This window comes from Littorina saxatilis, linkage group LG9 (genome assembly GCF_037325665.1).
Source record: "Littorina saxatilis isolate snail1 linkage group LG9, US_GU_Lsax_2.0, whole genome shotgun sequence".
NCBI classification, from domain to species: Eukaryota; Metazoa; Mollusca; class Gastropoda; order Littorinimorpha; family Littorinidae; genus Littorina; species Littorina saxatilis.
The window spans coordinates 9,775,350-9,847,438 of NC_090253.1; the positions used below are offsets into that span (position 1 = coordinate 9,775,350).

Below are 72,089 nucleotides of genomic sequence, written 5' to 3' on the forward strand. Positions count from 1 at the left end.
GAGCGTTGTGGACAGTGACCTTCTAAAAATAGTAACGGGAATATGGATTGACGCCACACGAAGGAAGGGAGATAAACGCAAAACACTGGAGAAGATAAGGAAGAGTTACTGGGAATGGATCTGGGAAGATGAACAGAAAAACCAAAATCGGTTCAGCGCTGCGCGCTGAGAGCACGTATTGAAAATTCTCATCGACCAGGTTGTGTCCGGGGTCTACCGGAATATTCCCTCCAAATTGGAAGCAGATCCATGGAGAACTTTGGCCGGGCATCGCGAACACACAGACATATATATGTATACTAGATGATTACCCGCTTCGCCGGGAAGAAGTAGACACGTAGGGAGGCAAAAGATCCTAAAAATTGTGTATCAATCTACTGGGCCATTGCTAAAATACAGCACTTTTTGACAAAATTGACGCCAAAACCTCCTTTTATGTTTACTGCTCATACGATCGACACTTGCATCAGTAGGAACGGCATAACCAAAAAAATAAACTTGAGTGTTCAGGGTGTTGATTAGTCGTTAGAATGAATTTGTAATCAGTTAAAGGTTGCTAATACTGCCTTCTATGATAATAATCTTATGCATTTTGACGGTAAATATCAAGTCGAGAGATGACATTTTCAATATTGGAATTTGCGTAGCAGAAAAAACCCTTTGACACTGATGCTTAAAAAAAAAGTTTGTTTCTTTCGTTTTTTAAAAACTTTGTTTGTGGTAGATCTTTCTCACAGTTACAATAAAGGGCGGTAATCTATTAAGAATATTAAATAGACGCAAGCAGCGGGAGTCTTTTATATCAGTGTACAATATATCTGGGCAAGAAACCGGATATATGCTGAAATTTGATCTTAGAATATAGTTAAAGGCATACTAACGCACTCCCGTGTTTACAAAGTGTAGTTTGCCCACAATCGATGTCAAACGCACCATAAGACCATATAATGACGATATGTCACCATGCGCGGACCATAATACATGCATTACAGCTTGTTCTAGCCTCTGAAAAAGTGAGGATGTCAACAAAGCCGCGGTGTTAGCTCCCTTGCATCAACGTTACATGTGTTGCCAAATCTATAAATAGGACCATCTAGATCAAAATAAAAATTCAAATATCTCAACATTTAAGGGCTCCTAGACCACAATATTTTGCAGGGAACTTAATTTAGTCTGTCTCCAGCTCTGGGTAAAGCAATTAGCGTGTATATTCATCAGCTTTCTATGCCTTTAAAGCAAAAACGTTCCCATGAATCTACATAATTCAATCTGCTCGCACCATCGCACCTTCAGAGTCAACAACAAAGCAGGCACTGGCCATATAATCTGCTGACGTGCAGCTATCTCACCGAGATCCTAAAGTCTTGCACTCTTTGTGCAACTTTTTGTCTCTGTCACATCCCGCCAATACCGCCTTCCCCCTCTTCCTGGCCCTCTACCCCACACTTCGTACCATACGTCCTCGTTCTCTCTTTCGACCTCTAAAGAATGCTATCGTTTAATAATAATAATAATAATAATAAAGTGTATTTATATTGCGCCTATCCCTTACAAAAAACAAAAATATTTGGCTCTAAGCGCATTACAACATGTGAAGGACTTGGTACAATCAAGTCTGACAAGTACAACAGCACAATATACAGTCGGTCTCTTAGGTAAAAGCAGCTTCGACAGTTAAACACTTCTACTAAAAGATCCTCTAACAATTTACAAACATAGTTAAAGAACATCGAGTTAATAGGAATTAAAAAAAAAGGTTCTTATAATAAAACTATCTAGCGAACGACGAAGAAGAAGAAGAATAAAACTATCAATGTCAATGTATAACAAGTCATTCAACGTAAATGGCCAAAGAACAACAATAAAACAATGGTGATAAAACAGTTATACTCAATGGCTAATAACGAGGCAGAGTTAAATAGTATCGACACAAGATTAAAACAAAACATATTTCTGGAGACGAATTAACAACAATAAAGCAATGGTGATAAAACAGTTTTACTCAATGGCTAATAGCGAGGCAGAATTAAATAGTATCGACACAAGATTTAAACTAAACATATTCCTGGAGACGCATTTAATAATTATACATGTATCAAATAATCAATGTACAAAATACAGCCCTCGCAAGCAACCCGCCCCCAGCCGGCCCACAGCGCGCTACGATGGCAAGCGACCCCTCTCCTTAATGTGGCAAATACTGAACAGTGCACACAACCAATTACTCGCATATACTCGTGTCGCTCACTCGCACACACACACAAACACACACACGGACAACATCGAATCACTCGCACAGGCTAGGGGTTGAAGTATTCCCGGAAGAGGTGTGTTTTTAGAGAGGACTTGAAGGAAGGGAGAGAGGTAGAAAGGCGGACAGACATGGGCAGAGAGTTCCAAATAGAGGGAGCTGTGTAGGTAAAGGCGCGCTTGCCGAAAGCGTTCAGTTTGACGCGTGGGACAACAAGGTGCCCTGCGTCAGCGGATCTGAGGTTGCGTGTGGGGACGTGTGGCTTTAAGAGCGAAGACAGGTAAGAAGGGGCAGAGTCTTGAAGGCTACGGTAACACAGGGTAGCTATTTTATATGTAATGCGTGCTTTGATTGGTAGCCAGTGAAGGGTCATGAGGAGAGGGGTGACATGGTCGCGCTTGCGCTTGCGCAGCACAAGACGTGCTGCATTGTTCATGATGCGCTGTAGGCGGTCTAGCTTGGCGTCTGGGAGGCCGGCTAGGAGCGAGTTGCAGTAATCCAGTCTCGACAAAATAAAAGCCGAAACCAGTGTCTTGGTTGCGTCGAGGGAAAGAAGGTGTCTGATTTGGCTAATCCTCCGCATTTCAAGAAAGGCGGTTCTGCAGAGTGAGTTGATGTGGGCGTCCATTGACAGGTTACTGTCAAGGTGGACACCCAGGTTTTTTACTTTGGTGCTGAATGTGACTGTGGTATCAGAAAGGGTAAGACTGGATGTTTCTGAAAGAAGCTTTAACTTTGATTGTTTGCCAACTGGCATGATCTCTGTCTTATCATCATTCATCTTGAGCTTGTTGACTGTCATCCACTGTTTGATGGAATCGCTGCATGATTCTATTGACTGCACTAACTCTGTAAACTGTTTGGTGTGTGCGGATTTTTGTAGTTGAGTGTCGTCTGCGAACATGTGGTACAGGACATTGTGGTGCTTTATGACTTTGCTTAACGGCTGCATGTACATAGTGAATAACACTGGGCCTAACACAGATCCTTGTGGGACACCATACTTTAATATGGTGTCCTCGGAGTGCTTATTCTGGATCACAACAGCCTGAGTGCGTCCAGTCAGGTAGGAGCAGAACCACCCCAGAGCCGTGCCTGTTATGCCGAATGTGGTGTTCAACCTTGCCAGCAGTATATCGTGGTCAAGGGTGTCGAACGCTGCGGATAGGTCCAACAGGGCCAGAAGCGAAACAGAGCCGCTGTCACAAGCAGTGAGAAGATCATTCGCTACCTTAAGTAGGGCTGTTTCAGTGCTGTGATCTGCGCGGTAGGCGGACTGTAATGGTTCAACCATACCTGTCTTAGCGAGATGCTCTGACAATTGGGCCAAAACAACTTTTTCAAGGACTTTCGAAACAAAAGGCAAATTGGAGACAGGGCGGTAGTTCTTGAAAGTGTTGATGTCAAGGTTAGCTTTTTTCAGGAGGGGAGTGACTACTGCATGCTTAAAAGAAGGGGGTACTTGACCGGATGTGAGGGATTGATTTATGATGTCAGTAATGACAGGGAGTAATTCCTCTAGACACTCATTTAATAGCTCTGAAGGAATTGGGTCGAGAATACAGGATTTGGGTGGAGCTTTTTCAATGATCTTCTTCACTTGTTCTTTAGTGACAGGAGAAAAATCGGTGAGGTGGGCGCCGTGAAATGGCGCATGCTCTGGATGCCCAGGAGCAGCATCAAGCTCGACTCGGATCTTCTCGATTTTTTCGGCAAAAAAGTCCCCAAACTTATCTGGAAGGTCATCAAGAGGGACGGAGTTTGGTAGCTTTTTATTTTGAACTTTACCGAGGAGCTGCCCTGTGATCAGAAAGAGTTCTTTGCTGGAGGTGCTGTTCTCGATTTTCTGAGAAATAAACTGGTGTCTGTTCTTATCCACCATCTCTTTGACGGCCTCTCGGTGAAAAGTAAAGATTTGCCTGTGGACCGTGAGAGCCGATTTCCTCCACTCTCTCTCAGCACGACGCCGATCTTGCTTGGCTGTGGAGACCTCCGGCGTAAGCCAAGGTGCCGAGGGTCTGTCGGTGACTGTGCGTGTGGTGAGAGGGGCGTGCTTGTCCAGAATCCGGCGCAGGTCGCTGTTGTAGCTGGACACGAGGTCATGTCTGTCTAACTGGAGTGCTCTGACGTCATCCTTCAGTGCTGCCATGTCGATCCGCTTCATGTTGCGCGAGGTGACGACTCGTCTGGCAGGGCCTGGCTTCTGAAGGTCGAAGCTGAAAGAAATGACGAAGTGGTCGGAGATCAGCATGTCCTGCACAATCAGGTCTGAGACGCCGACGTCCCCGCCGACCACCACCCAGTCAAGGGTGTGTCCACGACGATGCGTCGGCCTGTCTACCAGCTGGGACAAGTTGAGAGTGGGGAGCAGTGTTTTCAGCGTGTTAGCGTTCAAGTCCGACTGTGAATCATAATGAAGGTTGATGTCTCCGACAACTACAAGATTACAGTGCAAATTGGCGTATTCGTCTAAAAGCTCTGTGAACTCAGCCAAAAACTGCGGAGTAGATAGTTTGTTCTTTTTATTGGGGGGAGGGCGGTATACACAAAGAAATGTGAGGTCTTGATTGCAATGACGGATTTTAGTCTTGCACAGTTCAAACGAAAGAAAATCAAACCGTTCAAGCGAAATGTCTACGCAGTCGCGCAATGAAGTGCGATAGAGCACGGTTGTTCTTGCGCTGCTCTTAGGGGTTCTCAGAATGATTATATATATATATATCCCATGACCTCCCTTCTTTGTCTCTGTTACTTCAGTATGGGTATATATGTTGTATTTTTATAGCTCAATAAATACATCATGGACTCAAAAAAATATATGATAGTGCAGATTCCGATTTGGGCGAAGAACTACTTTGCTCCCGACCTTTGACCTCGCGCCGAACAATGTGACACATTTGTATGAAGTTCCAAAATCGTATTGCACGGCTCAGAAAACCATATCAGTTGCACGCAAAAATGAATCTCAGAACTGATCTGATGTATGAGATGCAATAAGCAAACGTTTCTTTCATTATGAAAGCAATGCAGGTGGGAAAAAACGAACATTCAACTTACAAGATAACCAGATGCTAGCGAACCAAAACAAAAACACGAGTACCCTCCCCTTGCTTCGTTAGCAGACGACTTTTGAGAATCTGTCAGACCGTCCTTACCTGGCACGGTTGGGCTTCGCTATCATCAGCTGTTTCACGTGTTTTGCGAGCAAGTCTACTCTTTTGCCTGGCTCTGCAGTAAGTCCACATTGGCGATGAAGGTATCTAAGAACTTAACATGTGTGTATTTTTCCGTAATCCAGTCATATTCTTTCAAAATGCAATCAAGCGGCGGTGACAGACTTGGGTCCTGTTTTCCTCGCACCCATACCAGTTTAGGTTCATGCAAACACACTCGCAAAACAGTTTATCATGTAGATACATTTCAAATAGGGAGCAAATGGTTAAATCTACATATGTGTTCCCTAAAATTTGCTTCTCTGTCAATAAGACTAATTGTATAATAATGCGTTCGAAAAAAACAACGTGGAATCGATTCTGAATCGAGTCGAGTAAGCCAAATGGGGGCCAAACCGGTTTCCACGTTCCGCCGACCTGAAACGCAAAAGAATTGTGCGCTTCAACTAAATGGATTTCTATACGACTTCATTACTTTCTTGCAACTTATGAACCTTTACTTAAAGCTTTTAAACGGTCTGAAAGTAGTGTTACCGCGTACTTATAGATGCACTCATTCGTTTTATTTTTTCAGCGACGGTCACTTAGTTTAAGGTTGCAAAAAGGCCAAGTCTCGCTGAAAACACTGTTTCACACTCCACAGATCGCAACAGTGCCGCTAGTAGTCTACACTTTGTGTTTGATGGTAGAATGGGATATACAGATTACAACACTCGTGGTTTTTTATATGGCTTGTATTTCAGTCAAGACCCAGCGGGAATATCAATCGAGAGCCACTCGCCAAAGGCTCGTGTCTCCCGATGATATTCATCCGCTGGGTCTTGACTGAAATACAAGCCATATAAAAAACCACTCGTGTTGTAACCTATACATATATATATATATATATAAAACATCAGAAATTGTGAAAGAAACAATTGAAAGTCAGCAGAGACTTTCTTCCGAGATTTGTTAAAATCTCTTAGCAGAGATAGAGAGAGAAGTAAGTATCCCTTCGCAGACAGCCTATTGGGAGCATCAGACCCTCCTCAAGGGGGACCGAGATTTACAGAGCAAAGTCCCTTTGTGGGGGACGTATCGCAAGGTAATCTAGTCCTGAGGAGGACCATTGTATTTGTACCTGGACCAGACACGTGTTTCGACACTATTGTGTCTCATCAGTGGTCAGGTGGTACTGATGGCGAGAGTTGTCAACCCATGGTATCCAACTAAGAAGCAAACCATTCTCTGAATGGTAGCTTCTGTTGGCATGGGAGACTACCCTCATCTGACAACCCCAAGAGGATATCTGTGAAGGGAAACACTTTGATATAAGGCCAAAGTGTAGAATTGATATTTATTAAGAAAGAATTTAGAAATTTAGACAAGTTTTAACCAAGAAATTAGGTTAAAACGAGGGAAATTTGAAAAAGCCTAAAGGGAGGTAACTCTGTACCAGCCTGCAGATCCAGAAATGGATACGCGAACAAGTTAGATCTAATTTTGAAAAGGTTAAACAGGAAAAGCGGTCAACTTTTCACTGCTGTTCAACACAGGACTTGGTAAAGAAGGAGTTTTCTGCTTTCTTCAATTGGATCGCTTTAAAGGCGATGCAACTTTCACGGTGACCACATTATAAAACATCAGAAATTGTGAAAGAAACAATTGAAAGTCAGCAGAGACTTTCTTCCGAGATTTGTTAAAATCTCTTAGCAGAGATAGAGAGAGAAGTAAGTATCCCTTCGCAGACAGCCTATTGGGAGCATCAGACCCTCCTCAAGGGGGACCGAGATTTACAGAGCAAAGTCCCTTTGTGGGGGACGTATCGCAAGGTAATCTAGTCCTGAGGAGGACCATTGTATTTGTACCTGGACCAGACACGTGTTTCGACACTATTGTGTCTCATCAGTGGTCAGGTGGTACTGATGGCGAGAGTTGTCAACCCATGGTATCCAACTAAGAAGCAAACCATTCTCTGAATGGTAGCTTCTGTTGGCATGGGAGACTACCCTCATCTGACAACCCCAAGAGGATATCTGTGAAGGGAAACACTTTGATATAAGGCCAAAGTGTAGAATTGATATTTATTAAGAAAGAATTTAGAAATTTAGACAAGTTTTAAGCTAGAAATTAGGTTATAACGAGGGAAATTTGAAAAATCTTAAAGGAAGATAACTCTGTACCAGCCTGCAGATCCAGAAATGGATACGCGAACAAGTTAGATCTAATTTTGAAAAGGTTAAACAGGAAAAGCGGTCAACTTTTCACTGCTGTTCAACACAGGACTTGGTAAAGAAGGAGTTTTCTGCTTTCTTCAATTGGATCGCTTTAAAGGCGATGCAACTTTCACGGTGACCACATTATAAAACATCAGAAATTGTGAAAGAAACAATTGAAAGTCAGCAGAGACTTTCTTCCGAGATTTGTTAAAATCTCTTAGCAGAGATAGAGAGAGAAGTAAGTATCCCTTCGCAGACAGCCTATTGGGAGCATCAGACCCTCCTCAAGGGGGACCGAGATTTACAGAGCAAAGTCCCTTTGTGGGGGACGTATCGCAAGGTAATCTAGTCCTGAGGAGGACCATTGTATTTGTACCTGGACCAGACACGTGTTTCGACACTATTGTGTCTCATCAGTGGTCAGGTGGTACTGATGGCGAGAGTTGTCAACCCATGGTATCCAACTAAGAAGCAAACCATTCTCTGAATGGTAGCTTCTGTTGGCATGGGAGACTACCCTCATCTGACAACCCCAAGAGGATATCTGTGAAGGGAAACACTTTGATATAAGGCCAAAGTGTAGAATTGATATTTATTAAGAAAGAATTTAGAAATTTAGACAAGTTTTAACCAAGAAATTAGGTTAAAACGAGGGAAATTTGAAAAAGCCTAAAGGGAGGTAACTCTGTACCAGCCTGCAGATCCAGAAATGGATACGCGAACAAGTTAGATCTAATTTTGAAAAGGTTAAACAGGAAAAGCGGTCAACTTTTCACTGCTGTTCAACACAGGACTTGGTAAAGAAGGAGTTTTCTGCTTTCTTCAATTGGATCGCTTTAAAGGCGATGCAACTTTCACGGTGACCACATTATAAAACATCAGAAATTGTGAAAGAAACAATTGAAAGTCAGCAGAGACTTTCTTCCGAGATTTGTTAAAATCTCTTAGCAGAGATAGATATATATATATATATTAAAATTGTTCATTCACTTTGACACAGTTGAGGTTGACAACGCTGCATTTCTTTCGCGGTTCACCGCTTAAAGGTACATTCCTTACCCCGAAAACGATTCGCCTCACCGTCTCAGATCTAGCCAGGATACATTCTCCACTTGGAGACATACCAAACATCAACGGCCTGGGTGCAGGGTACGGCTTCTTTTTAAATGAATTTATTTCTCAACCGACACTTGCCACCCAACGTCTTTGTTAACATTTAAAAGGTATCTTAATTGTTCATATTTTGAGGTATTTGACAGGGGAAAGGTATTTCTGTTTGAGATTATGAAATGTGTAAGGGGTCTTCGTGGAAGATCGTGAAGGCGTCATACCAGTCAGCGTGCACGAGGTTGAAGAGGTCTGAATGTTTGAAGTAAAGCTGCATCCACATGGTCTGATCGTCGTCCACCACACCATTCTGCAGCCAGTCCACCACGTGCTGCTGTTGGAGCGTGTACAGGCGTTCAAAAGCCGCGTCGCCCCCGCCCACAAAGCCCCCAGGAATGATGTTGATGCTCAATTAAGTTCATTGTGGACTGTGACATCACTGAGACATCGGCGGGTTAAGAAAGAGATAATGAGAGAGAGAGAGAGAGAGTCAGAGAGAAAGAGAGAGAGGGGTGAGAGAAAGAGAGAGAGAGAGAGAGAGTCAGAGAGAAAGAGAGAGAGGGGTGAGAGAAAGAGAGAGAGAGAGAGAAATAGAGGCAGAAAGAGACAGCTAATGACAGAGATATACGGAGAGAGAGACACACACACTGGGAGAGGCAGAGACGGATACAGAGAGAGACACATAAAGACACAGAGAGAGAACATAAGAGGAAGAAAAACACCGACAGTAAGATAGAGAGATACAGAGACAAGGAGATAAACAGAGGGAGAGAGAGAGAGAGAAAACATTGGCTATTATACCAAAATAGGATTCAGCACAAACAAAAATTATAAATTGTAATAGTAAGTCTTACTTGAAACAACGAAACGCTGTTGTATGTCTTGCAGGAATATCCGACATGGATGTTTCAGGGTAACCGTGGCTCATAATCACTTATTGTTTATTTTGATATTGTCTGCAGGATTACCATCAGTTTATCTTCTGATCTGAACCTGACACAAGATGCTTGCCTCAGCATCGCAGCGAGGCCTTCAAAGCATGTGATTGCGCTGAACTCAATGAAAAACGGCGTGTGGGGTAAAGAGCAAATCCAAAAGTGGGAAAACATGTTTAATCCAGGATTTGGATTCAAGATCCGAATTAAGGCGATGGCCGAATCTTATGAGGTTTGTATAAAAATAATCCCTGAAATAGACTAAAACATTATGCTGGATTCTTTAATACATGCAAAACAAGATAAACAATTATCTCAAGGTAGGCAGATTAAAACATACAAAAAGATACAGAAGCAACACACACACGCACACATACACACACACACACGCACACTGACACTGGCACGCACGCACAGGCACGCACGCACACACAAACACACACTGACACACACACACACACACACACACACACACACACACACACACACATACAATGACACGCACACACAGGCACCCAGCAAACACACAACGTAAATACGACGTTGCGAAAATGTGAATTTTTCGTGTCATTAGCAACGTTGCGAACTTTACGTGAAATTTACGTTGACCCAACCAAAAAACGCAACGTAAAACCAACGTTGTGTCATTGTGAGATTTTGGTGTTCTTTCGACGTTGTAATACAACGTAAATTTTACGTTAATTTCACGTTGCATTTTGGTGTCTTACAAATGTTGCGAAGATTACGTGAAATTTACGTGGATCCAACCAAAAAACACAACGTGAAAGCAACGTTGCGTTACAGTTGTGTTTTTTTGTTTTTTACACGTTGGTACATAACGTAAATTTCACGTGGATTCCACCTTAAAAAGCAACATAAAATCGACGTTGTATTATTGTGATTTTCTGGTGTTCGAACAACGTTGGTATACTCACGTGATTTTCACGTGAAATTCACGTGATTTAAAAACAAAAGTTAGTTTGATACAACAAACGTTCCTACAACGTAGTTTCAACGTAAACACACAACGTTGGGGTTTGATTGATCGCCAACGTGCCCTCAACGTGAAATCCACAACGTAAATCCTACGTCAGTCATTACCAATTTTTCACCTGCACGGTTTCGTATCGTTTATCAAAGAAATGTATATATATATAAAGCCTTTGAAAATTACGTAAGGTGAACAGATTTTCAAATACAGGAGATAGATATGTGCGAAACTATCACCGAATAACAAATGACTCAGTCAGACGTTATGAAATTAAGCGCCGATGTACCGCGCAATGTATTTGATTGCTTTGGCGTTCCAAATGCGTCCGGTTACATTTTCTGGCATCATTAATGCATCAACGAGAACTGAAAAGTAATGCTAAAAATATCATTGTGTACGTTTAAAGTTGATCTACTGTGCTCATCAAACCTCTTGTTGTATTTTGTAAATTGGCGAGAGGGGGGCAGAATACATGAACCTAATCTCTGTGATTGTCTATACGTGCGTGTGTGTGTGTCAGTGTGTGTGTGTGTGTGTGTGTGTGTGTGTGTGTGATTACACGTACGTGTTAGTGTGTGTGTGCGTGTGTGTGTACACGTGTTATAGTGTGTGTGTGTGTGTACGTGTGTGTGACATCTGTTTGTGTATGTGTGTGTCACATCAGTTTGTGTATGTGTGTTTGTGGGTGGCTGTGTGTGTATGTGTGTGTGTGTGTGTGTGTGTGTGTGTGTGCGTGCGTGCGTGCGTGCGTGTGTGTGTGTGTGTGTGTGAGTGTGTTTGTGTCCCTCGGCGCGTGACAATATATCTGCCAATAAGTTGAACTAAAACAGGGTTCAAGTGGGAATTACACCTGAAAAAGCAGGAAGGGAGCAGAATACATGTTATGAACTCCGTTATTTATTGTTTGAAATGTTATAACCTGGGAGAAGTCACCCTCGCACCCCGTCCTTAGTTTCTCTTGACCTACCTTTGAAGTATTCTTGAGGACATGACTAGACTACCCGATTGCGCCCATTGTACGGCATAAGAGAGCGCCGTTCCACCCGGCCGATTCCGCTATAGACGTCACGCGTCCAAGGGAGGTAATTTTAGAGCCAGCTGCATTGACTCGGCCAAGAACGCAAACTTTCTTCGATTAAAGGCATTGTAGCATGTCTAAAATCATGGGACTTGTGTTATCAAGCTTTTAAAATCACCAAGTAACTTTTAAGAATAGTTTCAGTTACATGCGAACTCATTCTGCTGAACGGATTTTGAGAGCCAGTACCCAACAGCCTTTAAATGCACCTCTTTCCTTTTTTCATGTTCTTTTATGGTTTGCCGATTTTGTTAACATTTTTGCATTCATGATGAAGATTTTATGGTGACTGTACAGAAATGTACGTCCTCTAGTTTCTAACCTTCCAAAAATTGGGGCTGGGGGTCGGGGGAGAGAGAGAGAGAGAAAGAGAGAGAGAGAGACAGAGAGAGAGACAGAGAGAGAGAGACAGAGAGACAGACAGACAGAGAGACAGACAGACAGAGAGACAGACAGACAGAGAGACAGACAGACAGAGAGACAGACAGAGACAGAGAGGGAGAGAGAGAGATAGAGAGGGACAGAGAGGGAGACAGAGAGAGTCAGAGAGAGACAGAGAGAGACAACGTCGAAATTTTGTCAATCATTTCGGTTTTTTCACCTGCATTTTTAGTTTCGTAATATTCTATTCAATTAATCTTCGGTCAAACATAGAGGTTCACTAATTGTGTAAGACGAAAAGAATATAACATAAATGCATATTGTTTCAAGGAATTTGCTGAGTTAAATGGATTTGCGAGTGCGAAACTTTCCCTCCCAAAAAAAGACGCGTTACTAACCGACAGTGTTCTGCGGTGATGGCCACGGTCGACTTTGTGTATCCCAAATTTGGTTTTCAACTTTGATGAACACTTTCAGGACTAAAATATTCATCGTAATCAACTCGAAGGTAAGTTGTTTTCACATGAGACGTTATCACTTATTGTACTCCATGTACACATGCACAGATTACTTGATTGTCGAGACCATGATTGGAAACGGACCGGCCAAAGATGGCGGGTCTTTCCAATAGTCACAATGTCAGCCCTAACTCAGTTCAAGGGATACACATTTTTTCAGACTCAACTTTTGAGTCAGTATAGCGAAACAATGGGTCACAAGCAGTGGAACACAAAGGAAAAACACGTTTCACATAGACGGACGCAACCTTTAGAAAGCTGTTTAATCAGACTAGCTCAGTGCATGAGACTGAAAGCGGGGGCGGCCATTGTTATCTCAAGTACTTAATTGGGCATTTTACGATCTTGAGGGAGGACGATGTATCCAGACAAGCTGCTTCAAGTTCAAGTGAATCTGCCCAGCGGACAGTGGTATGAGAAGAATTCAGAACTTGACACATTGGCTCATTACCTACTTGACTGTCTTTTGTCGACCTGTTCTGTTATTCACTCAAGTAGGCAGCCGAGATACCCTGCCGGTGTCACGATTTCATCTTTCGTCTGTGTACATATTTCCCCCTCGACATATACTCAAGACTGAAATGTTGTTTCCTGGTAAAATTAAGAAGTGAAATTATTTAAGGACGAAAATCATGTCAGTTTCTTGCATGTGAAGAAAATTGGTGGTAAAATGTAATAGATTTCAACCCCAAAATCGAATTCTTCGAAAACGTGTACTGAGTGGTTAATTACGTCCCTTGAGTAAGAAGGAAACATTTTTAGGATGAATCAAATTTCTAAGTTAATTAAAACAAATTGGTTGGACAAATTTGGCCCCATGAATGTAAGGTACACAAGGTCGCTCATCAGTACTATCGAAGGGTGTTTTTTTGTTCAGTGTAGAGTTTATACTAAATCAACGAGGCCGAGAAGCGAAATATCAACACAGCGAAAGATGAAAACGTCACACCGGGGGAGAGAGCGAGACAAAGAGGAGCTATCGGGTGGAGAATGGGGAGGTGATTCGGGGAGGGGGGTGGATTAAAGATGAACGTATCAAATTGTTTATTGTAAGGAGGAGAGAGTGAGGCAAAGAGGAGCTATCGTGTGGAGAATGGGGGAGGGGATTCGGGAGGGGGGATTATAATGTGTGGGTGTGTGTGTGTGTGGGCGGCAGGTTGGGACGGCATTTTATCAACGAACGTACGAAATAACAAAACAAAATAAAGAAAGAACAAACAAACAAAAATTAAAACCTGACACATGCAGGTTTGTGTTGTCATTCGTTAGACTGATTTTAACCTGTCTTAGACGACTACCCATAGTCTTTTCACATTCACTGATTTAATCAATCAATCAATATGAGGCTTATATCGCGCGTATTCCGTGGGTCCAGTTCTAAGCGCAGGGATTTATTTATTTATTTTTGTATTTTTATTTTGTGCAATTTATATCGCGCACATATTCAAGGCGCAGGGATTTTTATCTATGCCGTGTGAGATGGAATTTTTTTACAAAATGCATCACGCATTCACATCGGCCAGCAGATCGCAGCCATTTCGGCGCATATCCTACTTTTCACGGCCTATTATTCCAAGTCACACGGGTATTTTGGTGGACATTTTTATCTATGCCAATACAATTTTGCCAGGAAAGACCCTTTTGTCAATCGTGGGATCTTTAACGTGCACACCCCATTCAAGTAATGACACACTCGGACTGTGTGTGTGTGTGTGTGTGTGTGTGCGTTGAGAGCACCCTGTGTTTTTCTATCACGGTCTGGTATGGCAGCACCACTGAGAAAGAGAAACAGCTACTGGAGAGCATTGTGCGGACAGCCTCCAAAATCGCGGGCTGTGACTTCCCTTCCGTTGCCTCTATCTTTGAGTTGCGCTCAGGTCGAAAAGCAGGAAAGATTGTTCGCGACCCCTCCCACCCGGCAAACCACTTCTTCGAGCCTCTTCCATCTGGTAGGCGCTACAGAGCTTTGAAAGCCAGAACTAGTCGCTTTCGCTCTAGCTTCATCCCCCATGCTGTACTGACAACTCCTGTAGTGAAGACGTTGTAATATACTGTAGTTATAGGATTGGGGGGCGGGGGGTTCTTTTGTTACTTAGTCCTTTCACTGCATTCCATTACTGTTCTCATAACTTGTGATAGTGGAAATATGTGCAATGTGGAATGGTCCTTATTTTTTTAGGTGCTGGAGTAGTTCTGTGATGGTAGTAGTTTTGTGCAATGCGACTCTAGGTTCAGGTGCTTGAGTAGATCTGTGATAGTCTGTTAATACTGTTGTTTTAAACTGTCTAACTGGCTAGATCATGAATATATAATTTTATGTGATGATCTGACTAAATGATAATAATTACGTGTACTACTTACTTTTAAATGGATTATAAATTTTAGGTATTGTTCTAGTATTCACTAATGTTGTATTGATATTACTGGCACCCCTTTTAAACTGATATGGTTTTTACCTTTACAAGGCGACGATGTGAATTTGTGATGTAGATATGTGGCTGGTTATGTGTGAGAATGTAAATAATTGTGTGTGTGTGTGTGTGTGTGTGTGTGAGTTGTGTCTGTGTGTGCATGACAGTGTAATGTACGTATGTATGCATGCATGGTGATGTGTGTCTGCATATATGTGTCTGGTTGGTTTTTATTTTATTTTTACCGTGCCGTGCCAAGATGAAATCCTTTTGCAAAATTGGTGAATAAATATCTTGTATCTTGTATCTTGTATCTTGTATCTTGTATGTGTGTGTGTGTGCGTGTGTGCGTGTGTGTGTGTGTGTGTGTGTGTGTGTGTGTGTGTGTGCTACCTGACGGATTTTGATGAACATTGGTTTACATATTCTTGAGAGCATTCGCTTGTGTGGCTGTTCTCCGATATTTGATAGCGTTATTTGATGTCATATTTTCCCGTTTGTAAAAGTTGAGCCCGCACTGTCAGAGAGAAGAACACATGAATATAATATGTAGAAATCGCAAACCCGGCCAGAAGGCAGACACGGACAAAATGTAGGATGCTGATACATGTAAAATATGTGTCTGATGCGAGTATAGGCATACTATGTTTACAAAAATTGTGAATAATATCTAGCCGAGATGAATCGCAACCTTTGTACCTCTCCCTTATTTAAGATTTTTTCCCATTCTTCTTCGTGTTAGTTGGACGGTATTCTTTCTTTTTCTTTTTTCTTCCAGCCACAACACAGATAGCGTAATAGCGGCTGTTTTATTCATTCTTCTGTCTCGTTCCCTCATATTCGCATGTGATATTATGTCACTCCTTATGAGATTACACCCCCCAAACTTTGTTGCTAGACCTTTGTTGAGGAGAGAAGAGGCGAGGAAAACTGGTATGAAGTACAAGTCAAAAATCGCACCTTGATCTTACCTGACTCATTTACGGCACTTGGCAGTCTTTTGTCGGGCTTTTGTCGATCGCTTGTCCACTTGGATAATAAAATTACGGACATGCCCCCCCCCCCCCCCCCTCCCCCCCCCCCTCCTCTAAACTTTGCCAAAATGGGTCCTCTTGAGACATCTCGCGTATGAGAACAAAAGAAAACCGAACGGGCAAATCATATGGACAACACATGTTGGATTTCTTCTTAGGGTACGCTCACCAGGAAAAGAAAAGTGCAGCCAATGTTTTCTCGAAAAGTTGTGTTTGTGTGTGTGTGCGCGTGCGCAGGTTTTTTAATGTACTGTTTCGTTGAGAGGATCGTGGGTAGTGTTTTTCCTCTTCATTTTAAAATGTTCATTACAGACATATAAGACAAAATAAAGAAAAAGAGAGAAAAATACAGCAAAAAACAAGTCGCGTAAGGCGAAAATACAACATTTAGTCAAGCTGTCGAACTCACAGAATGTCCATAGAGGGGGAATCGAGACGAGGGTCGTGGTGTATGTGTGTGTGTGTGTGTGTGTGGTGTGTGTGTGTGTGTGTGTGTGTGTGTGTGTGTGTGTGTGCGCGTGTGTCTGTGTGTGTCTGTGTGTGTCTGTGCGTGTGTGTGTGTAGAGCGATTCAGACCAAACTACTGGACCGATCTTTATGAAATTTGACGTGAGAGTTCCTGGGTATGATATCCCCGGACTTTTTGTTTTCCTTTTTTCGATTAATACCTTTGATGACGTTATATCCGGCTTTTTGTACAAGTTGAGGCGGCACTGTCACACCCTCATTTTTCAATCAAATTGATTGAAATTTTGGCAACGCAATCTTCGACAAAGGCCAGACTTCGGTATTGCATTTCAGCTCGGTGGCTTAAAAACTAATGAGTGAGTTTGGTCGTTAAAAATCGGAAACTTGTAATTAACATTATTTTTTTATCAAACGTTCCAAAAACAATTCCATCTTATTTTTCGTCATTTTCTGATTCCAAAAACGTATACATATGTTATATTTGGATTACAAACAAGCTCTAAACATTAAAAATATAAAAATTATGATTAAAATTAATTTTCCGAAATCGATCTAAAAACAATTTCATCTTATTCCCTGTCGATTCCTGATTCCAAAAACATATACATGTAGATATGATATGTTTGGATTAAAAATACGCTCAGAAAGTTAAAACGAAGAGAGGTACAGAAAAGCGTGCTATGCAACAGAGCGCAACCACTTCCGCGCTAAACAGGGTCGTTAATTTCACCGCCATTTGAACAAGCGGCGGACTACGGTCTGACCGTCATTGGGAAAAAATGCAGTGCGTTCAGTTTCATTTTGTGAGTTCCACAGCTTGACTAAATGTAGTACAGTGGACGCCGCTTAATAAAACCGCGGTTAATAGAGCCAGCCGCTTATAAAAGCCGATTTCAGACGGTCCGGATTTATCACTATATCTTATGTATTAGAAAAAGCCGGTTAATAAAACCAACCCGCCGCTTATTAAAGCCAGTTTTCTCAGAGAAATCACGTAGTTTGTGACTAAAACTCACATTATCTTGTGGAAGACGACCAACAAACAAACACTCATAAAATCGTTCTTCTCTGCCGAGTAATGATTCGTGACGGTGACAGGGAAATTATTGATGTACCGAAGTGATCAAAGTACACGTACATGTACATATTTAAAACAAAAGTTCAACATCCTTCGTGAAGTTTTGTTTAGATTCAAACCAGTGTAAATGACGAAAGAAAGTGACTGAGTGACGTAAACAAAAGAGATTTTTTTTTCTTTCGAAAATGACGTATTCCTGGACTGCCGGTTAATAAATCCGCCACTTATTAAAGCCATTTTTCGTCGGTCCAGAAGTGGCTTTATTAAGCGGCGACCACTGTAATTTCGCCTTACGCGACTTGATCTTTTTCCCACACACTTTGGACACGTGCGAGTACCAGCAATAGAAAATTAACATAACACCTTCCTCCCCCTCTTCGGTGAAATGAAAGCGGACGTTTTCAGCGTGCATTCCCTTGAATTGACTGAATGGTTAATCATGCTTCCGTGATCTTGGGAGTTGTGGGTTTTTTCTGTGACATTCACAAACATACAAATGACAGAGTCCGACTAAAGTCTTACTGGAATTTACTGTTGAGTAATAAGTGTGTCATCTTAGGACCATGCCGGGGGATATCTTGGATACAGGGCGGACAGGCTTGCAAGCAATATATAACTCTGACTGTTGACCGTCGTTGTAATTTCCCACTTTGTAGTTGTCAAGGTATTTTAACATGTGGGCTTTATATTTTATAAGATTGTACAAGAGCATTGTTAGTAATAACGCGCGCTATTTTTAGTTAAAAAAGGGATCAACTTGGAATGTGCACCCGACATTCCAATTTGTTTTCCCCTTTCTAATAATGGGTGAATTTGTTTTATTATAACTGAATTGCTTACAACCGAAATACCTACATGCCGAAATAACTGAAATAAAAAAAATAAAAAAATAGACGAATAGGGAAATGATACATCTTTCTTTCTTTATTTGGTGTTTAACGTCGTTTTCAACCATTCAAGGTTATATCGCGACAGGAAATGATACATAAATAAGTTCATAAATGAATGAGTTAATAAATGCGTTATGGCGAAATTTAGATAACAAATTAGGAACTTTAACATTAATTTCAAATTAACTAACCAAATAACAAGATCAATAGGTAAAATGTTGTATGGGGGATGTAACAAAATGAGGAACTTGAAAACCACCATGTAGGTGTCTGACATTTGCTGGTGTCTTGTTTTCAATGATTTCAATTTGGTTCCAACATTTTGTTGTCGTCGTCGTCGCTCTTGCTGTCTTTGTTGTAGTTGTTGTTATTTGGGGGTTAAACGGGAAAAGGGGCAGACATATGTTGGACTATTGAACGATCGTTTTCACACTAGGTGTCGGACTTCAAGTACAACGCGGGGTAAAAGTACTTAATGGAAATCCATGAGCTATGAGTTTGATAGATAATCGTTATTTCGAGCAATTTCCATGTCTGAACATCCCACGGATATCCGCGTGCCACCCATCATTTCCTTTTACACGACAAAGTCGTGTCGTAACAATTCCCTTCCACCCTCCCCCTACCCCTCCCTATACACTTGATAGTCCTCAACTTCGACCTACGGCGATAGGGGGATAATTGAGACAGCACTCTAAGTAGCTTTCCAGGTTACTGAAAGACTTTGATTTTGATCACAAGTTTTGGAAACTGTGAGCCCTTTCATCCTCAGGGAGACAGACGGACACCGCTCCTGTGTACAACGTGGGATTTAGAGCGGGTCAAAGTTGAATCAAACTTGCCACATTCATTTCTTGCCTCATGATTAGCATATGCATCGTTCACTGCTTATTGTTGTTGTTGTTTAGAAATCAGTGCGCGCGCGCGCAAGTTTGTATGAATGTGTTCGTGCGTGAGTGTGTGAGTGTGAGTGTGTGTGTGTGGTGTCGGTGTGTGGTGTCAGTGTGTGTGTGTGTGGTGTGCCAGTGTGTTTGTTTGAGTTCGTGCCTGTGTTTGTGTGTGTGTGTGTGTGTCATAGTGTCAGTTATTCTTTCTTTTGTCCCGAATCCTTGCTTTCCAGAAACCTGTGATGTCATTCTTCCTTGAAAATTTCTTCCAAAACTTGGTTGTCCAACTTTTGTCCGAGAGATGAGGTCGGAACGGTGGTATGAGAAGAATTCAGAACTTGACACCTTGATGTCATCTGCCTGATTGGCTAATTACACACTTGACTGTCTTTTGTCCCCTGGATCATAAAATTGGACCAGGACCATGTTGATTTACCCACCCCCTTATGAACGCGAGTCTACTTGAGACATCAGCGTAGCCAACACACACCAAACCCAAAGTCGGACCGTAACAAGTTTTCATTATTTTATGCCTGTCACTCCACCCTTTTACCTCCCGCCCCCACCGCTTACCCTTTCTCAGTTCACAGTTAATTGTCTGCAGCCTCAACCCCCCCGTGGGTAATAAATCACTCGACTATCGTCGCCTGCTTCTGATGACCGCTCTAAATAATTTGTCAGATAGCAGTGTGCAAAAGACACCGTTGAGCGTACATGTATTACCTTTCCTATATGCTTGGGACACGTGCCTTTTCAAGTCATTGTCAATTACAAAATGTAGGTCTTACAACACAGCCACTGATTTTCAGGTGACGGTATCAATGCCAGGTCCCTGCTCTGCGAAAAAAAAAGTGTTTGCATTAATCGGAAGAAACATACTGCATAAGCGTAATTTATGCAGAGGTATGATGTTCTTAAGTTGTGAGATTTTTTAATGATCACGATGCCTTCAGTGCTTACTAAATTAATTGATTAGATTGATTTTATATAATGAAGTTAGAATTCTGCTGCTCTGATTAGTGAAATATTCAAAAATGCTATCATGCTATTTTGGCACCGTCATGGCTTTGTAGACTTATAATATATCTGCGTAATTGATTTCAACTCTTAGAAATCAAAAGTATAACAAATTGTATTGTGTCTCCTCTTGTCGTTAAATAATCACAACAACTGTAAAACAAATTTGCTTTGATAAAGCTCCCGTTTTTCTCTCAGAATTTTGCTCATTTTTGTTTTGTTTACATGCCCCAGACACAAAAACTACAAAACGATTCATAAAAGTTCCGTTCCATGCATTCCGTCTCCTCTCAATCTAAGATCCCCCCCCCCCCCCCCTCCATAGACCCTCCCCCCAAAATTTTCCGCTAGCCTCTTCGACTTTTCCCAACGAAGCGTACAGGAGCGGGGCAATCAGGAGCCTTTGCAATTTTATGACCCGTCTGAAAGAAGTGATTGACTGGACACTGTCAAGTGCTCTTAAAGAAGCAATCAGATACGTGAGAATCACAGTGTGACATTTGACAAGAGGTTGACGGAAGTCTGGCAACCAGATGTTAGAGGGAAAAAATAACTCACTGAAAAAGTGAGATCGCACGTGTCGGACAGATGAAGGTTAGAAAACAAGTCGCGTAAGGCGAAAATACAACATTTAGTCAAGCTCAGTCGAACTCACAGAATGAAACTGAACGCACTGCATTTTTTCACAATGACCGTAGTCCGCCGCTTGTGCAAAACGGAGTGAAACTGACGAGCCTGTTCAGCGCTGTAGTGGTTTCGCTGTGCTGCATAGCACGCTTTTCTGTACCTCTCTTCGTTTTAACTTTCTGAGCGTGTTTTTAATCCAAACATATCATATCTATATGTTTTTGGAATCAGGAACCGACAAGAAATAAGATGAAATTAGTTTTAGATCGATTTCGGAAATTTAATTTTGATCATGATTTTTATATTTTTAATTTTCAGAGCTTGTTTTTAATTCAAATATAACATATTTATATGTTTTTGGAATCAGAAAATGACGAAGAATAAGATGAAATTGTTTTTGGATCGTTTAATAAAAAAATAATTTTAATTACAAGTTTCCGATTTTTAATGACCAAACTCACTCATTAGTTTTTAAGCCACCAAGCTGAAATGCAATACCAAACCCCGGCCTTAGTCGAAGATTGCTTTTCCAAAATTTCAATCAATTTGATTGAAAAATGAGGGTATGACAGTGCCGCCTCAACTTTTACAAAAAGCCGGATATGACGTTATCAAAGGTATTTATCGAAAAAAAGAAAAAACGTCCGGGGATATAATTCCCAGGAACTCTCACGTCAAATTTCATAAAGATCGGTCCAGTAGTTTAGTCTGAATTGCTCTACACACACACACACGCACAGACAGACAGACAGACACACACACACACACATACACCACGACCCTCGTCTCGATTCCCCCTCTATGTTAAAATATTTAGTCAAAACTTGACTAAATGTAAAAAGGAACCTTCTTGGTATGGATAACACTGGAAATATAACGTGGAAAACTTGTAATTATAGGTGCTGGACTTTCAAATTCAACTTGATCGCACATGTCGCCCTTAATTGTCTCTCTCACTGCTTTCTTATTACCCTTGCAAGTTGAAACCACCCATCCCTCTCTTGCTTGATGGCAACTTTAAAGTTCTCCTTTTTCCCAACCGTTTTGTCCCAGCATATAACCACTTCATGTCCCTAATTGGCACTAGTTTCTGTGAGGACGTTAAGCTTAGGTTAACCAACCATGTATCATGTATGTTTCTGAACATTTTGATTTTATTTGGTATTGCTTCATTTTGCTTTTTTTCATTTACAATGTATAATGTGTAAAAAAGGCCAAAACCAAATAACGTTTAGTTTCCGATGACAAGGAGTAGTATATTTAACAAACAAAGTTTGATTGTAATGATTGCTTCCATTTTCTGTGCACCTTCCACCTCTACAACATGCATACACTTGATAGTCTTCAACTTCGACCTACGGCGATCGGTGGATAATTGAGACAGTACTAGCTCCGAGGAGCTTTCCAGGTTACCGAAAGACTTTGATTTTGATAACAATGTTGAAAAGGCTGTGAGCCCTTTTATCCTCAAGGAGAGAGACGGACACCGGCCCCTATAATGGGCTTTGGAGCGTGTCAAAGTTCATTGCATCCTGATCAGCATATGAAACGTTTATCGCTTATTGTAGTTGTGTATAAACTATAACTCATAGTAGTGGGAATAAGGTGACGCGCTAGTGTGAGTTTGTGTGTGAGTGTGTGTGAGTGTGTGTGATTCGTATATATATATATATATATATATATATATATATAAATCCTAAAGCCTCCTTAGGTCGACCAATTGTCGACCTAAGGCCCCCATTTTACAACACTTTCGATTTAGGTCGACCGAAAATCGGTCGACCTAAGGTTTGGCCCCTTTTCTGCAATCCCATTGGACTGACAGCATCGACCCTATCGCTATCGAGAAGACAGTGCCCAAAGTGTCTTGTCTGTAAATGGCATCAATTTGGGATTTACCGTTTAGGAAAAAAATCAAAAAGTAATTTTGAGACTTATGTTGACCTTTGGAAAATGGGGTCTTTAGGGCAACTATGATAAATTGTCAAATATATTTTTATCTGAGAGTGTTCCTTGTAAAAAAAATGAGATTTGTGGGAATTTTGTTTTACTCGAAATAATGAAATACGTATCCCATTCGTGCTTCTTCTCGTTTTGCGAAACTTGTCTTTTGTGAAAAGATACACAATTCACACTATGAGCCATCACGGATCCATTGATCTTCAAATGGTTCGACCACAGTCAGACGAAATTTGACCTGCCGCCCTCATCGGAGATGTGAAAGGACGCCATTTTTTCTGATGTGCTCTGCTGGTAAACAACTTTTGATGACTTTATTTGATTGTTTTGCAATGTAAAATATATACGTAAGTAATTTGAAATACAATGCTGATCATAAGCCTGATTTTTACTTTCCACATCGCTCTCTCCACAACTCAGTCGAGTCAGTGCTGAGTGCTCTGATTCTGAACATTGTCGAAGCGACGAAGGTGAACTTTCTGCGCATCGATTTCTTTCGATGTAAGCTTAATTGTAAGCGTTTAGTCTACCAACCCGAAGAACACATTTGCAAATTCGAGTAAAATATGTCGTGTGAAAACGTTCAGAGTGCTGTGTTTCATTTGGGTCTATAGAGTATAGTTTCTCACTCTCAGGTCACAGTGCAGCGAGTGCTGAGCTGCATGCTGACTTGTCAGTGACACTGACTGTCACTATAATGTCAGTGTTACAGAAGTTCAGCCACTGGTCATGGAAAATTAAAGTGTATTTATTGGTAAGGGAATTTGATAAACTTTTATGGGTTGATCTATGAACACTCCAGATGAAAGTCTTTAAACCGAGTCAAAATTGATGTGAACAAAAACATTCATTACTACAAAATTCTTCAAGTTCAACCGAATAAAACAAAAACCAGCACCCCTTTGTCACATTTGTGTTGGGAACACACTGACCACTAGCAATATCTGCAACTTGATAAGATGGTCACATGGGGGGGGGGGGGGGTGGACATGCACGTCTAGGCAACACAAAATCAGGGTTCCACACAGGCTCTGAGGTCAAGGGTATTCATACCCTTTCACCATAAAAGTAAAGGGTTTTCATACCCTTTCCTGATTGATCAAAGGGTATGGCATGTTGTCGGCGACTCTGTGTATTGCTTTGCTGTTTTACCAGGTTCTTGCATGTGCATGATGTCAATGTGTGCAGATTGCATTGTCAATTTGAGAGTGCTTTGAATAAAGGAAATAATTTATGACCATTGGGAAATGTCATATGTGTAAATTCTTGCTTGTAGCATTACAATAAGTGAATAACACCATTTATCTAATACAGGTCTATGATAACACTTAAACATTTACAGCAATTACCGCGGTATCAAAACACTAGTCAGAGGCTGAGAGCTTTCACAAAACGAACAAGTAAACTGGCTTGAAATTCTGAACAGTAAACTTTTATTAATAACCCAGAACCCAGCCACCAACTGACAATTATGAGTTTACCAGTGCAGTGCCACAGTTATTTTAAGAGTAGGTTGAAGACTCAGTTCTTCCCGTAGCTGGCTGCGACTTTCATGCTCGACGTGATGTGCTGTGCCCCAAAAGACATTCTTGTGCTGTGCTCTGTGAGAGGTGTTTTCTTTGTGCTTAATATTATTTTGTTCGACCTAGCTATTGATGTGTACATTGTTGTTAAACAGTTGTTTGTTTACCAGGGTTTGCTAGTGTGTGATAGGGTTCGTGTCCGTCTGAAGATGTTAGTTTCTTTGTTAGTCCTGTGTTGACAACTCTTCGACAAGCGCTTAGAACTGTACCCACGGAATACGCGCTATATAAGCTTCATATTGATTGATTGATTGATTTTCCCCCAAAATTCAGGGTAATGCTATGAAAAGTCAGTTCAGTTCCACAACAACAAGAATATTATTATGAGTATCAATAAGTTTGAAATTATTTGCCTGTTCAGTTGTTGGTTACAAATTAACAACACACCTATCAAGTGCCTGTTGAAATTCACATCTGCAACACACTTGTGACTGTGTCTCTCCACAACAACAGTTCAATCTAAGTTTCAACACACTAAAGCGTGGCATCATTGAAAGGGCGTTGCAACTGTATGGCTCTAATAATTATTACTCTGTAACTCAGTCTTTGGGTGAAGTCTTGGTGTTTTGTTTTGCAAGTCACAGCCACTGTCAACAGATTTCCTTAGTTTTCCTCATGGCTCCGTGCACTTGCAATGCCGCCCTTCCAGTGATGTCACGCTTTAGGTCAGTGCCTACGTGTTTAATCATCATTTTGTTAGGCCAGTCTCTCCACTGAGAGTCGGTTCCTTAGCTTTGACTTCCCCCGGTTCTGTTGACTAAAGCCTCTCTCACAGGGTACAGAAGTGATTGGAATGGTCAAGAGAATGTCACCAAGCATGCTAAAATCAGGTATCGCAAAAATGCAAACGTCAAAGTTCGTTGTTTTGGATCAACTGCAACAGGCTTTCTTGGTCGTGGCCTTTTCAAACACAAAGTCAGTGACAAAACTGATCGTCTGCAAACTTGCACGCTCGCGGTCTTCGCGGAACCAACAGAACCGAAAATAGCGGAGGGGAAGTAACTCTGGTCACGCTGACAGCGCCGACTTCCCGGAGACAGTAAAACATGTGTCGAGATCGCCGGTGAAGCTTTCCGAAATTAGTCTCCCGCGAAAAAAAACAAAAAACAAACCTCAAGCGTTACATAACCAGTCGTACCGTTTGTAAAACGATCAAAGTCATACCCTTTTGCCTTTCAAGTCGTACGTTATTATACCTCTTGGCAAAATAATTGTTACTTACCGACACCCTTTCAAAGAGCGTCTCGTACGTGATTTGGGGGGGTCAGAGGGTATAATACCTCCAATTTTACGTGATGTGGAACCCTGCAAAATATGTTATTGTGTATGATTTTTTTTATCCAGATACTTGCGGCAAAAATGGACTACTACCCTCATTACACCAGAGGTAGGAGGATGTGTGGTCCTCATGGCTTTACGCAATAATTCAGGTAAGAAAAGCTAAGACAAAAACTTGCATGAATTATTTCCAGTTAATCAAAGTGACTACCTTAACCTTTAGCCTGCCCTTCAGAGCCAAAATGAAGTATTGCCAGTCATAGTATCATAATTATGACTGGCAATACTTCATTTTGGCTTTATTATGAGTGGACTTACTGCTGTTTGACTTTGGAGGGCAGAGCTAGAATGGACACTTTCCTTCGTCGCTTTGATGCGGATGTAATGCCTTCACTACGGTTCTTGCCAGACACAGCTTTTTGATCTGATGAGGCCCCCACCTGTTCAGTTACACATTAAGTGATTAACATGCTTCCATTTGAAACTTCGAAGTCTTCATCGGGGATTGACGCCCGACAAAAGCTAATTGAAGCCCGACGGAGCGAAGCGACGGAGGGCTTCAATTACTTTAGACTTTGGGAGAGCGTCAATCCACGATGAAGACCGAGAAGTTTCAAATGGAAGCATGTTAATGTTATTGTAATTGAATGTCAGTGTTACAGAAGTTCAGCCACTGGTCATGGAAAATTAAAGTGTATTTATTGGTAAGGGAATTTGATAAACTTTTATGGGTTGATCTATGAACATTCCAGATGAAAGTCTTTAAACCGAGTCAAAATTGATGTGAACAAAAACATTCATTACTACAAAATTCTTCAAGTTCAACCTAATAAAACAAAAACCAGCACCCCTTTGTCACATTTGTGTTGGGAACACACTGACCACTAGCAATATCTGCAACTTGATAAGATGGTCACATGGGGGGGGGGGGGTGGGGGGGGGGGGTGGACATGCACGTTGAGGCAACACAAAATATTTTTTTGTGTATGCTTTTTTTTATCCAGATACTTGCGGCAAAAATGGACTACTACCCTCATTACACCAGAGGTAGGAGGATGAGTGGTCCTCATGGCTTTACGCAATAATTCAGGTAAGAAAAGCTAAGACAAAAACTTGCATGAATTATTTCCAGTTAATCAAAGTGACTACCTTTAGCCTGCCCTTCAAAGCCAAAAACCGGCACGGTTGGCCTAGTGGTAAGGCGTCCGCCCCGTGATCGGGAGGTCGTGGGTTCGAACCCCGGCCGGGTCATACCTAAGACTTTAAAATTGGCAATCTAGTGGCTGCTCCGCCTGGCGTCTGGCATTATGGGGTTAGTGCTAAGCCTGGTTGGTCCGGTGTCAGAATAATGTGACAGGGTGAGACATGAAGCCTGTGCTGCGACTTCTGTCTTGTGTGTGGCGCACGTTATATGTCAAAGCAGCACCGCCTTGATATGGCCCTTCGTGGTCGGCTGGGCGTTAAGCAAACAAACAAACAAAAATCAAAGCCAAAATGAAGTATTGCCAGTCATATTATCATAATTATGACTGGCAATACTTCATTTTGGCTTTATTATGAGTGGACTTACTGCTGTTTGACTTTGGAGGGCAGAGCTAGAATGGACACTTTCCTTCGTCGCTTTGATGCGGATGTAATGCCTTCACTACGGTTCTTGCCAGACACAGCTTTTTGATCTGATGAGGCCCCCACCTGTTCAGTTACACATTAAGTGATTAACATGCTTCCATTTGAAACTTCGAAGTCTTCATCGGGGACTGACGCCCGACAAAAGCTAATTGAAGCCCGACAGAGCGAAGCGACGGAGGGCTTCAATTACTATAGACTTTGGGAGGGCGTCAATCCACGATGAAGACCGAGAAGTTTCAAATGGAAGCATGTTAATGTTATTGTAATTGAATGTCAGTGTTACAGAAGTTCAGCCACTGGTCATGGAAAATTAAAGTGTATTTATTGGTAAGGGAATTTGATAAACTTTTATGGGTTGATCTATGAACATTCCAGATGAAAGTCTTTAAACCGAGTCAAAATTGATGTGAACAAAAAACATTCATTACTACAAAATTCTTCAAGTTCAACCTAATAAAACAAAAACCAGCACCCCTTTGTCACATTTGTGTTGGGAACACACTGACCACTAGCAATATCTGCAACTTGATAAGATGGTCACATGGGGGAGGGGGGGGGGGGTGGACATGCACGTTGAGGCAACACAAAATATTTTATTGTGTATGCTTTTTTTTATCCAGGTACTTGCGGCAAAAATGGACTACTACCCTCATTACACCAGAGGTAGGAGGATGAGTGGTCCTCATGGCTTTACGCAATAATTCAGGTAAGAAAAGCTAAGACAAAAACTTGCATGAATTATTTCCAGTTAATCAAAGTGACTACCTTTAGCCTGCCCTTCAAAGCCAAAAACCGGCACGGTTGGCCTAGTGGTAAGGCGTCCGCCCCGTGATCGGGAGGTCGTGGGTTCGAACCTCGGCCGGGTCATACCTAAGACTTTAAAATTGGCAATCTAGTGGCTGCTCCGCCTGGCGTCTGGCATTATGGGGTTAGTGCTAGGCCTGGTTGGTCCGGTGTCAGAATAATGTGACTGGGTGAGACATGAAGCCTGTGCTGCAACTTCTGTCTTGTGTGTGGCGCACGTTATATGTCAAAGCAGCACCGCCCTGATATGGCCCTTCGTGGTCGGCTGGGCGTTAAGCAAACATACAAACAAAAATCAAAGCCAAAATGAAGTATTGCCAGTCATATTATCATAATTATGACTGGCAATACTTCATTTTGGCTTTATTATGAGTGGACTTACTGCTGTTTGACTTTAGAGGGCAGAGCTAGAATGGACACTTTCCTTCGTCGCTTTGATGCGGATGTAATGCCTTCACTACGGTTCTTGCCAGACACAGCTTTTTGATCTGATGAGGCCCCCACCTGTTCAGTTACACATTAAGTGATTAACATGCTTCCATTTGAAACTTCGAAGTCTTCATCGGGGATTGACGCCCGACAAAAGCTAATTGAAGCCCGACGGAGCGAAGCGACGGAGGGCTTCAATTAGACTTTGGGAGGGCGTCAATCCACGATGAAGACCGAGAAGTTTCAAATGGAAGCATGTTAATGTTATTGTAATTGAATCTGACGACAATCTCTTTCCTGCTTTCATGCGGTTGTAAACAGACAGAATTGGTTCTGTTCTGTTCACACACTACTTTCAGTCCACCTACCTGCAAGGGTCAAGTCCCAAGAAATGTCTCTGTATTCCTATCGTATCACTCTGCTCCTGTTTTGTTTTCTTTCACACACATTTTCCCTTCTTTTTTGACGGGTTTCTGGACAGCAAACTCTAAAACAAATTCTTTTCATCACAAAAGCGATCTTTGGAATTGACTGACGTAGTCCGGAAGAATTCATGCATTAACTTACGTCACGTACTCAACGTCATCACTTCGCATACCTTATGGTCTCGGTATTTCGTTGGCCTTCATATTTCCTACTTGTAAAATGACCCTCAAAGCTAACCGAGACTAGTTGAGGCTGTATCAATACGCCTCGCCAGCAGGTTGTTAATGGATTTTTTAGCGAGTGGTTATCGACAATTGTAATACAATCAAGTTTGCGTTTTAATGAAACAGATCCTGTGATTGGTCAGAATGTCCCAACTCATTACAAATTACCGGTGACTAATTGTCGATAGCCACTAGCTAAAAAATTCATTAACAACCTGCTCCGCACACTCGTGAATTACCAAGAGGCTGCAAATACCCACTCGTGGTTTATTTTCCACTAATCAACTCGTGGTCATTGTTTAAGCTCTATTTAATGACCGGTAATTTTTAATGAGTTGGGGCATTCTGACCAATCACAGGATCTGTTTCATTAAAACGCAAACTTGATTGAATTACAATTAACATTAACCAGAAAAGCCTTTTAACAGATGATAATTATAAGAATAACTTTGAATGTAATTAGAAAATTGTTTGCCATTTGAAGAATATTCATACCATAAGACTAAATTGTTGAAAAGTGTCAAATGTACTGAAAGTAGATGGCTTTGTCAACTGACCATAAATACAATTGGTTCTTGTGCCTGTTGTATAGGAGCACCTGAAAGAGAAGGAACAATGGAACAGAAAGTACCAGCAGGAGGTCGACAGTCTGTCATTCCGCAACTAGCAGCTGTTCAAACGAGTTGTGGTACTGCAAGAGGAGCTGGAGGCCGTCGAGTCACAGAAGAAAAAACACAAGGTTGGCACATTTCTTTAAAGCAGTAAAGCGGTAATCAAGACACCAGCATTGACTTGACAGATACAGATTTCCTCTTCGTTGAATAGGGTTGAAGGCATGGCTATCATATTCCTTGGTGGTGGCAATTCCGTTCAATATGTTTTTGTAACGTCGTGAAATATATACTTTTCCCATAAAACTGAAAGCTTAGTGTTACTGCGACTTCATTTTATCATACTTATTTTCATAGTGTGGCATTTTTCGGTTCTCGTCTTTGTTTTGCCAATACATTAACCTTTACTTTAATTGTTTAAAGTTTTAACAAAAACTTACAATGGTAGGAACCCAAGAAAAAGTCCACCCCTCTGCTTTTTGAATGTAATCTATACCTGACTAAGTTTCAAATGTACATTAGTATTAGATAGGCCATGAAGCCTGTAAATGCCCCTTCTTGATCTTGTGATCATTTTATTGCTATTTATAGTACAGAAAAGGGAACCCGTAAGATTTTGCCATATTTTGTACTCTTGATTTTCTAAATTACGATTGATACGGTCTGTGGAAAAAAAGAGAAATAATTCCTAGACTTCTTGAGTTTCTACTTTCGGTTCACTCAGTTAGTGTAAAAAAACAACCTGTTACTATGGCCATTTTGAATCTCGTATGAAGTGACTAAACGAGATCAGTTGCGTTGATCAGCTCAAAGCGTGGAAAGCTCAATTTTTATCATGCAAAAACAACAACAAAGAGGTGGATCCTCAGCAGGAGCAAAGAAAAAGGCTGTTCGGGAACAGGAATTCCTTTCAACGTATGTTTTCCAAGTTTGACATCGATAGACACTGCATGTCAAAGCTAGACTCATAGGGATCCTGAAATTGACAACACCAAGAAAAGCCGCTGCCAGCATGAGGAGCATCACAGACTTTGTCTTTTGCAAAAGATCTACCCGAGGAACAGGGTGCAGTACATGCCAAAGCGATGTTATCCGAGCTGATAGTGAAAATGAATTTGTCATTGAGCACAGCAGATGTGATTTTACAAGCTGTCAAAAGTGTGTTTCCTGTCTTAAACATCGCGCAGAAGTCTAAGTGTTCCTGCAAGAAGGCTACAGCAATGATGAAACAGATGTCTAATGACATTAGGTCTTCTCTTAAAGAAAAAATCAACAAAGATTTCCATCTTTTTTTTTTTATCAATGACGGTGTGTGCAGCATGTTTGAAATGAATGATTAAAAGTTATGTGGAGTACTCTCATTTTTCTGAAAATGCACGTAGCTTTTTTTTTGTTAAACTCCATGGCAAAATTGAGGTCCCAAGGTCTGTATTACAATATATATATATATGCAACACATGCTTCTGTCAGTTAAAAGATATGATTTGTTTTTTATCAGCCTCATCTGGAGATGTACTGGTACCTCAGGCCTCATCTGGAGATGTACCAGTATTGCCAGCCTCATTTGGAGATGTACAAGTATTGCCAGCCTCGTCTGGAGATGTACTAGTATCACAAGCCTTATCTGGAGATGTACCAGTATCACCAGCCTCATCTGGAGATGTACCGCCATCACCAGCCTCATCTGGAGATTTACCAGTATCACCAGCCTTATCTGGATATGTACCAGTTTCACCAGTCTTATCTGGACATGTACCAGTATCACCAGCCTCATCTGGAGATGTACCGCTATCACCAGCCTTATCTGGAGATGTACTGATACCACCAACCTCATCTGGAGATGTACCGCTATCACCAGCCTTATCTGGAAATGTACCGATACCACCAGCCTCATCTGGAGATGTACCGCTATCACCAGCCTCATCTGGAGATGTACCGCTATCATCAGCCTCATCTGGAGATGTACCGCTATCACCAGTCTTATCTGGAAATGTACCGATACCACCAGCCTCATCTGGAAATGTACCGATACCACCAGCCTTATCTGGAGATGTACTGATACCACCAGCCTCATCTGGAGATGTACCGCTACCAAAAGCCTCATCTGGAAATGTACCGATACCACCAGCCTCATTTGGAGATGAACAGGTACGAAAAGCATTGTGATTTTGAACTTACTCACGGGTTTCCTCCATAATGAAATTGACCGTTTTTGTTTGTTTATTTGTTGCTTAACGTCCAGCCGACTACGCAGAGCCATATCAGGACGAAAATTGACCGCTTTTATTTTTTAAACTTTCCAGGAAATGGGATTTAGCCACCTCTAGGTCGATGTTGTCAGTCTAATGAAATTGGAGAAAAGGCACCAATGGGTGGCCGAGTGGTAACGCACTTGCGCTCGGAAGTGAGTTCGACCCTGTGTCGGGGCGTTAGCAATTTTCTCCCCCCTTTCCTAACCTAGGTGGTGGGTTCAAGTGCTAGTCTTTCGGATGAGACGAAAAACCGAGGTCCCTTCGTGTACACTACATTGGGGTGTGCACGTTAAAGATCCCACGATTGACAAAAGGGTCTTTCCTGGCAAAATTGTATAGCCATAGATTAAAAAAATGTCCACCAAAATACCCGTGTGACTTTGAATAATAGGCCGTGAACAGTAGGATATGCGCCGAAATGGCTGCGATCTGCTGGTCGATGTGAATGCGTGATGTATTGTGTAAAAAAATCCATCTCACACGGCGCCTTGAGTCCGAGTCTGGAGATACGCGCGCGATATAAGACTTCATATAACCCATACTTGTCGGTCGCCCTATGCCTAAGTGGAATGTTTTGTATAATGGGAGCTTTAGGGCAACATTTGGCTTTAACACACACACACGTACATATATAGATTGGTTGAATTTAGAATAAAAAGAAAGTATGTAAAAGTCACAACATTCTTACACGTACTCGCATTCACTACCAAGAAACTGTTAATTTTTAGGATAGTTGGACATTAACTACAGTACCTGTGTAATCCAGAAAAACACACAAGATAAGCACATAATTGAGGCAAGTCAGGACCATTATGATGATCTGTGTCAAAAGCATCACATTTATTTTAACACGAATATTTATTGGACCATAGTGGCCGAGTGGGCTGCTTGCAGTCTCACTCAATGACAAAGTTAAGCAATGCCGAGCCTAGCCAAGTACTTGGATAAGTGACTGTCTGAGTTGTACACTGCTGTTAACTTGACCCCTCATGGAGGGCGGTGTCTCACTACTCTTTGGGATGAGATTTTAAAGGGAGGTCTATTCAGTATTCTGAGTACATATATGCACTCAAAATCAAGCTTGGACTTGATCCTGACGCCAATGTCCAACTCGGGTCAATGCAACCTGCAGAAACACACCCAGCATGCATCATAGTCTCAGAATAATCAAAATGATGATTGTGGAGACTCAACGAAAGGCAGGTGTGCTAAGCTGCCATAGTATTATGGGAAATGATTCTATTGTTATTGCAAATTTGTCTGGAAGCATGTGTCGACATAAGCTTGTATGTCTGCTTGATAGAGAATGGGATCTGGGTTGTCAGTAAAATGAAATTTGAGATTTTAAAAGAATCACCAAACCTTAGGGCGACAAAATATAAGTTGAAAGTATTGTACAATTGGAGCTTTACCTTTAGGACGACATTTGGTTGACCTAACTCCCCTATAGGATTTAACACAATATATATATATATGTTATAATTTTGGTTGCCCTAATCAAAAGTATTGTATAATGGGAGCTTTAGGGCGACATTTGGCGAATTGGATCTGGGTTGTTACTAAAATGACATTTTACTTTTTTGAGATTTTTTTTTTATACACGTTTTTATTGAGTCACTTGAGAAAAAGTGACTCTATGTAATCGGTCAGTGTTAGTCTGTCCGGCCGGCCGTCCGGCCGGCCGTCCGTAGACACCACCTTAACGTTGGACTTTTCTCGGAAACTATCAAAGCGATCGGGCTCATATTTTGTTTAGTCGTGACCTCCAATGACCTCTACACTTTAACGATGGTTTCGTTGACCTTTGACCTTTTTCAAGGTCACAGGTCAGCGTCAAAGGAAAAATTAGACATTTTATATCTTTGACAAAGTTCATCGGATGTGATTGAAACTTTGTAGGATTATTCTTTACATCAAAGTATTTACATCTGTAGCCTTTTACGAACGTTATCAGAAAAACAAGGGAGATAACTAGCCTTTTCTGTTCGGCAACACACAACTTAACGTTGGGCTTTTCTCGGAAACTATAAAAGTGACCGGGCTCAAATTTTATGTGAACGTGACTCATTGTGTTGTGAATAGCAATTTCTTCCTGTCCATCTGATGCCTCATATAATATTCAGAACTGCGAAAGTGACTCGATCGAGCGTTTGCTCTTCTTGTTTCTTCTTGGTACACGACATCAACATCAGACAGCAACACTTTTTTTTAGATTTGAAAGGAAGCACCAAACCTTAGGGCGAAAAAAATATGTGAAAGTATTGTACAATAGGAGCTTTAGGATGACATTTGGTCGACCTAGCTCCCCTGTGGGATTTAACACACATGCATATATATATATATATATATGTTATAATTTTGGTCGCCCTAATCAAAAGTATTGTATAATGGGAGCGTTAGGGCGACATTTGGCGAATTGGATCTGGGTTGTTACTAAAAAAAAATGACATATTACTTTTTTGAGAATTTTATTTTTTCAGGTTTTTTTTTTTTTATACACGTTTTTATTTCTTTTTGGTACACGACATCAACATCAGACAACAACACTTTTTTGAGATTTGAAAGGAAGTACCAAACCTTAGGGCGAAAGAAAATACGTTGAAAGTATTGTACAATAGGAGCTTTAGGATGACATTTGGTCGATCGACCTAGCTCCCCTGTGGGATTTAACACACACGCATGTATATATATATGTCAAAAATGGTGTGAATGTGATCATACTTTCTCCAAGTCCTTTTTCAAAAATTGACCCGATATTCCGATCTACTTACAAATACCTTTTGGGGTTTAAATTGTGATGTTTTAGTTTAAATAAAAGTTCCACATGATTCTATGCTCCGCCTTGCAAGAGACATCACATTAACTTAACTGTGAATATTTTGTTTTAGGATGAAGACTACTGTCAGGAGAGTGATTTTGATTCTGATAGCACACCTTCTTCCTGCGATTACCCTATGCTGTCACCACCTGCACAAAGGAAGAAAACTTGCCAAGGTAAAAGTCAATGAAAGAAACTGTGAGAAGTAGTAACTCACTGACTGCGACAATTCATGGTTGACCAATTTACTTAAAATTCAGCTTTCCTGAGCCAGAAACCACAACTTGGTCTATAGTTCAGGACATTTCCTAGTCGAGTTGCAATCAATTATTGTACTATCAAGGAAACAGTTTCTTGTGTAAAGAATTTAACATGCTATACGGTGTTGTTGCCAGGCCTCGGTCTTTTGTCTGTGACGCATTCCTTTCTGATTTGACGCATTGGACCTAGCCTTGTCCGGTCGATGGACCGATAGTTTTTACGTTTTGGTGGTCAACTGACCGATACATATTCGTACAAGGCGGACAAGGTCTGCAATGAATGGAATGGGAGTTGCAAAGTCGGAAAACAAACCCCGATCGAAATGCTCATGTTTGCTACGAGTGAAAAATGCACTCGGTGCCGACTCTGTGTTTGTCGTCATTGACTCTGTGTTTGTCGTCTTTGACACTCGAGGCTGCGTTTACGGAAATACCCGTTCCAGCCGGTGTACCTAATTATCGAAAACGGCGCAAACAGCGGAAATTTCATCAATATAATATTACGGCATGGTAATTTGGACCTATTGTTTTTTTAAAGTCAGGACATTTGGACTTATTGGTTTTTTTTAGGGAGGTCCAAATGACCTATTGTCTTCTTAGGCTGGCAACAACACTGGCTATACTTTTTCCCACATAAAAAAGACTTGTGCCCATTGTGATATGTACATTGTACTTGTTTGACAGGCATGGTTACAACAAGTCAGCAAAGTCTGGTTTTCTCGATGGCTGGTTGGCACCCCGTTGCCTTGGCACCTCAAGCAATGATGTTGCCAGCGCAGTCTGTGTCTCGTCTTACGTCTCCCAACAATGTCCAGCTTCCCACCGACCTTACTGTCCTTCAGCAGCAGCTCAGGACTACAGGTATGTTATTCTTCAGCGTGTGGCATCACCGTATTTGATCTTTTACCCTTGTTAAATGCTTCTCATTCAAGTCACTGCACAGCAGAACATGCATGAACTTTTAAAACCAGCTCGCTGCACAATTGTTAAGTACCTATTTTATGAAGCAACTGCTTGTTTGCGAAAATGAGTGTGCCTGCATCAATACTACGTGTTTATCACTAAATCAGTGACTGATTAGACCGTCCTTCCGGAGGGTGAAATGAATAGGCTAAAGTTGCTGATGCGACCCCCATTCATATTTCACACTGTCAGACTGTACGGTAGGCTACGGTTCATGTTGGTTGATAAATATTGGCTTCAAATTGGTACCCTTGAAAATGACAGAAGGCCGCCTTACAATTCTTAAACTTCTTGAGTTTCTACTTTTGTGACATGACGTGACCGAGTTTTGTATGAAGTGAAGAAACGAGATCAGTTGTATTGATCTGTTCAAAGCGTGGAAAGCTCAATTTCCATCAGGCAAAAACAACAACAAAGAGGTGGATCCTCAGCTGGGCCAAAGAAAAAGGCGGTTCGGGAACAGGAATTCCTTTCAAAGTATGTGTCAGTAAAAAGATGACCTGATTTTTTTTCATCAGCCTCATCTGGAGATGTACCGCTACCACCAGCCTCATCTGGAGATGTACCGCTACCACCAGCCTCATCTGGAGATGTACCGATAAAACCAGCCTCTTCTGGAGATGAACAGGTACGAAAAGCCTTGCGATTTGAACTAACTCACGGGTTACCTACTTCCTGAATTTGACTCTCCGGATGACTTTTTTAACTTTTCACAGGAAATGGGAATTGGGCCCCGCCACACCCCCCCCCCCCCCCCCCCGGGGGTAATTATTGTCAGTCCAATGGAAGCACAAATACTATGGTCATCCTAAGTGGAAAGTAGTGTATAATGGGATCTTTAGGGCGACATTTGGTCGACTTAACTCCCCTGTAAGCTTTAACACATACACATGTATATTGGTTGAATTTAGAATAAAAAGAAAGTATGTAAAAGGCACAACATTCTTACACGTACTTGCATTCACCACCAAGAAACTGTTAATTTTTAGGATAGTTGGACATTAACTACGGTACCTGTGTAATCCAGAAAAACACACAAGATAAGCACATAAATGAGGCAAGTCAGGACCATTATGATGATCTGTGTCAAAAGCATCACATTTATTTTAACACGAATATTTATTGGACCATAGTGGCCGAGTGGGCGGCTTGCAGTCTCACTCAATGACAAAGTTAAGCAATGCCGAGCCTAGGCAGTACTTGGATAAGTGACTGTCTGAGTTGTACACTGCTGTTAACTTGACCCCACATGGAGGGCGGTGTCTCACTACTCTTTGGGATGAGATTTTAAACTGAGGTCTATTCAGTATTCTGAGTACATATGCCCTCAAAATCATGCTTGGACTTGATCCTGACGCCAATGTCCAACTCGGGTCAATGCAACCCGCAGAAACACACCCAGCATGCATCATAGTCTCAGAATAATCAGAATGATGATTGTGGAGACTCAAGGAAAGGCAGGTGTACTAAGCTGCCATGGTATTATGGGAAAAGGTTCTATTGTTATTGCAAATTTGTCTGGAAGCATGTGTCGACATTAGCTTGTATGTCTGCTTGATAGGCAATGTGATCTGGGTTGTCAGTAAAAATGAAATTTGAGATTTGAAAAGAATCACCAAACCTTAGGGCGACAGAATATAAGTTGAAAGTATTGTACAATTGGAGCTTTAGGACGACATTTGGTCGACCTAGCTCCCCTGTAGGATTTAGCACAATATATGTTATATTTTTGGTCGCCCTAATCAAAAGTATTGTATAATGGGAGCTTTAGGGCGACATTTGGTGAATTGGATCTGGGTTGTCACTAAAATGACATTTGAGATTTGAAAGGAAGCACCAAACCTTAGGGCGAAAGAAAATACATTGAAAGTATTGTACAATTGCTGAATTGGAGCTTTAGGATGACATATGTTCGACCTAGCTCCCCTGTGGAATTTGACACACACGCATATTATATATACTGTTCAAAAAAAGAAACGCATAGTTGCTACTTGCCAAATTTGTTTTATTTTTCGAAAAAAATAACAGAAAATCCAATATTTAGATTATTTGTTTGAATTTTGGTATGGACACAGTTGAATGCACACACAGTTCATTTGCATCTTCAAATCAATCAGTCAATCAATACGATTGGGTGCCGAGGCTGTCAAGTCAGTAGGGGGTGTGACTGCCTTGAGCAGCAACAACTGCCCGGCACCTTCTGGGCATGGACTGGATCAGATGCCGGATATCTTGCTGTGGGATGGTGTCCCACTCCTCCTGAAGTGCCTGCAATAGATCGCGGTGATTTGCTGGCGCTTCTTCTTGCCTGCGCACACGTCTGTCCAATTCATCCCAGAGGTGTTCTATCGGGTTCATGTCTGGCGACATGGATGGCCAGGGAAGCACCTGGACATGGTGGTCGGTGAGGAACTGGGTGGTGAGTCGTGCTGTGTGCGGGCGAGCGTTGTCCTGCTGGAATATGGCATCCTGGTCAGCCAGAAGAGGAAGGGCGTGTGGGCGCAGAATTTCCTCCACGTATCGCTGGGCAGTTATGCGCCCTTGGACGTGCACCAGGGTGCTCCTTCCAGCGGTATTGATCGCCCCCACACCATGACGCCTCCACCACCATGAATGGGTGCCTCATCCACACAGTTGGGCGCGTAACGTTCGTTTACTCTCCGGTAGACCCTCCTCCGACCATCATGTCGCTGGAGCAGGAAGTAGGACTCGTCGCTGAACCACACGTGTCTCCAGTGATTCCGGACGGTCCAGCGAAGGTGCTGGTTGCCCCACTGCACTCGGTTCTGGCGATGGCGGCGGGTGAGGACAGCTCCTCTGTGAGGTCTGCGAGCTCTCAAACCAGCTTTATGCAGGCGGTACTGCACGGTCTGGTCCGATAATCGGTGTGGCCCGGGGAGAGCCTGGACAGAAGATGAGGCCGACAGGAAACGATTCCGGAGGTGGCGGAGCCGTATGAAACGGTCCTGAGCAGCAGTTGTCGCCCTTGGTCTTCCCGCTCGTGGCAAGTCAGCAACGGAGCCAGTGGCTTGAAACCTGACCCACAGTCTACTGATGGTGCCCTGGGACACGTGGAAGTGCCTGGCGATTGCACTTTGACTTTGGCCTGCTTGTAAACGACCCAATGCAATTTGGCGGTCTTCTCTGCTCAATCGGGCCATCTTTCGTCGCTGAATTGTCGTCTGATTTCTTTGTGGCGAACAATCCGCTTTTATGGGTTTTGGAAGACATGGTGAGAGCTCAATATTCCCCGAGTTTCACGAGATTACACTGAAGCATGACGAGTGGTCATGCCAAATGAGCAATTTTGACATTGTAGCCACTGATAACGCATGCGTCACGTGCAGAGCTCACTTGTGGCAATGGACGAAAGGTCGACGACCAGATAAACATTTTCTGCAGTTTGGTGGATATCCTTGTAGCCATATAACTAAATTAACCAAATATTACAAGCTATGCGTTTCTTTTTTTGAACAGTATATATATGATAATGTCAAAAATGGTGTGAATGTGTTCATACTTTCTCCAAGTCCTTTTACTGAAAAGGACCTTTGACTCGATATTCCGATCTACTTACGCATACTCTTTGGGGTTTACATTGTGATGTTTAAATAAAAGTTCCACATGATTCTATGCTCCGCCTTGCAAGAGACATCACATTAACTTAACTGTGAATATTTTGTTTTAGGATGAAGACTTATACCGTCCGGAGAGTGATTTTGATTCTGATAGCACACCTTCTTCCTGCGATTACCCTATGCTGTCACCACCTGCACAAAGGAAGAAAACTTGCCAAGGTAAAAGTCAATGAAAGAAACTGTGAGAAGTAGTAACTCACTCACTGCGACAACTCATGGATGACCAATTTACTTAACTCATGGATGACCAATTTACTTAAGATTCAACTCTCCTGAGCCAGAAACCACAACTTGGTCTATAGTTCAGGACATTTCCTAGTCAAGTTGCAATCATTTATTGTACTATCAAGGAAACAGTTTCTTGTGTAAAGAATTTAACATGCTATACAGTGTTCTTGCCAGGCCTTGGTCTTCGGTCTCTGACGCATTCCTTTCTGATTTGACGCATTGGACCTAGCCTTGTCCGGTCGATGGACCGATAGTTTTTACGTTTTGGTGGTCAACTGACCGATACATATTCGTACAAGGCGGACAAGGTCTGCAATGAATGGAATGGGAGTTGCAAAGTCGGAAAACAAACCCCGATCGAAATGCTCATGTTTGCTACGAGTGAAAAATGCACTCGGTGCCGACTCTGTGTTTGTCGTCATTGACTCTGTGTTTGTCGTCATTGACACTCGAGGCTGCGTTTACGGAAATACCCGTTCCAGCCGGTGTACCTAATTATCGAAAACGGCGCAAACAGCGGAAATTTCATCAATATAATACTACGGCATGGTAATTTGGACCTATTGTTTTTTTAAAGCCAGGACATTTGGACTTATTGGTTTTTTTTTAGGGAGGTCCAAATGACCTATTGTCTTCTTAGGCTGGCAACAACACTGGCTATACTTTTTCCCACATAAAACAGACTTGTGCCCATTGTGATATACATTGTACTTGTTTGACAGGCATGGTTACAACAAGTCAGCAAAGTCTGGTTTTCTCGATGGCTGGTTGGCACCCCGTTGCCTTGGCACCTCAAGCAATGATGTTGCCAGCGCAGTCTGTGTCTCGTCTTACGTCTCCCAACAATGTCCAGCTTCCCACCGACCTTACTGTCCTTCAGCAGCAGCTCAGGACTCCAGGTATGTTATTCTTCAGCGTGTGGCATCACCGTATTTGATCTTTTACCCTTGTTAAATGCTTCTCATTCAAGTCACTGCACAGCAGAACATGCATGCACTTTTAAAACCAGCTTGCTGCACAATTGTTAAGTACCTATTTTATGAAGCAACTGCTTGTTTGCGAAAATGAGTGTGCCTGCATCGATACTACGTGTTTATCACTAAATCAGTGTCTGATAAGACCGTCCATCCGGAGGGTGAAATGAATAGGCTAAAGTTGCTGATGCGACCCTCATTCACATTTCACACTGTTAGACTGTACGGTAGGCTACGGTTCATGTTGGTTAATAAATATTGGCTTCAAATTGGTACCCTTGAAAATGACAGAAGGCCGCCTTACAATTCTTAAACTTCTTGAGTTTCTACTTTTGTGACATGACGTGGCGAGTCTCGTATGAAGTGACGAAACGAGATCAGTTGTATTGATCTGTTCAAAGCGTGGAAAGCTCAATTTCCATCATGTAAAAACAACAACAAAGAAAAAGGCGGTTCGTGAACAGGAATTCCTTTCAAAGTTTGTGTCAGTAAAAAGATGACCTGATTTATTTCTCATCAGCCTCATCTGGAGATGTACCGCTACCACCAGCCTCATCTGGAGATGTACCGCTACCACCAGCCTCATCTGGAGATGTACCGCTACCACCAGCCTCATTTGGAGATGTACCGATAAAACCAGCCTCATCTGGAGATGACAGGTACGAAAAGCCTCGCGATTTGAACTAACTCACGGGTTACCTACTTCCTGAATTTGACTCTCCGGATGACTTTTTAACTTTATAAGCCTGTGATTAAGGTGACCCACAAACTGTTACCAGACACTCCCTGGACTTATATTAAGCCTAGTGCAGAACCGCGCGAGGTGACATGTGACTCATTTCGTGGTGGAGGGTCACATTTTAAGGATTTTTTGCATTTTACTTCAGTATCTGTGTAATCCAGAAAAGACACAAGATAAGCGCATAATTGAGGAGAGTCGGGACCATTATGATGATCTGTGTCAAAAGCACATTGAACACGACTATTAATGGGACCATAGTGGCCGAGTGGGCGACTTGCAGTCTCACTCTATGACAAAGTTAAGCAATTTGAGATTTAAATAGAAGCACCAAACCTTAGGGCGACTGAAAATAAGAAAAGTATTGCATGATTAGAGCTTTAGGACGACATTTGATCAACCTAGGTCCCCTGTTGAATTTAAAGGCACACGCAGCTTCCCGTAAACCATCACAGACACTGTCAGGCTTTTACACACAGTACAAACACCCTTGCATTTCAACACTCACCACTTGAGAACATCGTAGGTGCCCTCCGAAAAGAGCGAGCACTTATGAACGAATTTATTTTTGCGTGGCCAGCCGGATTGTCTGATCAGACAATGGGATGGCTCGTTTTGGCGCTAGACCTAACTTATACTAATAAATTGACAGCTTGTTACACAAATATTCTTAAATAATTCTTTTTTCATTAAGACAAAATCAGTAAAACTCGAAGATTTTAAAGTTTAAAAACTAGCCCTGAAGCGTGTCCTGCAAAACGTGTTTCTCGTAGCAGACGAATGTTCAGCATGTCGCCAGTTTCTTTGAACGGTCAGCCGACACCATTCACTTCGTGTGACTCGCAGCCATTTGTTGCGTTTTAGATAACGAGCCATGGCAGATACAGCGAGTCGCATTGAAATCAAGGACTGACTACTAAATTGTGAGAGAAAAAGGGAAAGTAGATCACATGGGTTCACGATGGCTCAGGGGTTAGATTAACCACGAAAACAGGTGTGTGGTTTACTCGAGCTAAACAAAAAAACTGTGTCATTTAATGCTATTCACTAAATGCTATTGCAAGTGTGTTCGATAAGGTTAGAACTGCTTTTTCATGAAAAGATTTGAATCGTTCTGTAAACCATTTGGGACGGACTGGGGCTTTAACACACACGCATTACAAGTCAAATAGTGTGAATGTGATAATTTTTTCTCCTTCCTCCAAGTACTTTTAGTTTTACTCAAAAGGACCTATGACCAGATTTCCAGATCTACTGACAAATACGTTTTGAGCTTTCATTTGTGATGTTTAGATAAAAAATAAAAAAAAGAGTTTCACATGATGGCATGTTCCGCCTTGCCAGAGACATCACTATAACTTAACTGTGAATATTTTGTTTTAGGATGAAGACTACAGTTACGATCCGGAGAGTGATTCTGATTCTGATGGCACACCTTTTTCAAGCTACATGTACTACTACTCAATGCTGTCACCACCTGCAAAAAGGAAGAAAACATGCCAAGGTAAAAGTCCGTGAAAGAAACTGAGAAGTAGTGACTCTATGACTGCAACCTTTCATGATTTGCCAATTTACCTAAAATTCAGCTTTCCTGAGCCAGAAGCAAGACTTGTCTATAGACTATAGTTCAGGACATTTGCATATGCAGTTGCAATCAACTAGTGTACTATCAAGAAAACAGTTTCGTGTGGACAGAATTGTACATGCTCTACATTTTCCCATCTTTGTTAAAACATTAAGTCAAAATTTGACTAAATGTAAAAAACATCAATTTTGAAAACAACACTGGACAGCAATTAAAAATAGCATTCACCAAAACTGGCAACATGGTCTCAAAAGCTTCCTCACCTCATGTCTGACACATGCATGCACACACACACACACACAAACACACACACACACACACACACATACACACACACATACACACACACACACACACACACGCATCTCTGCCTTATGCAGCTTCATTTGTTTCTAAGGAAAATGCTGGGAGTCCATGGTTTCCAGGGAAATTGTATATTTGTGAAACACGTTATTCACCAGTCTTGCAAAGACCAGGCAAAAGTTACTAAATGTTCAGTTAAGCTGCTGCAACATTCCCCCATTTTGAAATTTTTACCATGCTCCTTTTTGTTGTGAACATAAAGATCTGAACCTGGGCTTTTATTTCCAGGAAGCGATCACTTTTCATAATCGTTGATATTGGTTTTGGTTATGCCTAATATGATCACATGGTTATTCTTCAAGAAGCGTTGTTCAGTTTTCATTTTTTTCTTGGGTAGAGCTGCTTTGATCTTTGAAAACTTTGTAATAGGATTTTTTGCATATTTTGTTTTTTTCAGAAATACCAGACAAACACGATGTACTGCCACCTGCCTCAAACGGACTGCCACCTGCCTCAGATGAGCTGCCACCTGCCTCAAATGGACTGCCACCTGCCTCAGACGGACTGCCAAACATTTCTTCCAAGAAACCGAAACGACCTTGCCTATATTGTGGCCAATTTCAAAGTGTGCTCATCAGACACTTACAAAGAAAACATTCTAATGAAGTAAGGGTTGCTGCAGCCATGAAGCTGCCTGCTTGTTCTAATGCGCAACTTGATTGTGGGCAGGCTTACCCTTTTTAAAATCAAAAAACAAGAAAGGTAGGTTGTTGGAACGTTTGTTATTGGATTTACATTAACATAAAACGTTTTAAGAGAACAGCCTTCCTTCTGTATGTTTTTGCTCATTGAACACCTTTGATTTCACCAACTCTTTTTTCTTCTTGTCACTGAGCTCTGACCGGTACGGTTGGCCTAGTGGTAAGGCGTCCGCCCCGTGATCGGGAGGTCGTGGGTTCGAACCCCGGCCGGGTCATACCTAAGACTTTAAAATTGGCAATCTAGTGGCTGCTCCGCCTGTCGTCTGGCATTATGGGGTTAGTGCTACGACTGGTTGGTCCGGTGTCAGAATAATCAGAATAATGTGACTGGGTGAGACATGAAGCCTGTTCTGCGACTTCTGTCTTGCGTGTGGCGCATGTTATATGTCAAAGCAGCACCGCCCTGATATGGCCCTTCGTGGTAAAACGCTGGCAGTTTCTTTGTTTTTGGATTTACCCTTTTTAACGCAAGAATGGATGGTGAACCAGCCAGACTGACACTGTGTGAATGGCAAGAAGCAGAAAGCAATCATTGGGTGGTACTGGTTCAATCTCGGCAGCTAAACTAAAGAGTATGTGTGTATGTAAAATCACCCATGACAGATGTGTACTGGTTCAATCTCGGCAGCTAAACTAAAGAATATCAAGTATGTGTTTTGAAAATCGTTGTCAGTATCGGATAAAGGAGAATTTCACTTGAGACTCGACCGAGGCCTGGTTTGTGTTATTATGCAAGGTCCGGTACTATGAACAAATTTGGTCAAATCCACTACAAATGTATGCGTGTTTGGCTTATTTCATAGAGTAAAAAGTTCACGCACTAAACATTTTATGTTGACCGACAAAAGTGTGCCTCGTACACTCTAAATATTTGGACGCCAGATACCTCTGCAATGACCGGAACAGAGCTGAGCAGAAAATGCAATCAGGTGTTCTATCTCAGACTAATCAAAGCAGTCTGACACAAGCCTGATCACTTGGATCGTCACTAATCTATTCAAGAGTTCTGCATTGCCCATTATCTCCCATTCAAACCCTCTTTTGTACTGTGAGTTAGTAATCGCTGAACGATCGCTGTTAATGTTATAGCGATACTGGTGAAAACGAAATGTAATATTTTGAGTGCATGCAGTAATTGAAGGGCGCACAAAGCATGTGACTACCCTCCAGTGACTGCACTCATAACCTTTTGAGATGAGTGGTTGTAAGGTATTATAATAAGACTTCCTCTCCACAATACAAGTGCCTGTTGTTGTTATTCATGTTCAATTGATGGGAAGCTAATTCTGGAGGATAAATAGAAAACAATTAAGCTTTTTTGAGTCACTTGAGAAAAAGTGACTCTATGTAATCGGTCAGTGTTAGTCTGTCCGGCCGGCCGGCCGTCCGGCCGGCCGTCCGTAGACACCACCTTAACGTTGGACTTTTCTCGGAAACTATCAAAGCGATCCGGCTCATATTTTGTTTAGTCGTGACCTCCAATGACCTCTACACTTTAACGATGGTTTCGTTGACCTTTGACCTTTTTCAAGGTCACAGGTCAGCGTCAAAGGAAAAATTAGACATTTTATATCTTTGACAAAGTTCATCGGATGTGATTGAAACTTTGTAGGATTATTCTTTACATCAAAGTATTTACATCTGTAGCCTTTTACGAACGTTATCAGAAAAACAAGGGAGATAACTAGCCTTTTCTGTTCGGCAACACACAACTTAACGTTGGGCTTTTCTCGGAAACTATAAAAGTGACCGGGCTCAAATTTTATGTGAACGTGACTCCCAGTGACCTCCACACTTTGACGTCTGCTTTGGTGACCTTTGACCTTTTTCAAGGTCACAGGTATGTCTTGAAGGAAAAAAATTGAAATATCATATCTCTGAAACTATTCATCGGATTTGATTCAAACTTTATAGGATTATTCTTTACATCAAATTATTTACATCTGTATTGTGTTGTGAATAGCAATTTCTTCCTGTCCATCTGATGCCTCATATAATATTCAGAACTGCGAAAGTGACTCGATCGAGCGTTTGCTCTTCTTGTTAATAGGTTACAATAATGTCATCATTTATTTCTCATTGAAAATTTCAAATCATTTTATATCATTTTGCTTTAAAAGTTGTCAGTCGTGTCTTGAAATCGATGACATTTGTTTTATGTTTTGCTTCTAATACTGAGTTCTAATGACAGAGTAAATATAGCATTGTAATTTGTAATACCATGCACAGTTCAAACTGTCAATCACGCTCCTTCCCAGTTTGTGATATGTATGTACATGAATTCTGTAAGTGGTCAATTTGTGTGTGGCATTGATCAACATTGCAAACAACACAGTTAATCTATGCAATCATGTACATCAAAATAATTTCAAAGAACTGTTCTCTGTTTTAATCTGTATTTGTTTCACTTCTCTGGGGTAAATTAGTTCCCCAATAAATCCTGTTGCATTGTAAATGCATGCCATTTATTTTCTTCTGTCTTGACTTTATTTTGCCAAAAATGTTATGCTTGGAAGAGGGCTTAGTAACTCTCTCCAAAAGGCCACTGGTTCTGATTCTACTCAATTACGATTGTTTTCTTGATAGTGTACATTTGATTGAAATTTTAACTAAAATTTGTTGTTTCTGTGCTTCATTAATCTTCTTCAATTTGAGGTATCTTGGTGTAGCTTGTGTGTTTATGACATCATTTCTGCCCTAACATTTACAATGATTTCAACATAAAAGATAACTTAAACATACTAAATATGGATCTCTATGTTGTTAATGATTAGGTGAAATGTAAGACTACCAAAATATGTGTGCCATAATTCTGCACACGATATTTTTTCTTTCAAACAGATCATTGGTAATCTGAACCGTACACTTGCAAGTGGTCAAATTACTTTTTTGTGTTCTCAAATTGTTTCATGGCAGAGATTTAAAAAGACCTCAATTAGTGTACTGTAAACTATAGAGCATTTATTGTGATCTTAGCAGACTTTCACTGTGCTGTTCTGGAAAGAACGTCGGCAAGACTATTGAAAGCGTTCTGCATTTAGAACATTGACAGATCATGCAGAACACACTGAGAGCCCATAACAGCTTACTTTTTCAGTTCATTCAGCACACAAAAGATGATCACAGCAGCTAACTCTCAAAACAGAACATTTGAATGCCGTTCTCAAACTGTTTCAAATAAGTGAGTGTGTGCAATTCCCATCATGTTCATTTAGAGTGTAGTAGGGCCCCAGATCAATCCAGCATTGAGTGCATTTCTGCCATTACCTGAAAACAATAGACCTTTTGCAAGTGTATTCTTTGCAAGAACTTTATTCTTGTACATACTTGTAAGTTGTCTTTTTTTCCCGTTTTTGTTACCCTCTACAGAGAGGTCCCACTCGCAACTCTGTACAACATCCCTTTTGTCAAATCTCCCTTACTGAACAAAGTATAGTAGGTTTTGGACTCGAACAATATGGTAAGTGTAGGGAAGCGATTTAAGAACAAGTGCGCACATTAAAACATCATTGCTGAAGGTGTATGTGTATAATTTTATTCTTGTTTTTGACAAATAAATGAGCTGTTGAACAAATACACATTCGTTGACTTATCGCAGTTTGCATTGTATGTGTTAATGTGTGTATATGTACATCCTGTTATATGTTTTTCTTCTGTGATGTACTTTGCTTACATCTGCCTGTTAACATTACAACAAGGCATTCCTATTGATATGTTTAAATTTTGCAAACAGTGACCTTTTATTTCTGACTTGGGAACAACACTGATGAAAGCATCTATCATTTTTTCTGTCACAACTCATACACAAAATCTATTGCACGTTTTGAACTGTTTATTAAAACTGCCAACAGAATAATTAGTGATGAAACAGCCATGATTACACTCAACACAAAGCATCAGGAACCTTAAATAATAACGATTTCGAAAGCGCGAACTGCAGAGTTTGAGCACATAACTAAATGACAATTAAAATGACGGGCGCAGTGGCGTGGTGGTAAGACGTCGGCCTCCTAATCGGGAGGTCGTGAGTTCGAATCCCGGTCGCTGCCGCCTGGTGGGTTAAGAGTGGAGATTTTTCCGATCTCCCAGGTCAACTTATGTGCAGACCTGCTAGTGACTTAACCCCCTTCGTGTGTACACGCAAGCACAAGACCAAGTGCGCACGGAAAAGATCCTGTAATCCATGTCAGAGTTCGGTGGGTTGTAGAAACACGAAAATACCCAGCATGCTTCCTCCGAAAGCGGCGTATGGCTGCCTAAATGGCGGGGTAAAAACGGTCATACACGTAAAATTCCACTCGTGCAAAAACACGCGTGTACGTGGGAGTTTCAGCCCACGAACGCAGAAGAAGACAATTAAAATTGTTAAAATAATAATAATAACTGGACATTTTTAAGTGCATAACCTATGGCTCTAGGCCCTTTACAAAACTTTGTGAACAACAAAATATACAAATACTGGTCGCCTTAATATACCTTATAAATTGGTTGCCCTAAGCTACCCGAAAAGGCGTGTCGCCGTAACCCCCACTCTTGCATTATTTTCATTAAGGCGACCATGCAAAACACCTATATCTTAATCTTGACAGATTTTCACGTTCAATTCATGACAGTCGGGTGTAGGTCAATTAGCAAATGTAATTACAAAATTTTATTAATATTGCTTTAAAAACAACGGATATAGCACCGGTAGCTATAAAACCCCTTTTTACAATGGTCGTCCTAAAGGCGGATTTATACTTATATATATATATATATATATATATAGCAGTAACGGATGTTATTTGTGTTTGAACAATTACAAACATTTAATTCTTGTACACAGATTAAAGACAGTTTCCCTTCCAGGTCAAATGTCTTAATTATTATTATTATTATTATTGTGATCATTTTTATGCGCCTAATCTAGATATAGCCCTAGGCGCTTACATATTAATTTCTGCCGTTTGAAATGGAATTTTTTACAGACAGACAGACAAACAGACATTTTTTTACACACAATATATAACGCATTCACATCGGCCAGTAAAGCTCAGTAGCCTATTAGGCGAGCATTCACCTTTCACGGCCTTTATTCCAAGTCAAACGGGTATTTGGTGGACATTTTTATCTATGCCTATACAATTTTGCCAGGAAAGACCCTTTTGTCAATCGTGGGATCTTTAACGTGCACACCCCAACGTAGTGTACACGAAGGGACCTCGGTTTTTCGCCTCATCCGAAAGACTAGCACTTGAACCCACCACCTAGGTTAGGAAAGGGGGGAGAAAATTGCGGCCTGACCCAGGGTCGAACACGCAACCTCTCGCTTCCGAGCGCAAGTGCATTACCACTCGGCAAATACAAATAAAATACCCCCAAACTGTTCTGAAACGATCAATTTTCGTTTGAAATACTTCATTTCTTATGGAAGGAATACACACTGGCACACAGTCTTTTGTTGTCTTGGCTTGCGGCCTAAATCTGACACAACAAGGCTCGAAGAAGGGACATAATGCTTTATTTCATATATTAAAAAGAAATACATGTAGTGTCAACACTCAGTTGGCAGTAGGCCAGAGACATAGTAGGCAGTGGAAAGTTACTAAAAAGTGACCTAAGTTGAAAAGATGTATGTTTCTACTCCAGACATTATGGACGCTCTGGTGTCACTAATATCAATGTGCTGTCTTTGCTTTGTTTAGCGACCAGCATCAAAGAGGCGCATAGAGGACTGCCTGGGAGAAGAGGACCACCAGGACAAAGAATGAAATCGATTGAATATGCTGTGCTGTTGCCCTGCAAAGCTGCGTGCATTTTTAGTTTCTCCGCAACATAATATGCATGTTTTTGTTATGAAATAAAATTGTTGATCGTATCTTGAGTTTATGGTGTTACATGTAATAGTCCTTATGATCTGTGACTGAGTGTGAACGTTGGTGTGTGTGCGTGTATACATTTACCAAAACCTACATTCACTCTCAACGTTGCATTCACGTCGAAATCAAACCAAACCACAACCACAACCAAAAATTCACGTTGTGTCGACGTGTAATTCACGTCAATTTTATCAGGAAAAATGCACCAAAACACAACTTTTACGTTGTGTCAACGTAGAATTCACGTAATTTTTCATCTAAATTTTGACCTAAAATTTACGTTCCATTCACGTGGACATTACGTAAAAATGCAACGCAATTTCAACCAAACCACAACCACAACCAAAAATTCACGTTGTGACAACGTAAAATTCACGTAATGTTTTTACTAACAATCCACCTCCACCAATAATTCACGTTGCATTCACGTTGGTGTCACGTAAAACACAACGTTGTTTTCCAACGTTATTCCCGCGTGATTTCGTCCATACAAATCTACGTAAAAAAACGTTGAAACGCAACGTAAATCCAACGAAACTCAAAGTGAATATAACGTGAATACAACGTAAAATTGTTTGCTGGGCACACACACACACACACACATATATATATACACATACACACACATAACGCCGATGGGTGTTACACTTTATAAGTCCAAATCCCAGAACCATTGACGACTTTTTTAAAGGCACAGTGCAGCTCACAGCCTTCGTTTTGCGTTTTTGTTGCAGCTGAGTGCATTTACAATTCAAAAATCCTCCTATGGTAGTAAAACAAACCCAAAACTACCCAACGACGACAGTCTGTGAAGCTCGACAGTTTCTTGTTCACGCGAGTGCATTACTAATTAACCTAGTCATTACGTGGTGTTTGGTCGGAGTTCGATTCAACTGAGTGATTCCGGCCTCCATTTTGTTTTACACAAACTCATGATGACGTCTGACATAGTTTGCTAAAGTGACTGTCTTTTTGTGCATGATGTGGTGATCTACCTGATCTAAATTTAGATCCAAAAATAGGTCAAGACCAGCCGGGTCCGAGTACGAAATTAATTCGTAAAAAAATCGCAGTTCTTGACTCTTTGGGTGCAAGTCAATGAAACTTGGTAGTTCTTCTAACGGATAGCTGCCTGAGGCACCTGGATTTGACAAGTTCAGTACCTTTAACCAAATAATAAGCCTAAAATTTAATAACGACACAATCGCAGTTGGGACATCATGTAAAATAACGACACAAAAGAGTGTCCAGTTTGAAAAACTGTCGAAATGAATAGCTGAAACTCTTTTATTTCAGATCCTTGACACAAGTGGCCGTGACGACGTGCCGATTGGAACCTTCACCTATCGCCAGGATATCAGCGAGACGGATTGCACCTATCTTGTGTTCAAAACTGATGGTGCCACCATCACGTCCGTTACCATGAATGATAAATGTACGTATCTTTTCCGCCTTTGCACACGCGTGACCATAAACGCTAACATACAGTTTGTTTCTCTCTCTGTCTCTCTCATGTTTTTGCACGAGTTTGGTTTTAACGTGTATGGCCGTTTTAACCCCGCCATTCAGGCAGACATACATCGCTTTGGGGAGGTGTGACATCAAAAATGGACAAACATGTTGAAACTCAAGTTATGTCTTGGAAGTTTGCTTTTTGTCCCCAAATGATGTAGTGCTTATAGTAACATCAGGTCCGTAAAAAGAAAATAATAACGTATAGCACAGGTTTGGAGTAATTTGCCTTTGAACGCTGAGACAGGGCAGAGAGTGTCGTGCGTCATTATTACCACCAATATTGATACACACAGAGAAGAATAAAAAAGATTAAAAAGTTGTAAAAACAAGTGTATACTAACTTGACTACTTGATCTTCATGGGAATTAGCGATGTTAATGCAGAATTTCAAAAAGTGTCGAACGTCAAACCAAGCGTCAAAACACATGTTGCACGTCAAATCTTACAAGATTACCAAAGATAGTCTCATCTGCCAGTATTACCTGAAACACACTAAGTCGAATCAAAACAACAACAACAACAACAACAACCAAGGTTTCAAAACTTCGTTTACTAACTCGGCTTCATAAAAAAATTATTTGCTGTTTTATCTTCATGGAAATTAGCTATGTTTATGCTGATTTTCGCTTTCATAAGTGCCCAAACTTTCCATCGTCAATAAAAGTGTCTGACCACATGTTTTATTTTTCTTACCCAAACTTGACCCATTGATGATCTTGAAACTGAAGACAGGTCGCCGAGATTTAGTCTTTGAAAAACTAGTTGAATTGAATGATAATTTTCAAATGTTTTACCCAAATTTGATCCCACCTTGACCTTGACATTTCAGTAGCGTCAACCAGACTTGGAAGTGACTGACATTTCAAAGAACTAGCTTTAACAGAAATATTCAAGAAATTGATAATCATCCATTTTGATCTCAACATGACTTCGGTGTGACCTTGCATTTGATGAGGGTCATATGTCTTGAGTCATGTCGGGAGGTCATCCAAACCTGGAAGTGTGTACATTTTTGAAACCTCAAGTTTAAAAATTGTTCAATAAATAAGTTCGCATTTCATTACCCACTCCAAACTGAAGTGCTCCACTTCTGAACACACGTGCACGTACATTTTGTAACCAGTCGTGAACATCATGATGCTATATATATTTACCAGAAAAAGTAGCACACATAGTAAACGTTAGATAATGTTCACCATATGTTGTACTTTTAGTAGTAGAATTATACAGTATTACACAAGGTGTTCACGAATGGTTACAAAAAGCGTGTTCAAAAGTGGAACACTTCAGTTTGCAGTATATGAGCCCCGTGTCAACCAGACTTGGGTAATGTTGAGAGGTAATCAAAATCTAAAAGTGTTTCAAAGCTTTGAATTTTGTAAACATACGAGAAAACCGCAATTGTAAGTTTTATAAACCCCATTATGACCCTCATGTGACCTTGAAGTTTGATTGTTTCGAATAACCGAGAGAAATCAACGCGTTCTTTTGGCCCACTGAAGCAGTCAGCTCCTGTGAGAAAACAGCGGACTACGAATAATTACCCCAAACAGATATCTATGAGAACGGACACAAGTAGTTTTATTGCGAAAGAACTTGAACTCAAATTAGCACCTCATCCGGAGATTGTAGAACTGGAAGTCAAAACTTTGTTTTAATGTTGTTGTTGTTGTTGTTGTTAATGTTGTTTGTTGTTGTTGTAGTTGATGTGTTTGTTTTTTCTCCCCAGGATCGGCTTTGGACAGTCGCCAATCACAACTGTTTACAACCTGTACGTTTCAAGTGTCTCTTTTCGCCTCCAGTAGTTTGTTTATTATATAGGAAGAAATTGTAGAAACCATACTTATTAAGAACATCTTAGCAACATATTGACAAATAATTCATTTGCATCGATAATACCAGTAAGAGCTGCGCATTTTTGATAGCGTTTTAGTACTGAGTACACCTAATTGCACATACTATATTATTGTGTGCGCTATGAGTATGAGTCATATATGACAGTTATAACAGGATTTTTCATTTGTATGGCAGAGTTTGTTTTGAATAATGTGTGCCATCTTATGAATCATCTAACCAAATGAACGCTACAACTTACACTCCACAACTATACCGTAATTACAAGAAATACACATAATTATATTAGGCCTAAAAAAAAAATAGGTGTGGTTACTGTAACCCGACCTACCCTATTTTTAGGGGCCGATCCTATAACTTTTTATTACATTTGTCACAAAAAAAACAAAAAAAAACAACAACTTGAAACGAGTGCAAAAAACGCAATGAAAGCGAAAGCGCCCGAGTCGCACACTTATTTCCCTGTCAAGTAGGTTTAATTTGTACACATTAGAAAAAAAAGTAAAAAAAAAAAAAAGTGATTGCCTACCTACCTACCCTATTTTTTTTGGCTATGTTACCGTAACCACATCTATTATTTTTTTTGGCCTTAAGCAAACTTTCGTTTTGAGAACATCTCTCTTCCCCAAAACATGTATAACCAATATATTGTCTGTGCAAAGCCCTTGTCGTATCTTCTTCGTATGGTCATGCTTTCGTAACGATTCATAACAGATAATGGTAACTGTTTACTATGAAGCAAAATCATGTCCTAGCTGGGATACAGGACACTCAGGTGATTACAAAGAATCTTATCTTGAAATCATGTTGGGACGATTTTAGAAAGACGAATGTATTGCCACGCACACATGCACAAAACACGCACGCAGTCTGTCATCCACGACTCAAAACAATCTTACTCTTTCGACTACAAAACACAAGTTGACACGAACAGTAGATTAAGGACGTTTCTTGCAAAAAAAATCAATTATACATAACATAAATACACATACCACTCATTAACAAACCATACAACTCTTTCTTACGATAACTTTGACAACGACAACAACAAGATCAAACAGTAATAAAGTCAATAACAACAAAGAATAATTATTTTCCTTTTAAAGCATCTTTCACACCTCTCACTTTCGCTCAGTTCACAATGACGTTATGGTTCCTGCACTTTTAGCTGTTAGGACGGCTTAGGCTAATGTTACCATGAATGCGAATCCGAAATCGTCCATGAACTTGGGTTAACGAGGCCGTAGTGCGAAGCGACAGGAGCCATCGGTGACGTCAAGTCCTTGCCAGGCGAGCAGTGCCGTCGTCAAAAGCAGGACATCTCTTTAGTTGTAGGCCATTTTATAGCCTCCGCATGGTGAAAAACAACCTGGAATGGTGAACGCAAGACTTAGTTCACAGTAACAGTAACATCGCCCACCCGTCCTTATAATTTAACAACTAAGTGCAGGATTAAATGGACATAACTCTTTACTCTCACTCTCATGCATCTCGAACACACATACCAACGGACTTATACATTTAATTCTGCTAAGTATGAAGTCCAACCAATAATACCAAATTCATTCTAAAAACACAACTGTCAACCACTCTCCTTTCAACCACAACATGTTCATTCAATAATATACCAAACCATTTTCCAAAACAAACTCACAAATTCATACCGTTCAAGTACAAAGTTACAAACACGCACGTGCACACTGTACATTCCGCCATCTTGGACTCACCGGTTTTCACAACCCAATAAAGAAATCTAAGCCTGAGAATAATTTAACTGTAACCCACACAACATAATATTTAATGATTACATACCGCATCCTGGTTGCATTGAAGTAGCCATAACAATATCCCCTGCCATTGATAGCAGTTTTCCGGCGTCTGCTCTACGTAAACAGACCCTACGTTCAACGAAGAACGGATTCGCTTGGAACGCAAGCTTTCTTTCCTCGGCTAAAGGCAAAGAACGAATGAATAAAAAGGAGTATCTACGAGCTCAAATTTAACTCTGAGTTCACCTTACAAAATACAAGTAAAACACGTGAAATACCTGAGCACGAGCTCCACGAGACACTTGAAGTTAAAGGCATATGTACGCGCTCCCGTGTTTACAAAGTGTAGTTTGCCCATAATCGATGTCAAACGCACCATAAGACCATATAATGACGATATGTCACCATGCGCGGACCATAATACATGCATTACAGCTTGTTCTAGCCTCTGAAAAAGTGAGGATGTCAACAAAGCCGCGGTGTTAGCTCCCTTGCATCAACGTTACATGTGTTGCCAAATCTATAAATAGGACGATCCAGATCAAAATGAAAATTAACATATCTCAACATTGAAGGGGTCCTAGACCACAATATTTTGCAGGGAACTTAATTTAGCATGTCTCCAGCTGTTGGTAAAGCAATTAGCGTGTATAGTCATCGAGTACATATGCCTTAAACCAGCGTCTACCTGTGACAGGTGAAATAGAGGAACACAGGCGCTCCATAACAATACCTTTAACACCACATCATAAAAGTATACTAATATTAAAGCCGCTTGTGACATGTATCTTGCTAGTATATTATAAATGAGATCCTTGAACAAGTTGTGATCTTTAGATCTTACATTCAAAATTGAAATTGTAATAGGCCATCGTGTTCAGTAATGAAACGTTTTGGACAATACGATGGCAAAAAGGACTGAGTGAACGATGCAATAACCAGTAGGTGTGTAGGTGCGTTCGACACTTTTAATTCACGTGGAATATGTTGCCAGCTATTGCTTTAGAAAAAGTAAACACCAAAGATACTGGTTGCTTCAATACCCAGAAAATACAGTAAAACCCCACTAGCTGTGATCAATGTTGTCTGGGGTATATCTCCGTTTTCTTCTTTCAAATGGTGCTTATTGCAGTAGTAAGAAAATACCAACCCTATAATGACATAGACAGTTAAACTTAAGCCCCAGCCTCAAATGGTTTACAGAACGATTTAAATCTTCTCACGAAAAACGCAGTTCTAACCTTACGGAACACACTTGCAATAGCATTCAATAGCGTTTGTTTGAATGGCTATTTAGCTTGCGTAAACCAGACACCAGATTTCGTGGGGTTTTTTCTCACAATTTCGTCGTCAGTTTGTAATTTCAATGCGACTCGATGTATCTGCAATACCACGTTATTGTGTACCTCTGAATCTAAAATTGAACAAACGACTGCAAGTCACACGAACTTACCTGCGGCGGTTGGCTTCAAAGAAGCAAGCGCGATGCAGAAAATGCATCTGCTTGGGAGACACGGCCTTGCGTGCCCGGCTTCCGGGCTCCCTTTTTTTAAACTTTGAAAACTTCGAATTGCACTGATCTTGTTTTGATGAACAAAGAATTCTTTTAAGATTTAAGAATGTTTGTGTAACAAGCTGCCAATTTATTATTTAGATTTTAAAAGTAAGTTCTAGCGCCAAAACGAGACTTCCGATTTGTCTCATTGTAAATCCGTTCTGACTGCACGAAATGAATTCTGTGAAAAATGCTCGCTCTTAACGGAGGGCACCTGGGATGTTCTCAAGCGGTGAGTGTTTAAACAAAAGGGTGTTTGTACTGTGTGTAAAAGCCTGACAGTGTCTGTGACCAGAAACTGAAATAAGTTCTTTGAAAAATGCTCGCTCTTTACGGAGGGCACCTAGGATGTTCTCAAGCGGTGAGTGTTTAAACGAAAGCGTGTGTGTACTGTGTGTAAAAGCGTGACATCTAGTGTCCTTGACCAGAATCTGATGGTATTTGTGAAGCTGAGTGTGTCTTTAAGTAATGTTTTCATTAGACTTATGATTTACAATTTCAGAGTCAATACTTGGTGTGTTTTTTATACTACTGGTGTCCTTCTTCGACGTATCAGTCTGTCGTTTGATCTTTTTTCTGTAAGAATCATAATCCAGAAAATAAATATAAATAAACATTTTCTCTCTTCCAAACAAAAACAGTTGAGTTGGTGAATGTGTATTTTACTCTGTGGCTGATTTTCAAGTGTGTGATATCTTTGAAGTGGATTTGTTTGTTTGTTTGTTTGGTTTTTTTTTTTTTTTTTTTTTTTTTTTTTTTTTTTTTTAAATCTCAGTTGCATGCAGGCTGCTTCAACCCTTTCTTTTTTTGCCTTTTGTTTTTTTTGGTTTTTTTTTGTTGTTGTTGTTGTTGGCGGGGAGCATCCTTCTTCATTGATTTTTTTTAAATTTTTTTTTTAAGTAATGTTTTTACCATAACATTAACATTACTATATCTAAATGTATTTTAAGCAACTTTTCTATATAACAATTCCCTCTCAAAAATGCATACAATATCCAGAGGGGAGCCATATCTGTAAATACCAACACACATTTTGGCTATCACAATCAAATAATTCACATAACTTATTAGTGCCTTGGAACTTTGTGAATTTTCAAATACGCCCAAAAAAACTTCCTTTACGGTAATTTTAATAATCATATTATATTTACAATTCACTTTATCCTCAACGCATTTCCAAATGGACATAATTTTCGGGCAAAAGTAAAAAAAATGTTCAATATAATCAATTTCGTTCTCACAGTGAGTACAGCAATTACTCACGGAAATGCCTATTTTATACAATAAAATATTTGTGGGGTAAATATTGTGCAATATTTTCCAATGCAACATTCGCAATCTTGTTTCAGTGGTTACTTTGTTTACCATTAACCATTGCTCTTTTCCCGGCCTGAAATCAAATTTATGTTCCCAAAATTTAACTACAACCGGCTCCACATATTTTTCCTTTATAATTAATTTGCGAAATTGACAAGGCTTACTCAGGTTCTTTAAATCGTTGAATCCACTTACATTTCCATTTGCAGAGCGTAGTGTTGCTGCTTTAACTGCTGTACAAATCACCCTATATTCAAAGAATCTCGTGGGCTTACATCCAACCTTCTGCTGCATAATATTAAAGGGCACAATCTCATTACCAACATATACATCCTTTACTCGACAAACGCCTGCTTTAATCCAGTCGCTAAAAAACAGGGTTTGGCCGCAATAGATTATATCCTTGCTGTTCCATAAACACGTATCTCTTAATAACATGTCTCCACCTACTGCTCTCTGAATCATGTCCTTATTTTTCAACCAACAAATTAAAACTTGTTTCCAAAATACATTTTTAATTAATCCCAATCCTTTAAAATTTTTTACCGTGGTGTTAGATTGGAAGCAACACAACCTTTCACCAAGCTTCGAGAACATATGTATCGGTATTTGTTTCCAACTTTCCTGCTTTTCGTTCAATAAATTTGCCGCCCAGGACAACAAACAAGAGGACTGCATATCAATGACATCAATCATTTTTAAACCCCCATCAGGAAACTCTTGACACATCACTTTTCTTTTAACTTTCTCAAATGCCTTAGTGTTTGAAAATCGTTTTTTCCAAATAAATCTGTAAAACATAGTATTTATTTCAGTCAATACCTTTTCGGGTATTACCAGTGCTTGCAACGGATAAATAATCTGCGATAACAAAAGAGATTTCACAATGCATATTTTCCCCATGATACTACAATTTCGTTTAAACCATTTTACAATGTTGCGTCGTATATTTTCAATACGGCTTGTCCAGTTTTCTTCAATCTCAGAGACCGATGAGGAGCTACTGAAATAAATTCCCAAAATCTTCACTTTTGTAGTCCACCTTAACCCGCACTCATTTTCATTACCATATTTATTACTGCCCAAGGCCATGATTTCAGTTTTTTGTCTATTCATTGCCAAACCAGAGAATTTGGAAAAATAGGTAACAAGGGTTAATGCGTTTTTTAACTCATCCATATCGTTCAGAAATAGGGTCACATCATCAGCATATAATAATATCTTAAAGAACATATCATAATTATCATTAGTTTCTTTTGGCAGAGGCAGACCCTTAATTGAACCATCGTTTCGAATTTTCAAGGCCAACAATTCTAATGCAAGGATGAAGGCCATCGGTGAAAAAGAACAGCCCTGTCTGATACCTGCGTTTAATTCAATACATTCCGATAACCAGCCCATAAAATTGATACAACTTTCCGATTTATACAATAGAATCTCTACCCATCTTACAAAGACGGCACCAAAATTAAATCGTTTAAATGCATACACAATATACTCTTTGGAAATCGTGTCAAATGCAGCTTTATAGTCCAGTGCTACAAGGAACCCAGGTTTATTATATTCGTTTACATACGATACTAAATCGTCTATTTGCCGGATCGCTGAACTAATGGTTCGACCCTTCAAAAAACCATACTGATCTTCACCAATAATATCTAAAATAACTTTAGATAGGCGAACTGAAAGAGTCTTCGCCAATATTTTATAATCAGTGTTTAATAGTGAAATCGGTCGCCAATTATTAAGGTCGTCCCTTGGTAATTGTTTACCCTTATGAATTAATATCATTATTGCCCGTTTTTGTGTGACGGTTAATTCTCCCTTTAAAAAAGATGCATGAAAGGAATTCAATACCATGTGTTTTATTTTACACCAGAAGAACTTCATAAAGGAGGTTGTAATACCATCACATCCAGGGGAGGAACCGTTTTTCATATTTTTTAAGGAAGTCGACAATTCTGTTAAAGTGATCGGACTATCAATTCCAGTCTTCTGCTGTTCTGTTAATTGAGGAACTTCAACACCATCCAAAAACTGTTCAACCAAATTTTCATCAAACTCAATATTTTTTTCGTATCTCCTTCTAAAAAACTGGACTTGTTCAGTCAAAATATCATCCTGATTTGTTATTACCTGACCATCTGCTTTAGCAAGACGATCCATAATTTTCGCGTTCGAGTGTGTTTTTTCCATATTGAGAAAATACTTTGTATTTTTTTCTCCTTCTTCAATAAATTTAATTCGGGACCTAGTTTGGGCTCCCTTAGCTTCCTGTATTGAATAAATTTCCAGTTCAGCTTTTACTTTATCTTTTTCCATCAACAATTCGTTATTATCTTGATCTAAAACAAGGGCTTTGTCAATCCTATTCAAATTTTCCAACAATTCCCCATGTCTATTAAACTTACATCTATTTTTTTCCTTACTGTACCGAATACAAAATTCTCTTATTTTAATCTTACACAAGTCCCATTTTACGTGATCCTCCCTTATTTCATCTTGTATCTCAAATTCTTCCAACATCAAATTCAATTCATCAACAAAGATATGATCCTTTAACAAACTATCATTAAATTTCCAATATGATGGACCACGCTGAAATGAACATAATTTATATGTTATGTTAACCGACCTATGGTCGGATTGTGCAACGGAACATATATTACAGTCTCTAATATTTGTTTGTTTGTTTGCTTAACGCCCAGCCGACCACGAAGGGCCATATCAGGGCGGTTTGAAGTGGATTGCTATTCTCGTTTTTTCATCTCACGACAATAAAAATATGTCCATGAATAAAGTAATATTGTTGGATATATAAACTAGGAGTGCAACGCTTTTTGCTCAATCACCAACCTGCACAAGCAATTAACTACTTCTGATTCTGTCAAACAGACGCAAATACACACACGCATGCACGTACACCACCACACACACACACCACCCCCACCACTACAGTAATCTTACGCGAATTCAAATTTATAAATGAATACGGTCAAAAAACAAACTATTTATTACGCATGCACGTACACCACCACACACACCACCCCCACCACTACAGTAATCTTACGCGAATTCAAATTTATAAATGAATACAGTCAAAAAACAAACTATTTATTAAGTATATAAACTAGAAGTACAATGCCTTTTGCACCATCACAAAACCTGCAAAGGCACTGAAATTATACCCTTTCTGTCATCCAGACACAAACACATACGGATGATAAGATAAGGTAAGAACACGTATTTGTCCATTTTCATTTTATATGAACATGAACACTTTTCTTTTGGCACCACATGCACGTACGCCAACATACGCAAACACACACCACACCACACCACACACACAAACATACACCGCAACACACACACACACCACACTCACAAACACACACCACACCACACCACACACACAGACATACACCGCAACACACACACACACCACACTCACAAACATACACCACACCACACACACAAACATACACCGCAACACACACACACACCACACTCACAAACACACACCACACCACACCACACACAAACATACACCGCAACACACACACACACCACACTCACAAACACACACCACAACATACACACACACCACAACACAAACACACACATTTATAAATATATATATATATATATATATAGAGAGAGAGAGAGAGAGAGAGAGAGAGAGAGAGAGAGACAGAGAGACAGAGAGACAGAGAGAGAGAGAGAAATTCTAAATGAAATGACACCGGAATTAATGCTTTTATTTGAGTGTGAAATGTGTCTCAATACATATTTGGCGAAGTTTTTTTGCTCAAATGTGTTGATGAAATAACCAGACCATGTTGACTTATAGCATCACAATCTCCACATGCATGGCTCTTCATGTCTGTCTGTCTTATCATGGATTGTTTCAAATGATCAAGAACCATCGGAAAACTACCAAGGTGTTAGTTGCTTATACCCCAGTCACACATAGACGCCCCTTCTAATACGCTGGAAAATGTCCGAGGGCGTGGCCAATCGTGGGCCAAACGTGGGAGGATCTCCATGGGCGTGGTTTGGTCGGGGTGGGATGTGCTAGGTCGGGAAGCTGCCCGCTCTCCCCACGCTTATTTTGAACTGCACGAAACAAGCGTAGCCGGGTCGTGGCGCAGTACAGTTGTGATGTAAATCTGGACTAGATGTCTCTGTTGATACGGTCTCCCGTTCAGGGGTGTTAGCTTTTCTTTGAAATCTTGGTCCCGTCCGAGGAGGGTCAAGGGACACCATTTGTTTCTCTCTTTTCCTCTGCTAAGAGATTTTAACAAATCTCAGAAGAAAGTCTCTATTGATTTTCAACTGTTTCTTTCACAACTTCTGATATTATATTAATTGATCACCGCGAAAGTTGTATCGCCTTTAAAGCGATCCAGTTGAAAACGTCTTGTGGAAGACTGCTTCTCTACCAAAGCCCTGTGTTGAACAGCAGCGAAAAGCTGACCACTTTTCCCGTTTTACTTCTTAAAAATTAGATCTTCTCGTTCGTGTATCCTTTACTGGATCTACAGTCTGGTATAGCATTACCTCCATTTAGGCTTTTTTCAGTTTTCTCTTGTTTTAACCTATTTTTTTGGTTTAAACTTGTCTAAATTTCAAAACTCTTTCTGAGCAAATTTAGATCCCGCACTTTGACCTTAAATCAAAGTGTTTCCCTTCACAGAAATTGGAAAAAGCTTAAAGGGAGGTAATCCTCTGTACCAGCCTGTAGTTTTTCAACACTAATGTGTCTCATGTCTGTGGTGTCCTGGATGTAATTTAATCTCAGAAGAAAGTCTCTGATATCTTATTCATTTTATTAAACTTGTCTAAAACTCAAAATTCTTTCTTAACAAATTTAGATTCTACACTTTGACCTTCACAGATATCCTCTTGGGTTTGTCAGATGAGGGTTGTCTCCCATGCCAACAGAAGCTACACACACATACACACACACTACCTCATCTCCATTCTAAAACACGTCACGTTCCAAATCAAAAGACGACATTCTATTTTCTTACGTCACTCTTCTTGGTTTACGGTACCATTCGGCGGCTTTGCTACGTGTATATATATGGCATAGTCTTGGTTTGCCGAGACCTTGCACCGTTCTATCAGACTGCCTGGCTGGCTGTTGCACCGCGAATTCCTCCCACCGCCAAGTCGTTTTTTTGTGGTTTATTTTGCATTTAGGTCCCAGGTAACATTATAAAGTTTAATACGACCAATCGGACCTATTATCAAGTTAGTGTATCAAAGTTTTGAACGAACTGCGCCCAGTAGTTTCCCAGCAATAAGCTGTTAAGTCGAGACACACACACAGACAGACAGACAGACACACAATTAAAGTCTGCTGGACCCTTGTACTAGCGTACTTGGGGACAATGTTCTAGATGGTCGAACGGGTAGCAAAGACCAGCCCGCGACTTTTGTAATGTTCCAAAAAATACGTTGCCCCGCAGATCCTGGCAAACGCGTGACGTAAAATTTTTGATGACGTTCCCGTACATCTAGATCTGTTGAATGACTAACATAATGCTGATGAAAAACAACTGTCCGCACACACAAGTTATGAAATTGATAACCTTGCAACACGCAAGGGACTTTCTTGGCAACGTACCATACCATAAAGAAAATATCATTCGTGACAATTCTGTTTTTCAGTGAAGGTGGGGTACCAGTACGGCAGTAAAAGTACGCTGACTGAGAAGCATGCTGTGTGTACTTTCAACTAAATTTTTCATACACCTGAAACTATTGTTAAAATAATAGGCTGACAACACGCTATTAACATAAATACCACCGTACAATACCGTCAAGTGAGTCGATGTTGACCAAAAATATCACACGAAGGCGATATAATTTTCGTCCGCGAAAAACACGTCTTCTCGCGCTGCGTTCAAGACGGAAAAGGAAGTTGGGAGGTTTAACTCCCTTGAATTATCGTAGGTTTGACTTTCTACAGAAAAGCGACCAAATTATCTTTTCCGATTGTCTTACGGGGGTCTCAGCTGAACCAGGTCATAACCAAATTTAAGTAAAGACTTAAATTGTTATAATGTGACACCGGCACCAGCTGAAAACAGGACTCAACGGCCCCAGCTGAAAACAGGCGGAACACAGTCCCCGGTGTGACACCTGTCGTGGGGAGTAAATTGCACGTGCTAGGATGGATTAATTTATTCGTTATTTGTTCGTGATGGAAGTAACATTTTCATACGAATTGTTTTACTCGGAGTACACTTGTCGTGGAAAGTAATGTTCTCGTCTTATAGGGGAGTAGTTTTTTCGTGAGGGGAGTAAATGTTTCGTACGACATTTTTACTCGGTAGTATAAACTGTCATGGGAGTAATTTCCTCGTGTTACACCAGCACTTAAACAAAGGGTATCAGACTTTGTCACAAAACTACCACTAGTTGTGCATGTGCCACATTCGATTGGATGTTTGTTAAACCGCAACAACCAGGATGGATTCTTAGCCTTGGGAAATAATATGTTATGCATTCCTTATTCTGATGTTAACGACTATTGGCAATGGCGTACATATTATATTTAATTTTTCCTCAGACTGACAACTATAATTGTGAAAGCGAAACCCTTGTTTCAGTTATAATATTTATGTCAAAAACAAAAAGACCACAACAACGACACAATGATCAATCAATCAACCAATTACATATGTGCAAGATATAAGTACCATCAATACCCCACATCTGTCGAGCTTAACATTACAAACTAAAACATGTGTCGGCTTGTACAGAGAAACCGTGAGAAAAATCCAGGGACAAATGGAAGGTTGACATGAAATGGTGATCTGACTGTATTTGATTGTTTGGTGCTTTCAAATTCTACCTGTCACTTTATTTATGTTTTACGTTGAGCAACAACAGGACGGTGACAGTCATTTAACGGTTTCTCTTCATGTTCTGTCCATGCATACACAACATAACACCCTCTCCGTCAGAACATTCTGCTGAGATCAGCAGTCATACACAACGTAACACCCTCTCCAAGGGCGGATCAATTCACTTTGGAGGGGGGTGGGGTTACAAAATGACTGCGAAGATACAAGTTGACGGCGCCGAAGGCGCCTAAGCCTCTAGGGGGGTCCGGGGGCATGCCCCCCCGGAAATTTTTTTTATCCAAAGAAGCAAAATAGAGCTATCTGGTGCATCCTGAGCCAATAAATTACCTCTTTTTTGGGGGGGTGGGGGGGGGTTACGTAACCCGTGTAACCCCCCCCCAGATCCGCCCTTGAGTCTCCGTCAGTACTATCTGCTGAGATCAGCAGTCCTACACAACATGTTAACAGCTACTTATCAAAGCGGTGGTGAAAAGATTCCGACTGAACAGAACGAACATTGTAACATTCACACAGTGTCAAAAATATGTAAAACATAGGAGGGGGGAGGGGGTTAGCCGGTTGCTCCTTGTTGGCTATCAAAAACGTTAGCTGGCCTGTATATTTTGAACAGAGAGAGCTAGAAAGAAAAAGAATAAAAGAGAGAGAGAGAGAGAGAGAGAGAGAGAGAGAGAGAGAGAGAGAGAGAGAGAGAGAGAGAGAGACTCAGACTCAGACTCAGAACTTTATTACAAAAGGATAAAGGTTTTAGGCAAAGCCTATTCTTCCAACCTGTCCTTTATACAACACATAAAGACAGACGAACATAACAAATAAAAATTCAATCATATAAGATATAGAAATACATTGTATGTATTGCAATACTATGTGCAGTTACGGAATTATATAAGGAGAACTCAAAAATTACAAAATTACATTGACATAGTTAAGCCTTTCATTTAGAGAATTAAGTTGCTCAGATAAGCTACACATCCGTTAACACTAGTACAAAATGTTCAACAAAATAACAATCGAACAAGACATTTCATTCACGAATGATGTGTGAACGGGACTGTCTCTTAAACAATTTCACTGAAGTTGCATTTCTTATCTGTTGGGGGAAGGAGTTCCAGAGAAAAGCTCCCGAGAAGGCTAGGCTCGATTTGTAGAGGTCTATGCGAGGTATAGGAGGGATGATTTTTTGGGACCCATATCTTTTTGTGGCATGTTTGAAATGTGATTGCAAATATTTAGGACAGTCGTCATTTAGAATTTTATACATGAACACAGCCTTGTTTAACGTCAACTGATCTTTCAAGGGGAGGAAATTCAGGAGCTTTAGTTTATCATCCGTGGACTTATTCAAATCATGCAGAATAAGTTTTGCAGCTCGGCGATGCAGGGAATTGAGTCTTTTTAAATGAACATCACTGCAGTTATCCCAAAGTGTCGAAGCGAAGTTTATATGAGGCATTATGTGGGCGTAATAGAACATTTTGAGTGCTTCAGAATCGGCGTAATGCCTTAATTTTGATAACATGTACAACTTATTTGATACTACTTTGCAAATATTACTCAAATGAGTGTGCCATTTCAACTCTTGATCAATGGTAACACCTAATAGTCTATGTTCCTTAACTTGCTGCACTTGAGTTGAACCAACTGACAGTTGTAATAGTAAAGGACTTAACTGGTGTTTTTGTCTCGTGGTTATCACCATACTCTTTGTTTTAATCGGATGAATGATCATTGCATTAGAAACGCACCACTCAGTGATTTCATCCACACTTGTTTGAAGAGAAGAGTTGACGGATTCCAAAGATTTTTGACTGGTGTGAACAGAAGAGTCATCCGCGAAGAACTCACATCTAACTTTTTCATCGGACACATGAAGGGGTAAGTCATTTATATAAATACAGAACAAGATAGGTCCTAATACAGACCCTTGAGGGACACCACTCCTGACAAACTCGTTTGACGAAGTTTTACAGTTAATGGATACATACTGTTTCCGTTTTGAAAGATACGATTAAAAAAAGGCACAGGCGGAGTCGTCTTTTAAATAGCACTTTAGTTTTGTCAGTAGAAGTGAGTGATCTACTAGGTCAAAGGCTTTCTTAAAGTCCAGAAACAACGCTCCCGTTATTTCTGCTTTGTTTATTGCTGACAGCCAAGTCTCGCATAAAGAGCTTAAGGCGGTGTGGCAGGAATGCTTGGAGCGGAATCCAGACTGAAAAGAATGAAACAGATTCATTTGTTCCATATATGCCAGTAGGTGTTTTTGTATGTGCTTTTCTAAGGGTTTAGATAGAACAGGTAAGAGGGAAATAGGTCTAAAGTTGTTTGGGTCTGTAAGATCCTTAGTTTTTGGAAGTGGTAATACCTTTGCACACTTTAAAATAGAAGGGAACACATTTTGTTGTATGCTTAGGTTATAAACATAAGTTAGGGAATCGACAATGTAAGGTAAAGCAAGTTTTAGCAACTTGACTGGAATCTTGTCTGGACCCATTGACTTCTTATTCGCCATTTGTTCTACCAGTTTTCCTACCTCGTGCACTGAGATTGGAGGAATAGAAAATGTGTCAGTTTGAGTCAACTTTTGTTCACAGAATGTTTTTAATTTTTCAAGACAATCATCCGTATCAAGGGAATCATTTTGCTTGAGACAAGATTTTAGGTTGTCTGCTAGCGAAATGAAGTGTTTGTTGAAGTCATTTGGAGATATTTGTGAATGAGAATTGGTTGATCCCTTCCTAGATTTATCAAGAATTTCATTCACTGCTCGCCAGATTGTAGCTGTATCCTTTTTTCCAGAAATTAGTTTATTAAAATATTCAGTCTTTGCTTGTCTCACTGTGTCCAACACTTTATTTTTTTGTAGTTTATATTCTGTTTTCATGTTGCGCTCTTTGAAATGATCACGCATCGCCATAGCCTCGATAATGTCTGAGGTTAACCAAGGGGGGAGCTGGGGATGTTTCACTCTATGCTGACGTAGTGGTGCGTGTTTATCAATTATAGAGCACAAAATATCGTGAAAAATCTTGCAGGCGCTCTCTGCGTCATTACAATTGAATACGCTATAAAATGGGGCTTGGTTAAGGTCAAAGAAGAAGGCAGATTCAACAAAATACTTGAAACTTCTGTATTCGATTGTTGTGTGGCCTTTATGACATGATTTTGGCAATATAAGCGAAATCGAGCAAAACACAGAATGATGGTCACTAAAACTGGAATGCACTACTTGCGCATTTGCAACGATATTCTTATTATCAGTATAAATATGATCAATCAGGGTTGATGAAGTATTTGTTTCTCTTGTATGGGTTTTTACCAGCTGATGAAGACCAAACAGAGCTGTGGTTGAGCACCATGTTGTTTGAGGCCTGGGTAGGTTAATGTTAAAATCGCCAAGCAATACAACATTCTCGTCACGAGCCTTCACTCTGTCCATCATAGAAACAAAATCATCAATCCACCTTGACGTTTCAGCAGGGTTACGATACACATAGCCAATAAGCAAGGGAGAGGATTTGTCATGCTTCAGTTCTAACCACATACATTCAACATTTTCATCTTCAAGATCAGTTCTATGTTTGACAATCCCAGCAATGGACTGATGAACATAAAGAGCGATGCCTGTTTGGCCTACTCGTGCATTGTCCCGTCGCAAAACCGAATAATGCGGAATGTTAACAAGGCTGTCTGAGATACGCGAATCTAGACGCGTTTCACTTACACCGAAGAGCTGTACCCGCTCTGGTTGCTGGTTTAGCAATACACAGACATCATGTACTTTGTTGACTAAATGATAAATATTCACATGCCCTATACGGAGAACAGTGTTTGATGTTGTTGACATTAGAACGAAGTGCAATATTGTAACAAACAGCAGTAATGATACAGGATGAGATAGCAGCACACAAAGGTATGCAATCAACAATAGAGAACAAACTGTTGCTTAAAATGAAGGGTGACCGACAAAAGGCAAAGAAAATCCCACAACAAACAACGGGATACTAGATAATGTAAGCTTAAGTACAAGATGTACAAAATGCTCACAGAAAACAAAAGGACACAAGGTTAAAGCAGTTAAAGCGGAACAGTCCTGGTGAAATTCAGTTAAGGCTGAACAGTTCACAAACTCGGCCCAGAGCCAGTAGTTCATGCAATTATTTAGCACCCAGTAAAGGTTAATACTGTAAAGGATTCGTAACACAAGTCTTGCACAGAGAAGTAGAATCTCTTTTATGCCTCACGTGTTCAGACTTTAATATCGTCGAAGCACCAGCCGCTTGTCCATGGGGATGAAAAAAGCCTATGGCTTCAGGGCACGACACACACAATGCCGTCCCTATTGCGTGAGAGAGAGAGAGAGACAGAGAGAGAGAGAGAGAGTGAACTCGAACTCGAACTCGACCTCGAAAACTGTATTACGGCCGGAGGGATAATAGCATTAGGTTCATACAGAGAGAGAGAGTCTATGTGATAGATGTTTTAATTTGTTTTGCCAACCACGGCGCCAGAAACCAATATATTCCATGACGTCACACAGTGGCTCATGAGAACACTTTGAACAAGCAAAGCAGGACAAAATGTCCATGTGTATGATTCACTAATATCTGTTCATAACACCGTGTCTACTCGTCACAACGTAGGTTTTTCTTATTATCCATGTTTACGCGTATGTTGCGTTTTTTATCCAGCACATTATTAAGGTAAAGATATAGCTCTTCATCAACAAATTTAAAGCCGGACGTACACATGTATCAGCATGTTTAAATGTTTAAAAGGAAATTTGTTCATATAAGACATAATAGGAAGTGTAAACTATTCTGAATTATATTAACAATGGATAATCACAACCCATACATGTATTGCCAATGTAATCCAATAATGTATTTGTTGAGAGTTTTCAATTGTACTTAATGTAATCTTGTTTCCGCTGTCACTCTAACTTATATAAACAACTGCAGTGGGTTTTGTTTTACCTGGAATTAAAGTTGTGTTCCCAAAATATAATTATTTTTGATTCTGATCGGGTTGTTTTTTCTCTAGGACACTGTCCCACGAATGTAGCTCGGCTTTCTCAAATGAAAACGCTGATACTGATTTAACTGCAGCATAGCTGTATCACATTAGAAACGAATTCTGACATTTGGCGTCCAACTGTTTCTTGTGTTATACAAAAACTATGGTTGTTCAAATGCACATCTTTCGTCAATATAATCACATTAACATACAAAGAAACAAGTCGTGTAAGGAGAAACTACAACATTTAGTCAATCTGTCGAACTCACAAAATGAAACTGAACGTACCGCATTTTTTTTCTTCACAAAGACAATACAGCTTCGTCAATCCACTGACAAGGCAAGGAAATCTCTCACTTTTCATGTGCAAATCGAAGTGAAATTGACAAGCCAGTGTAGCACAGTAACGTATTGCTCTAAGCAGGAAAGCACGCTTTTCTATACTTTTGTTCCCTTTTTCAGCTTGTTTTTAATACAAACATATTATATCGATATGTTTTTGAAATCAGGAAATACCTAATTAACCTTTTTGGGTTAATTGTGATCCCATTTTTAGAGTAAAGATGACAAAATATATTTTTAGATTCAGAATTTGATGAAGAATACGGTGCAATCATTGTCAAATCTGTTTGCGAAATTTTGGTTTTAATTACAACTTTAATGAGCAAATTAATCAATTAATTCTGTAGCTTCGGAGCTGCAATGCCATTCCATAGAGCGGACTTCATCAAGGATTGCTTTACCAAAATGCCAACCATTTTGGTTGAAAAATTAAAGCGTGACAGTGCGCCTCAACTTTTAAAAAAGCCGAATATGACGTCATCAAAGACAAAAAAAGAAAAACATGTCTGGGGATATCATACCCAGGAACTCTCATGTAAAGTTTCATGAAGACCGGTCAAGTAGATTTATCTGAATTGCTCTACACACACACACACACACACACACACACACACACACACACACACACACACACACACACACACACATGTATACATATGTATACGCCACACCCTCATCTCGATTCCCAGTCAATGTTAAAACATTTAGTTATGACTTGAATAAATGTAAAAACAACAGACAAAAAAAAGAATGAATGAAAACATTAATGAATAAATGAATTCATTAATCCATCCATCATCCATCCATCAACCAATCAATCAATCAATCTATGTATTCTAAAACTGATTTTTGTTTTTATGTACAATTTTCATTCAATTTTCTTTTCATGTTTGCTTGCTTTTCATTTAAACTGTACCCTCCCCAATCACATAATTCACCTCCCCCACCTTTTAAACGGAGACAGACAGTATTCCTCAGATTTGAACAGGAACATTTTTTCCACCGTACACTCGTTCATTAAACGTTCAGGCCGCTTTGGGTAAATCAGAATAAATGCTCTACAAGCCGGACAACAACTTTAACTTCTGCACATCTCCTACCCATCCTTCTTTTTTTATTCGTCTTCTTTCCCTCCTTCCTTCCTTTACTGTCTTTCTTTATCATCATTATGCAACGTTCATTACGTTATTAATAGATTTGGTTTATTGAGACAACTTTTTCAGCCGTTACCGCCTTATGTTGTACTGTCATGCAGGAACACCACTATAAGCTTCTAGCTTGTTGCTGTTTCTGTGAACTTCTATATATATATACGACTTGTGTCTGTGTGTGTGTCTGTGTATCTGTGTATTTGCACGGCCAAAGTTCTCGATGGATCTGCTTCAAATTTGGTGGGCTTATTCAGAGAGACCCCGGACACAACCTCATCGATGAGATATTTCAACACGTGCTCTCAGCGCGCAGCGCTGAACCGATTTTGGTT

General features: G+C 40.5%; 1 protein-coding gene and 1 long non-coding RNA gene across 3 annotated transcripts; both read left to right on the forward strand.

The window, feature by feature from the left end:
- The first annotated feature begins 9,693 nt into the window (after positions 1-9,693).
- LOC138975233 (uncharacterized) lies at positions 9,694-54,023 on the forward strand. The gene is made up of 3 exons (XR_011458564.1): positions 9,694-9,896; positions 51,663-51,801; positions 53,611-54,023. It is a non-coding gene; the product is annotated as an uncharacterized lncRNA (long non-coding RNA).
- On the forward strand, positions 28,163-48,084 carry LOC138975232 (uncharacterized). Of its 2 annotated transcripts, XM_070347888.1 has the most exons (11): positions 28,163-28,199; positions 29,969-30,115; positions 31,486-32,135; positions 35,128-35,233; positions 36,002-36,178; positions 36,799-36,908; positions 39,969-40,077; positions 40,869-41,045; positions 41,641-41,779; positions 43,243-43,363; positions 44,205-48,084. In XM_070347888.1, exons 1-11 carry the CDS (start codon positions 28,178-28,180, stop codon positions 44,415-44,417), a joined length of 1,971 nt encoding a protein of 656 aa, XP_070203989.1. In that variant the 5' UTR covers positions 28,163-28,177; the 3' UTR covers positions 44,418-48,084. The 2 variants fall into 2 exon arrangements, with proteins under 2 accessions (XP_070203989.1, XP_070203990.1); XM_070347889.1 differs by lacking the exons at positions 35,128-35,233; positions 36,002-36,178; positions 36,799-36,908.
- Positions 54,024-72,089: the final 18,066 nt, after the last annotated feature.

Bases quoted from the DNA above. Each gene is read 5' to 3' on its own strand.
- LOC138975232 (XM_070347888.1), top strand. From the start codon at position 28,178: ATGGCTTTACGCAATAATTCAG. The intron at 30,116-31,485 runs GTTGGCACATTT...GTTTTTTATCAG, and splicing joins CACAGAAGAAAAAACACAAG to CCTCATCTGGAGATGTACTG. The intron at 36,179-36,798 runs GTATGTTATTCT...TTTTTTCATCAG, and splicing joins GCAGCAGCTCAGGACTACAG to CCTCATCTGGAGATGTACCG.